Here is a 72,089-nt window from a genome sequence, read left to right as displayed (position 1 = left end):
TTCATCTTGCCCACCAGGCACACAATACTGCTTCAGAGTAATTACTTTAGAAGGTTCAGGTAAAGTGATTGGGTCCATTTTTATTTTTCCCACTAAAACTGTATTAATTCCTATTTTCCTTACTGCAAATGGATATCTGCCCTCAGATAAATTCAGAGTCCTACCTCTCAATATGGCTATTCCAATTATGTATTCAGGAATGGGTACAATGACCACGGTATATTCTTTCTTAGACAATTGTCCCATTTTCATCATTAGTTTGACTTGTATGGCCGATATTTCAGCCTTTTCTACTCCTGTGATGGTAATAGGAGTTCCATGCTTAAATTTATCAGGGTTTCCATATATAGGGGAGGCCTCTGCCACAGTGTCTATCTATGCCCTAGCTGCAGTATTTGATCCATTTTTGCAATATATAGTCAGAATAATATTGGGTCTGTAATCTCGTCTGTGTGTTTCTTTAATCTGACCTTGGCTTAGACCATTTCCTAGTCTCCCTGAAGATGTGACTCACTTGGACACAACTGTTCAAGATCTGTAGGATTTGTAGCAGGCAGTTCTTACTTCTCTATTCTGTCTGCTATTAAGCCCCTTATCTCAGTACATTTTGTATAACTCATTAGTTGGAATACCACCTATTCTTTCAAAAATCTATCCCTGTTCTCAGTAGAGCACTAAACATTTGTTTTCTTGTCATTCTATTCTGATGTTGAATCCACTGGCTATTCACTCTTCTATCTCAAGGAAATTTATCTTTTCCCCCATTTCTTAAGTCATTTAACTGAAATCTTATCTACCACCTCTAAAAGAGGGTGCCCTACCTCCTCAATTAGCAGAATCAGAATTAGGTGTTTATAAGAAGGAGGAACTGTCTTAAGTATTAAATTTCTATGAGAGATTCCCAAAGGAGTATCACAGTATGCAGCTGCATTTCTCATCATGATAGCAGTCTTCATTACCTCCTCCTTTAACTTTCTCATACAATTCATAAGTGAATACCAGGGCCTGTCTCTACTGGGCTACATAGAATCAGCTGGATATTCTCGGTTACATTATATCTATTTGCTGCTAAAGCTAACAGGCTAATTATCCTGTTACCTCCTTGCAGATGATAATCTCTAAAAACTTGCTGTACATAAGGATTCTGACTAATGCTTATGAATTTCATACAGTCCACACTATCCCTGATATTCCTGCAGCCCCTTCATCGCTCATTCTCACAATTCAAGATATTAATGATTCTCCCATTACCTGGGTGAACCTACTGTTTCAACAATCTGGCTAGCAGCTGTTGTGGGGGTGTAAGACCAACCCAAGCCCAACAACAAGAATGCTACCAGCACGCTGCAAAAGCACAAGTTCTTTTGATCTGCTTAACTAAGGAAAGCTATGTTAAAGGGTTGACAAGGTTACTTTAATTCAGCATACAAGTATCATTCACTTAGTTCAGGGGAAAAAACCACTATCCTGAACTTCAGAACAAAATACAAAGAAAGCACAAACATAGACAGACAGACCTTGTCTGATTCAAATCCCAATACATGGTTACCAGAGTTTAACAAAGTCCCAACATCCGGGTTACGAGCTGGAGGGCTTCTTAGCTACATCTGCCCTGAGTCTCCACATGCCACTAAGAGAGAGAGCCCCGCACAAATGGCTCTGTCCTCTCTTCTTATAAGGCTTCAGACATCATCAAACGTCATCTGAATGACCAGAACTTAGGCTACTATGATTGGCTCTTGAGTTAGCACCACCCCTTGGTACCCTGGGAGCTTCACATCCACATAGGCTTAGCACCTAATAGGGGTTTGGGCCTAGGGCTTTGTACCTAGTAACACTCAAGAAGGCATGGCTCTGGGGTTAGCACCTCCCCTTAGCCAGCTCCACCTTGGGTCCCACCCTAGTCACCAATCCATACCCACATAGGTTCTACACCTAATAGGGGTTTGGGCCTGGGGCTTAGCACCTAGTAAGACTCAATGAAATACACTGAATTACTCAAAGGAAACAAAGGCCAAACTCTTCAAGCGTACTTGGGTGAACTAAGTGCTAAGAGCCCATTTTGCTTACCAACACACCTACTCAAGATATCTGTGATTTCCTGTTGTATAAAATCCTCCAACACCTCTTTGAATACTGTATATCTTGGGTTTCTTGCTTCCTTCGCTGTATGGGGCACACTTCTGTCTGAGGAGCCTGGTCTGATACTGTATCATTCTCTAGCTCAGGGGCATCATACAATAAAATAGGATTTTGTGCCTCAGCTCCCAATATTTTATCATTCTCTCCTGACTCTCTTCCCCTGTCGCCATGGCAACAAGACTAGACCCCAAATTTGATCTGGGTTGAACTCAAATGCACTTTTGACCTCCTTGGCTTTCTCTTTCTTCTAGCCAAATCAATAGCAAAATCAGCTAATTCCTGAACAATAATGTATTCTTCTTCTACCTGAGATTCACCATCTTGCTGTGGTAAAGAAATATTCTCATTTGAGGTAGCCATCTGAGTTTCTCTCTTAACCATCTGTCCCTACTTTCATGTATAACATGACACGCTGTGAGTAAAATCCAGCCTCTTCTAGAGAGTGCTGTTGGCAATTCTCTCCATGGCTTAACTTTAATTTCTTATAAACACCTCTCCAAATCTCCAGCTAGTGAGATGTTGCTCAGTGTCAGGAAGACCTGAGTTGAAATTCTACCTCTGAATGGGCAAGTTATTAAACTTTCTCAGCCTCAATTTCTTCATCTGAAAAATGGAGATAATGATGTCACCTACCTCCCAATATGTTCAAAGTGCTTTACAAATTTTAAAGTTTGCACATAAATGCTATTTATATAGCTTTATCATTAGAATAACAACCTTTTTCAGTCATTCCCTCTAAAAGTCAATATCACGATTCTTGAGTCTGCTTCAAAGTATAGAAAATTTATCACAAATTTAAATTTAAAAATTTATCACAAAAAAAATCCAGGGTTAAAGAGAAACCTACAAGCACCAGGAAACAAAATCCAAGATGACTGAATGATAAATGTTTAAGAAAAATTATATTATGGTTGCAGCATTTTCGTACTTATAGATAAGATTATGTGTACATATTACAAAGAGATGCAAGACTATGGCATCCACCTTTTCTTAATTAGAACAGAAACTAACATTTGGGATGAAAATGTATATTATGATTAACAGAACTGTCAAGAACACTAAAGCTTATCCTTATTTACTAACGAAACACAAGCTGTTTAATGGACATTCCTACCAAAAAAAGCATATCTCTTTCATCTCTGTCACTTGGTTGTTGTGGCTGTTTTGGGTCTTTTTGCTTTTCACTCTGTGTGTTCCTGACCACTTGTTCATACTCCATCTCATCTAGTCCATGACAGGCAATTCCTCTAAATTCTGTTTTTGAAAAAAGAAGTTTCATTCTGCCTGTTTTCATAGAATATCATCTTTCTTTGGCCAGTATTCATCATGTTGAGCCAGATGGTAACTTGTTTATGTTCCTTGTCCCCTTCTAAGATGGGGACCTTTCAAACAATATGTGTGGCCTGAATTAAAGGATAACTGCTCTTTGGATTTTCACACTTAGCCCATCTGTTTATGTTGGCTGCAGTTAACCATCCTTCATCCAAAGCATGTTCAACAGCCCATATATGTGTACAATGTCAAAAACAGGTATTCAGAGAAGAAAGTTAACACTGAAAATTTTCAGTGGTAATACATATGTATTCCTTGCCAGGTTTCCTTCCAAGAATAAGGCTTATACCTGTTTGCTGTCTCAAGTATTAGGTTTACATTCATGTAATTTATGTAGTACTTAGAAGCTAGAACCTCCGAGTGAAAGTGTTTCATTGTGTACCTTGTACTTTGAGTCTATCAGTGAGCCAAATTCATGGGCTCATATAAGTGGGTTTTGAAGGAATTTGCCAATTGCTCTGGGAGCCACTACTAGATACTGAACACCTTGTGGATAGACTCTCTGTCTGACACAATATGGGATTTCTTCAGTGTTAAACTATTTCCCAGTATGGAAAGTTTCTATTAATGTTATATGGAGTCATAGACCCAAAGAATTCAGAGCAGCAAAAGGTATCAAAGATCATAGCCAAAATAAGAACTGAACATATTTCTATTTCATTTGATTTCCTTTCTATGAAGGGAACTCCATACCTCCTGAGGCTATCCATGCCATATCCAGATAGCTCTAATTGTTAAGAAATTATTTCCCCCTGATATCCAAATCTGCCTCCCTAGAATTTCCATCCATTGTCATGGTTCTTTTCTCTGAGGCCAAGTAAAATAATCTTTGTCCCTCTTCCATATGACAACTCTTAAAGAAAACCTTCAATATTCTGCCTAAGTTTTTTTTCTTTAAGTTAAATTTCTCCACTTCTATCAAACTATCACTTATGTGATGGTGTCAAGTCCCCTCATCATCCTAGCTATCTTCTTTTACTCATTTTCCAGTTGGTCAATGTCCTTTTAAAATGTATATGTAATGGCAGCTAGGTGGCTCAGTGAGTAGAACACCGACCCTAGAGTCAGGAGGACCTGAGTTCAAATGCAGCCTGAGACACTTAACACATGTACTAGCTGTATGACCCTGAGCAAGTTACTTAACCCCAATTGCTCTGCCAAAAAGCAAAATAAAATAAAATAAAATAATAATAATAAAATGTAGATGTAGACTTGAACACACAGATGCTGAGTACAGAGACAGAGTACAGCAGGATTACCACTTCCTTCTCTGGTTATTATACTTCTGTTATTGCATCCTGAATGTGTTTATGGGTGCTACATCATACAGCTAACTCACTTTGAGTTCACAGTCCACAAACTTCACTGTCAGTGAGAAAGGATGAACGACAGTTTGGTAAGGTACTCAGGAGGAAGAGGCGATAAAAAGTGCCCTCTTGTGAATTTTTTCAGGAATACTCCTGTCTCCACTTAAGTGGAGACAAATTTACAAATAGTTCAACCAACAGATTAAATGAAAAGCAAATGATTACGTGGGCTTGATCACCAGTATATTTAAGGAGGTCAGATACTGGGAAAGAAACCAGTGAAGCTTGAACAGAGCTGGACAAACATAGTGGTGAGAAGGAGCATGTGTTAAGAGCAAAGTGAATAAGTAAACGTGAGAAACTATTTGAAGCTGGGGAGTATTTTGCAGTTGTAGTACCAGTGATGTTTGAACTTGTTTCCTTGAGGCATCATTATCACCTGTTAGAGTGTTTATGGGTATTTCTGCATTCCTCCACTCATTGGCTCCTGCTGCTTCCCAGCCCATACACTATGTGCCCCAGAACTGAAACAGTAAGGAATGATAGCAGCTGTAATGAGATTCCACATAGTTTGCCCATCTGAATAATATAAGTTAAGGTCACTCCTGATTTCCAACCTATGGAAAAGGGTATCATGGCAGGTATCAGACATGACAGGATATGCAGAAAATCATGGAAAATCTGTTTAAAAAAACTAATTGAGACAATTAAAAGCTTCTATAAAGCATTAGAATACAAAATCAATCCACAAAAATCACCAGCTGTTCTACATAGAGCTAACAAAAAACAAGGAAGAAATGTTAATATGAAGTCCATTAAAATAAATGAAAATGCATATACTATTTAGTAGTTAACCTATTAAGGCACATTATATTAACAGAGTTAAAAACACTATAGATTTAGCAGTCATTGTAGCATTTGGAGGTTTGGGTGAAGGTTAAAAAAAAGGTTCATATAAACTATTATAGTTTGTAGATCTACCACAAGCAGTTTTTAATAAATCTAAGAAAGTAAACTCCTTGGGGAAGGATTCCCTATCCAATTGTAAATGCTAGGAAAGCAGGAGAGCAATTTGGCATATACCATATATATATATATATTCACTTATACCATATACAATAATTCCAAAGTGATGCTTGACTTAAATATAAAAGGTCAGCTTGATCATAAAACAAGAAGAGAATGGTAAGGGATGTCTTTTCCACTTATGAGGAGGAATAGAGCTATTATCCAAATAGGGATAAATGATTTGTAGATGAGATCATAAAGTCAAACTCTCTCATTTTACAAATAAGGAAACTGAAATTAAATAGCTTTTGCACATATACAATAAACAAAAGCAGCATAAGATGAGAAACTAGCAAGTGGGAAAATACTTGCATCACATATTTCTAATAAAAAATCTAACAATCAAGATATATGGGAAATTGATGAAAATATATGCCAGCAAGAGTTATTTCCCAAAAGATAAGTAGACAAAGTATGCATACGAGCAAATAATTGGCAAATACTGAATTACAAGCTATAAATGACCATTTGAAAGCATGTTTTAAGTCAAATTAAGACAACTCTGAGAGATAATCGGGGAAACTACATTTTGCTAAAAGATTCCATAGACAATGAAGTAGTATCAAAAATTTTTACAGTAAGTTTCTTTGATAAAGACCACATTTCTCAAATATATGAGGAACTGAGTCAAATTTATGAAAAATAAAAGCCATTCCCCACTTGATAAATAGTCAAAGGATACGAAGAGGCAGTTTGTCAGAAGAAGAAAACAAAGCTATCTATAGTCATAAAAAAAGACTGATTAGAGAAAGGCAAATTAAAGCAACCCTGAGGTACCACCTACACCACCTATCAGATTGGCTAACATGTCAGTAAAGGAAAATGACAAATGCTGGAGGGGATGTGAAAAGATAGGGAAAACTATTGATGAAGTTGTGAACTGGTCCAACCATTCTGGAAAACAATTAGGAACTACACCAAAAGTGCCATGGAACTGTGCCTTTGACCCAGCAATACCACTTAGATCTCCTAAAGAGATCTAAGAAAAAAGAAAGGAGCTATATGTACAAAAAATGTTTATAGCACCTCTTTTTGTGGTAGCAAAAAATTGGAAACTGAAGGGATGCCCTTCAATTGGGGAATGGCTGAACAAGTTGTAGCATCTGATTATGATCATTGTGCTATAAGAAATGAAAACAAGTATGGTTTCAGAAAAATGTGGGCAAACCACCCATGAATTGATGTAAAGTGAAGTGAGCAAAACAAGAAGACTATTGTAATCAGTAACAATAAAACTGTAATTATGATTAGTTGTGAAACACTTAGCTACCCGATCAATACAACAATCTAAGACAATTCCAAAAGACTCATGACAAAAAATACTATCTATCTCCAGAGAGAGAACTGATGAACTCTGAGTGCAAATTGAAGTACAATTTTTCTTGCGTTTTTTTTTGACATGGCTAATATGGAGATGGGTTTTGCACAATTTCACATATATGATGGGTGTATTGCTTGACTTATCAATGAATGGAGGAAAAGCTGGGGACAGGAGGGAATTCACAACTCAAAAATTTTTTTGTGAAAAAAAACCTTATAAATAAATAATTAAAAACACAACTCTAGGGTTTTGCTTCATGTCCTATAAATAAGCAATAATGACAAAAACCTGAATAGTCAGTGATAGAGGGGCTGTGTCCTGAATACAGCAGGACATTCCCTGTAGAACTTAATTGGACCAACCATACTGTATATCAATTTGGAATTATGCAAGAAAAGAAACTGAAGTATTAATATCTTTTGTCCCATTGGTCCCATTACAGAGCATATACAACAAAGAAGGGGACAAAAAGGAACAGAAACAAAGGACCAATTTATATTTACAGTACTATTCTCTTTGTTAAAAAAGAGATGAAGGAGCAGCTAGATGGTGCAGTGAGTAGAGCACCAGTTCTGGAGTCAGGAGAACCTGAGTTCCAATTTGGCCTCAGACACTTGACACACTTATTAGCTGTGTCACCCTTGGGCAAGTCACTTAACCCCAATTGCCCTGCCCTCCCCACTCAAAAAAAAAAAAAAGAAATGGAAACAAAGTATAAACTTTCCATTTGGGCAATGGCAAAAAAAAATAAACAAAATAAACAAAAACTACTTTTGGTTCATGAATGTAATTAAATATTTTTATGCAATAAAAACAATAACTTTGAGGATTTCAGAGAAACCTTGGAAGAATTCTTTAAAAAAGCAGAAAAGAGTAACATACACAATAACAATTACAGTGAAAATTAAAAGATGCCTGGAAAAGCAGCATGATATACAAGAAAGAAAAGGTCCTGGCTCTGGTGTGAAAGAACCTGGGTTCAAATGCAACCTTTGACATTCCTTTTCTTTCTTGTTCCTCCTTTGATCCTCAAGATATCTAAAAACTATTCCCAACTACCTACCCCAAAACCACCCCACATTTTTCATTCTTGTTTTCTTATGGCAAATTTCACCTTATTCTAGGCTTTAAACTTCCTTTTATCAGTCTTTTATTTGTCCTTAATTATTTGGCCTTACCTCTAACTTCTGGACATGACTTTAAGGATCTGAGTCCTTCAATAATTTTTTTTGACCATTATATCTTTTTCCTTTATAAACCTCTCTATTTTTTTTCTTTCTCATCAGATTTTTTTTTCATTTATGTCATCAGAATTTCATTCTTGAAAGCATCCACTCTCTCTTATGCCAACTTCCTCTATAGAATCCTAGGCCACAGCATTCCACCAATCATTTCTCTGAATATTTGAAATGTTCTCTTACATCTCATAATCCTGACACATGTTTTATAGTTACCTTAACTTTATTATCTTTATATGACTGAGAAAGCTCTAAAGAACTGGGAAGTAAGTGTATGTGGAACATTTCAGTTAGTATTAAGAAGTAGAAAAGTTAGAACATTATACTAAAAATTGTTTCACACTTTCATCCATAGAGTTAGTGTCACCCTCCCTTCCCCATTCCAAAAATGTGTAGCAAATTTTAACTAAAGCTTATCCTGTTTCAAGTTTGAGTGAAATTGGAATTTGATTGAATTCTTCTTACCATCCTATTCTACATATTCCAGGAAAAAGAAGAGCCTTTCCCCCATTTCTCTCCTGACTGTGTTCCTTTCTATTTTCCACTATTCTCTCCCATCCTTCAACATGTGGAGAAAAGCTTCAGCATTAGGAAAACTAGGAAACTTACCCTACACTTAAGAGAGTTTGGACAATCACTCAGCACTCATTAAAGTATATTTGAGCAGCAGAAAGTTTCAGGTATCAAATTTGGAATTTTATTTCCTTCTTTTCTCCTCCTCTACCTTGTTAATTTACTAGGCTTATCACTCTCCCTCCTCTATCACACAGACTCTCACACTCCATTATTGTAATAGCTCATTTTTCTCTCCAGCAAACCAAAGATATAGAATCCACAAGAAGGCTGTGGAGACCAGGCTTCCCTGAGACAGCCATTAACTTTAATGTCTCCAGAGTGAATAGGGAAACATTAGATCTGCATCTTCTCCACTCATTTCCACAAAGCTTCTCAAAAAGGCTTATTTTTGAATTGCGGTGAAAACATATAGCCTTTTATCCCCTTAAATTTATTGATTTATAAAACTATTACAATATCATGAGCTAATGCTTAGAAATCATTTTTCTTAAATTTATTTCATAAACTACCATTTTTAAGAAAGCTACTAGCTATGTTTTTAAGTGGGATATGTATAATACTGAATTTAGCATATCAGCTTTTACACTGGATTAGAACTCCCCCATTTGAAAACACATGTGTTGAATGTTAAAGATATTCTTAAAGATGATTAAACAATTCTCTCTGGACTGTTAAACTACACTCACGTAACATACACTTTCAGCCATCTGGTTTACTTAAAGAGAAGTTTAAAGGATGATGTCACCATAGTGCCTCAACTACACTGAAAATGTAGACCTGACAAAGTTAACTGTATGTATGGACATGTTATTGGAAACATATGTTTGAGTGGAATGTACTTCCCATTTCATTTATTGGAACCCACATTTTCCCAGTGACAAGGCATTCTTGGGAAGCTAGCACTTTTGCATTTTCATCATTTTTGAAATTATTGGTGAAAGGCACAGCATGATAACATTTGCTGTGCTTCCCAATATCTCTAATTTGCTCCAAGGGAAAAAAAAAAGATCTACCCTCAGAAAATCTACTCATTTTGGTTAACATAGCAAGAGCATAGCAGTATGTAGCAGTATCTACATACCCCCAATTTTCTATAGCAAAGCACTGACTTCTCTCCTTAGATTCTTGAAGCAGATATCCCATGTTTTTTTTGTTTGCTTGTTTGTTTTGTTTTGTTTTTGCAATGGGGGGAGGGGAAAAGAGGATGATTTAAAAAAAATCAGTCCAAAATCTATGACATCAATGAAATGAAGGCCTTCTGACTTCCTGAAAAATCTTATTATGGTATTCAACGTGGATGCAAGACCTCTTAGAACTACATAAAGAAATCAGCAAAGTAGGATAATTCCTTTTGAACAATACCAGTTCAGTGACATCATTCCCAAGAGAGGTTATATAGATCATTAGATATTAACAGCAATAAGAATAAGAATAAGAGCTGGCATTTATATAGCACTTTAAGGTTTACTAAGGATTTTATTAAGGGTTTATTTAGAGAGGTAGGATCTATTATTATCTTCCCAATTTTACAGATGAGGAAAATAAGGCAGACAGAGATCAAGTCCTTTGTCCAGGGACAGACAGACGCGCATTTAGGAAGTGTCTGATGTCAGATTTGAACTTAGGTTTGATTGACTCCAGAGGCCTATCCAATGTACCATTTAACTACCTTTGTATTTATTATCTGTGCAACTCCTTTTTACCTTGATACAATGAAATGAGACACTGAAAAGCCATTAAAACCATTTAAAAAAAAGAAATAATTCAGGTTTTAGCTATCAAGATCTAGATAGAGGATTCAAAACAAAAACAAACAAAAAACCTTTGTAGTTAACACTTTATTCATGCACTGAATTTTAAATTACTTGCCTTTAAAGTGTGTACTTTTTGTAGGGGAGGATGGAAATCCTTTCATTTCTGTAATTTTTCTTCAATTCAGTCTATAAAAAAATTATTAAAACAAAACAGAAAAAGCCTTTAACAGTTCTTGATCCCTTCTTGGGATCCAGGGGAAGAAAAGGGAATAAGTAAATACAAAGTAAATAGGAAATAATTTTAAGAAGGGGAGCATGCTAATAACTGGCTAGTTCAGAAAAGGGCTTGTTTACAGAAGGTGCCACCTAGTAAATGCTCTGAAGAAAGCCATGTGACATAAGGTAAAGAGGAAATGAGTCTCAGACAAGACAAGCTGTTTGTATGCAGGCCTAGAGGTGGGTGGTGGGATGTTATGTATAGCCAATGTGGTAATGAAGCCAGCCTCGACCAGTGCAGGTTGTTATACTGTCAGGGTGAGCATTTACCCACTGGAAACCAGCAAACACTCCAAATAAGAGCTTAATTTGGTTTGATTTATTGTTTTTTTGGTGGTCTAGACTTACAAAAGGGATGGAGAAAATGTTAATGATGGAGATTAAATTTAAAAATGTGCCTGCACATTTTATTGTGGTTGTTGAACCTGTTGTCAAACATTTACCAAGACACCCATGTAAGAGGAACAATAAATAGGACACTTTGACTGGAATAGAGAATGGGAAGAGATTTCTGGTGGTGGAGCCAAGATGGCGGTTGGAAAGCAGGGACTTGCGTGAGCTCCCCATCACGTCTGTCCAAAAACCTATAAAAAATGGCTCTGAACAAATTCTAGAATTGCAGAACCCACAAAAGAGCAAAGGGAAGCAGGGATCCAGCCCAGAGACCAGCCTGGATGGTCTCTGGATGAGGTCTATTGCGCATGGAGTGGAGGGGAGCAGAGCTCAGCGTGGGAGGCAGCAGGACCAGCCAGACCAGGAGATGGGCAGAACAGGCCCTAGTACCCGGAATCAGTGAGCTGTGGCAGTTACCAGACGTCTCAACCCACAAACACCAAAGACAACAGAGAAGGTTAGTGGGAATAGCTGTGGGGGACAGAGTTCGTGTTTCAACCACCACCCCAGGGACAACGGGGGAGAACAGAACTACAGCTGCAGTTACTTCCGGCCCCAGGCCCATGAGGTGGGAGGAATTAAGTGGCAGATCAGAGCAGGAGTGAAGAGCCTGCTGAAGATTTTCCTCAGGTCCAGGTTGGTGGTTGTTGAGGAAGGAGGAGTGCTGGGGTGGCAGAGCTATCTATGTAGAAATAGCTCTGAAATCAATGGCACATCCCCTCAAGCTTGGAACAAAGCATTCTTTGCTCTACAAGCAGTCATACCCCGACACAAAACTCAAGGGTCAAGTAAGTTGGCTGGGAACTTGGCCAGGCAGCGAAAACGCACCCAGATTGAGTCTCAGACTTTGGAATCTTTCTTTGGTGACAAAGAAGACCAAAACATAGGGCCTGAAGAAGTCAAAAAATGCAAGAGTCTACACCAAAAGCCTCCAAGAAAATCATGAACTGGTCTCAGGCCATGGAAGAGCTCAAAAAGGAGTTGGAAAAGCAAGTTAGAGAAGTAGAGGAAAAATTGGGAAGAGAAATGAGAAGGATGCAAGAAAACCATGAAAAACAAGTCAATGACTTGCTAAAGGAGACCCAAACAAATACTGAAAAAAAATATTGAAGAAAACAACACTTTAAAAAATAGACTAACTCAAATGGCAAAAGAGCTCCAAAAAGACAATGAGGAGAAGAATGCCTTGAAAGGAAGAATTAGCCGAATGGAAAAGGAGGTCCAAAAGACCACTGAAGAAAATACTACCTTAAAAATTAGATTGGAGCAAGTAGAAGCAAGTGACTTGATGAGAAATCAAGATATTATAAAACAGAACCAAAGGAAAGAAAAAATGGAAGACAATGTGAAATATCTCATTGGAAAAACCACTGACCTAGAAAATAGATCCAGGAGAGATAATTTAAAAATTATTAGACTACCTGAAAGCCATGATCAAAAAAAGAGCCTAGATATCATCTTTCAAGAAATTATCAAGAAGAATTGCCCTGATATTCTAGAGCCAGAGGGTAAAATAGAAATTGAAAGAATCCACAGATCACCTCCTCAAATAGATCCCAAAATGAAAACTCCTAGGAACATTGTTGCCAAATTCCAGAGCTCCCAGGTCAAGGAGAAAATACTCCAAGCAGCCAGAAAGAAACAATTTGAATATTGTGGAAAAACAATCAGGATAACACAGGATCTGGCAGCTTCCACATTAAGGGACCAAAGGGCTTGGAATACGATATTCCGGAGCTCAATGGAGCTAGGATTAAAACCAAGAATCACCTACCCAGCAAAACTGAGTATCATGCTCCAAGGCTTTCTCAGTGAAAAGACCAGAGCTGAATAGAAAATTTGGCTTTCAAACACAACAATCAAGAGAAGCTTGAAAAGGTAAACAAGAAAGAGAAATCATAAGTGACTTACTAAAGTTGAACTGATTTGTTTACTTTCCTACATAGAAAGATGATGTGTATGATTCATGAGACCTCAATATCATCATAGTAGCTGAAAGGAATATGCATATATATATATATATACATATATATATATATGTGTGTGTGTGTGTGTGTGTGTGTGTGTGTGTGTGTGTGTATGTGTGTGTATACATATATATACATATGTGTGTGTCTATGTATGTATATATGTAGGTATACATATATACACATATATACACACAAAGGGCACAGGGTAAGTTGAATATGAAGGGATATCTAAAAAAATAAAATCAATTTAAGGGATAAGAGAGGAATATATTGAGAGAGGGAGAAAGGGAGATATAAAATGGGGTAAATTATCTCACATAAAATTGGCAAGAAAAAGTGGTTCTGTAGGAAGGGAAGAGGGGGCAGGTGAGGGGGAATGAGTAAATCTTGCTCTCATTGGATTTGACCTGAGGAGGGAATACCATACACACTCAAGTGGGTATCTTACCCCACAAGAAAGAAGGAGGAGGAAGAAGATAAAAACAGGGGGATGATAGAAGGGAGGGCAGATAGGGGGAGGAGGTAATCAAAAACAAACACTTTCAAAAAGGGACAGGGTCAAGGGAGAAAATTCAATAAAGGGGGATAGGTTAGGATAGAGCAAAACATAGTTAATCTTTCACAACATGAGTATTGTGGAAGGGTTTTACATAATGATACGCAGGTGGCCTACATTGAATTGCTTGCCTTCTTAGGGAGGGTGGGTGGGAAGGGAAGAGGGGAGAGAATTTGGAGCTCAAAGTTTTAAAAACAGATGTTCAAAAACAACAACAACAAAAAAAAAGTTTTAGCATGCAACTAGGAAATAAGATACACAGGCAATGGGGGGTAGAAATTTATCTTGCCCTACAAGAGAAGAAGGGAAAGGGGGATGGGAGGGGAGTGGGGTGACAGATGGGAGGGCTGACTGGGGAACAGGGCAACCAGAATATATGCCATCTTGGAGTGGGGGGAGGGTAGCAATGGGGAAAAAATTTGTAATTCAAACTTTTGTGAAAATTAATGCTGAAAACTAAATATATTAAATAAATTTTTAAAAAAAGAGAATGGGAAAAGGAGTAAGGGTAAATGAGGCTGGAAAGATAGGTTGAGAGGGAGTGTCAATTTGAAGAGATCTTTAAGTTGAGGGATCTTTATCTTAGAAGCCTGGAGGTATTGCAGTTTTTGCTGAGTAGGGGCATAAAATCGACAGATTTGTACTTTCAGAATACTCATATTTATTTGCACCTTAGAGGTAAGCAAATTTTCAGAATACAAATAGAGATCAATATACTTTGGTGCATTTTAGTTCTTCCCTTTTCTCCCTTTCTATCCTTCATCACAGCCTTTCTTACCTTTCCAAATTCTAATGGAAGCATAGTAATTAGACAACGTATCTTTCTGTTAACAGCAACTAATGAAACTGTCCATATGCAATGGCAGAAGAAACCTTTTTCCTGATAAAACTATGGCTCTTTTTAAGCATGGAAATAACTTCCAAACTTAATTTCATCTAAATTCCAAACAACTCTGAAGCTAATAACCAAAGGGAAATTTAAGGCTTATAAAAAAAGGCTTATAAAAAAAATATTGAGAGGAAGCTAGGTGGCACCATGGATGTAGTCAGGAAAACTCATCTTCCTGAGTTCATACCTGTCTTCATACTGGCTGGGTGATGCTGCACAAATCACTTAACTCTATTTGCCTCAGTTTTCTCATCTGTAAAATGAGCTGGAGAAGGAAATTACAAACCACTCCAGTATCTTTGTCAAGAAAACCCTGAAAGAGTCAGACACGACTGAAAAGATGAAACAACAAATATATAACAGGCAGATTTGTTTAGTCAGCTCTTTTATCAATAATAAAGAATAATCAAGAATAAAGAATTCAGATAAGTCTTTAACTCAGTTGTGCTTTGAAGGAAGCTATGGATCCATTGAGGTAGGTATAGGGAGGAACTGTATTCCAGACACGAGGCAGAGACACTATGGCAGATCAAATGATACGTATGGAGAATAGATAGTAGACCAGCTTGACTGGAATTCAGAGAGCAGCAAAAGGAGAAATGTGAAATAAGACAGTGATGGTAAGTGTCTGGAGGGCTTTAAATGCCAGACTGAAGAATTTTTATTTTGTTCTAGTGTCAATAAGAAACAAATGATTTTTTTTTGCAGGATCAGTGAAGGTACAGTAGTGTGTTACCTGAATTGTCTTTGGATTGCCTGAGTAGCCACTGCCAATAAACCAGCACAGGAGACAGAGACAGAAAAAACTTAACTCAGAGTGAGACACTCAACCAGCACTGATGGACATGTGTATATCTCTTTCAAATCAACTGGCAATATTTGTGCTAGTCTTACATTCTCATAACCATTCCTTATTGTGAGGCAAAGAAAAGTCATATATGTTACAGAGTAGGTTGGTTAAGTCCTTTTTCCTTTTTCTTGAAGAGGACCATCAGGAAGGTGATACCATGACTTGCAAGTGAACTGGATTTCAGTGAGGCAGGACTATGCAAGGTCACCAGCCTCACTTTCTCATCTGGAGCCCTCTGGGTCCAGGGGCAAGATATAGATCAGGAGGACTAGAGATGGCCCCAGATGCAGTGATGGATCATCTTGCTCTTTTTAAGCTAAGGTCTTTCCCATTCAGTGATAGGTAAGAATTGAGACAAAGAATGGCCTCTTTTAACCTAGTCAAAAAAAAAAACAAAAACAAAACAACCAACATTCTGGGAGGGGAAAGCCCTCAGTGTTTCTGGGAAGAGAAAGGAAGGGAAGGGAATAAAAGGGAAAAACAAAGGAGGGGAGGGGAGGGGATGCCATGACTTGTAAGAGAATTGGATTTAAATGAGGCAGGGCTATGCAAAGTCACCAGCCTCACTTTCTCCTTTTGGAACCATCTGGGTCCAGTCACGATATATAAATCAGGATGACTTGGAGATTGCCCCCAGGTTCCTTGGTCAAGTACTTCTTGCAAGAAAAGAGGATGCTTATTTCTTGCTACAAAAGAAGGAATATGTCCTTGTTAGAAAAGCTATTTATACTAGGACAAAGGAGACCATTCATCCCTAGTGAGACTAGATAAAGAAAAGGAGCAGACTTCCTTGCTGCAATTAGGTGGCCTCAGTACATAGGGCCCCAGACCTGGAGTCAGGAAGACTTGAGTTCAGATTTGACCCCAGACATTTACTAGCTGTGTGACCTTAGGTTAGTCACTTAACCTTTGTCTCAATTTCCTCAACTCTAAAATTGGGATAAGAATAGCAGGGTTGTTATAAGGATCAAGTGAGATAATATTTGTAAAGCTCTTGACATAGAGTAGGCACTCCCTCCTCTTGCTTGGGTTGTCAAAGTCTTCCTTTTCAATAATAAAAACCTTTTCTTAAAACAAAAAGAGGTGGAAAGGAAATACTGAAAGTTTGTTGTAACCTGATACAGCACTACGGATTAAGGCAATACTTAGCAAAATAGAAAATATAGAACAAAATGGTGTTAATTATGTAAACTCTTAATGGAAACTCTTAGCTCTTAAAAATCCACTTTTTAACAGCTGCACATACCAAGATGTATTTTTGAATTTCCAAAATAAACAATAATCATGCTTACTAATGCATGCTTTTCTAAGTGGCATAAATAAAAAGATGAAAATGAATGAAAAAGCATTTACTAAGCACTTACCATGTGCCAAGCACTGTGCTAAATTCTGGGGATAAAAGTTGAAAAGGTGAGATTACCTGTCCTCAAGGAGGTTACATTCTAATTGGAGGAGGCTGAGTCAACACATTAAAGAAAGTTCAGTTACAGGACAGATGGAAAGACTCAAAAGCTGTATGAGTACAGCATTAGAATGAATGGTAAATCTGGAGGGTCTTAAGTTACAGTGAAATGGCAATACTAGAAGTAACGGCAAAATGCTTTTTTTTCTTCTTAAAGTATAGCATGATTGTGAAATAATTTGACAGGTATTTTAGACAAATTATTACAGAGATCACAATCAATGATATTGAATGCAATGTAATCGTAATGCTACATTAATGACCTAATCAGTAATATATTCTCTAGAATGCTAAATCTAGCAAAAAAAAAAAAAAACCTAAGTAGATTGTAAAGTAGTAAAGCAAAAGAAAAAGAATACATCTTAAAGATAATTTAAAGTGGCTTTTACTCATTTGTAAATTAATTCACCACCTATTGGCCAGTCTAATAATAATTAGCCTTTTACATATTTAGTTAGTCTAGTGTCAGATGATAGACTCGGTCCATAATTGAAGCTTTTCTAGATACGTAGAAACTTATGGAGCCAATGCTCTACTTCCATAGCCTTGGAGAACTCAAGCCCACTTTCACATCACAGTGAAATATCAGAGTAGAACTTTGTAATGATCACTTATTTCACTATGGCAACCCATGAAATAAAAAAAAAATCTGCCTAGTTCTATGAGTCCCTTTCTGTTTCTATAGTGATCATGACGGAACGGCAGTAAAGGGAACAAAGAGTGCTAAGAATCACACTGTCCTGCTATCTATTAACTTAGCTATTAACATTAACCAGTGGCATTGTACATCTCAGAGAACCTTCTCCAATGATCAACAAGTTGAAGAAATGAACCATAGCAATATTGGTATTCTCACAATTAAAAGAAATCTGCAGCTAAATGGAATGGCTCATTTTTTTTGAAAGAAGTGAACAAAAAAATTGGCAGATTTTAGAAACATCATTCTGAGAGTTATATAGTCTTTTCTCATAGTGTTCATTATTGCCATAAGCAAAAAGATAACCATGGATATAAGCATAACTTATGTGCTAGCTGTACCACAGAACATGAAGAGATCAGTACTATGATGAATTTGATAAGATCCTTCAAAGTCAGCATATATTTTGCTACTTGGTGACTTTGATGCAAACATAAAGGAGAATATATTGAAAATAATTCGAGTCTGAGAAATACAGGTCCTAATTGTAGATTATTCAGAAGTCTCATGCCTGTATAGTTTGAATATTTTCTTTAAGAACAAAGTTGTAAGGTGCTTGACATACTAAGCATCAAGCAACATCAAAAACAGTGAAGTTGAGTTTATCTTAATAAACAGGAAATGACTACTTACCAAAGTGATACCAGAGCAGATGTGTCTGTATTTAAACAGACTATTTTAGGGGGGGAAGATAAAGTAGAAGTTATTTCATACATTTGCAAATGCTTTGATAACTTATTTAAAAAATCATCAATATGGAAGAAAAGTTAACATAAAAAAGGCAAAAACAGACATTGATTATTACTTTTTCTTATAGAAGTTTAACTAATGTAAATGTTAACTAGCCAAGAATTCAAAAAAGAGCTAAGAAACTTCCTTAGGGGGGAAAAATCATAATCTCCTGGATAGGTAGAAAGACATGGCAGACATGTCCAACACCAATTTGAAATGCAAATTTATTTATAAAATACTAAGGAAGTGAATTGCAGAAAAATTTAAGCAGTTAGTGTATACCATAACACAGTAAAAAGGAAAGCAACAGCCATGAACTTTAGAAGTCTGCAGAAAGATTTTTAAATATATTTAAGTCATCATCCCAAGAGAAGTCATAGATGAAAATGACAGGAACACAACAGAGATGAAACATGGGACAAATTTCTTCAGGAATTTATATTCCTTATCAATGACAGTGGAACCATGACATTTAGATCATAAGGTGTCAGTCTCAATATACTGTCCAGGGACACTGAAATGACTCTTAGGAAGACACAGGAAAAGTAACAATTGAACCAGACCAAATATACACAAAGAAAATCCATGCTGAAGGTGACAATGTTGAAAGCATTTAGTTTTTGTTTTAAAAAGTAACTGTGGGAGGGGGAGATTACAAAGGAATGGGAAGAAGCCATGGTGATTTTAATTGTTCCCTCTTCCCCCACCCCAAAAACGGCAAATGAGAAAGGCATGATTTTGTTACCCATTCATATATACATACACATTCATACACACATATATACACATACAGATGCACATATAAACACACATGTGCACACATATATAAAATGTGTATGTATGCATATATGTATAGGTATAAGTATAATGTATGTATGTATGTATATGTGCCTGAGAAAGGAGGTGGGTCATTATGTAGTAAACGTGAGGAATAAAACGTTGTACACTCCTTGTAGGCAGGGACTGTTGCCTCTTTTTGTATCCCCAACACTCAGCACAGTGCCTGACACATAGTGGGTACTTAATGAATGTTTACTGATTAATTGGATATCCTGGTTTAATTATATATTACTTCAGTATAAACTATATGTCAAGAGACCTCAAGGAAGATCCCCTAGCACATGGAACATGTATAGAGAATTTATAGAACCTCATGGACAAGTATTGCACAGAATGAGAAGATGCAGATTAATTTCAGTATGCCGCAGTGGATGGAAAACCCACATTGATGATACCATGGCTCATAAATTAATTGAAATATTGAGGTTTTATGAAATAAATGTGATCTTGCTAGGTGAGTTTATATAGTGACAACATTATTGAAATGACAGATGCTACTAAAGTATGATCTAATAGATATTATCTTCCAAAAGGTTATTTGTGATCATGAAAAGGTATTGTGTTGCAGCATTAGTGCTTTAATCCTGTTAGGTCCCTGCCAGTGTTTTGTTCTTTTTAAGTTCCTGCGTAAATTTTATAAAAATCTCATAGAGAAGGATGACAGAATATTATGGGCAGTATTGCCTCATCAAACAAAACAGTGGAGAGTAAAACCAGTTTTAAGTTTTATAAAAAGTTTGGCTCCAGAACCAATTAAGAAAAATTATCCTAAGGGCATTTAAAGATGAAGCTGGGAAAAGGACAATAAATAGAAGAAAGATGAAAAATATCTGCCAAATTTTTATAACAAGTTCTTTACCATCACGAACAGTAGAGCCACCCCACTTCAAAATGAACATCAAAGACCCAGATGTACTTATTACAAAGGAGAAAGAAATAGCAGTAAAGAGAATAGAAATGAGGAATTAAATTAGAATAGACTAGGGTTTTAAAAATCTTTTTTTTGTCAGAGATACCTTTGTCAATATGGTGAAGGAAATATTAAATTTCAGTCAGAGATTGAAGAAAATAAAACCATAAAGAAATCTATGCACAAACCCTTTGTCAGTCCATGATGTCTGGTTAAGAAATGCTGACCTAATATATAGTATGGTTTTACAAATCAATCAATCTATCTATCTATCTATCTATCTATCTATCTATTTATGTTTAATTATAGCCTTCTCTGGGGAGGGTTGGGGAAGGAGGGAGAAAAAAATTACACAGCAGGGAATAAAAGAAAACTTAAAAGGAAGCACAGAAAAGCAGAGTAGCTTTGAAAACAAAGTGTAGTATTTATTAGGTAGTTTTGTTTTGTTTTTGAGTGAACAGTCTGAAATGGAAATTCATGGTTATGTACTAATCCTCTATGTTGTGATGTGTACATGGAAATGTTCTTTTTTTCGTATTTAAGTTCAAAATGAATTTTTAAAATTAAAAAAGAAAAAAAAAAACCCTGATCTACATCTTAGGAGGGTTGAAGCCTCTTGGGAGTGACTGTTGTCTCTTCTGCCCCTTCTGGTTTGAGAGAAAAAAAGAAAAAAATGGGAAAGACAAATATTCCAGTTGCTTTGCTGTTTAAGAACTAACTTGGCTCATTTGCCTTGCCAAGAAAATCAAAATGAGCCCTTAAGTTTGAGCTAAGTCCTGATTGGACAATGTAGCATTCTAATGAGTGAGTGTGTGGACTGATCTGTATAGTTCAGAGAGCAGTTTTAATAAGCTCTGTAGTTCTCTTGCTGAATGGAGAAGAGCAATACGAACTAAGTGGTAAAAATTCTCTTTTTAAGGGTAATTACAAGTTATAAAGCTTGCAAAAGTTATGTAGCTTGTAAATCCAAGTGTAGAAGAAAAGATTTGATTCACCAGAGATAACACACAAGCAGTTAGTAGAAATGCAGTTTTATGTGGTGCAGATGTTCTTGAACAGACCAATAACATGAAAGATCGCATTCCAGAGTTGTGTTACTACGAACATTTGGGTTTTCCTCCCTCTTGTGCTTCAGGTTCTTGTGTGTGCCCACTCTCCCGGACATACATAATGTATGTTGGTGGGAAAATGTAAGTCAAGTTTATGTGTGGAATATTTTGTTATTCATGCACTTGCTTAATATATTAGTACCTATCATATTGTTATTATATCTTTTGCCTTATTACTAAATAAACGGTTATGTTTAAGATTTTAAAATGTCATTATTGTGAATGGCTGATTTGTGTAAATAGAAAAGTATCACTAGGGGCTTAATAGTAGGGGGGGGTATGTTTCCCTGAACATGGTTGGTTACCCCTTGGATCTTGAGAAAATTTGAGTATAATCCCATGGTGGTGGCTCTCCTCTGAGAAACTAGGCCTGCTAGTGGGAGAGCAGGTTGGAATGAGTGGGACATCCTAGAAAGTAAGGAGATATCCACATTCCCAGGTGACAGGTGCCTCTACATAGTGTGGATAGTCACCTCATACACCCACACTGTTACACTCCATATTGAGTCAGTATTGAATGCATGCAGTAATACACATCTTAGATACCAATAAGATTTAAAGTTCATCTCATTTGTTATCTCTACAATGTCTTTAAAATGATAGCTTTGAAGTATATTGAAGAGTTTGACATCAATGTAGTGAGACTGCACTTCACATAAAATTTAGATAAAAATATAAATTAAAAGTGACTTCTAATATAAAGTACCTTTTATAACTGAGTGACAGGGAATTCTTGCTAACAGATCTAGTGAAATACAGGAAATACAGGCTTCATAGTATCAACAAAGTAATGTATGTATTTTAGCCTCTGCTCAGATTACCTGTACACATTGCTTAGAGATTCAAGCATGGGGAATGTGTTGAGTATCAAAAAGATTAAAACTGAAGCTTTATTATTGCTAGTTACGGTTACATTCAAGTCTAGCATCCCATAGTCTGCAAGTAGTTTTTATGTGCAAATGCTACTAGAGTCTGTATAAAGGCTAGGTTTGCTTTGGTACACTTGGTAGGGCCTAAGTAGACAGCATGATCCAAGTTCAACTTAAGATCTAGGAGACACCTTAAGGCAGGTACTCAAGATCTATTGAAATCCAAGAACTTCCACAGCACAGATATGAATGAATCATAGATGTTAGAGGTAGAAGGGACCTTAGAGAACAAGCAGTTGAATCATTTCATTTTAAAATTTAAAATCTTGATTATTAATTTGATTAGAAAGCCCAAGATGTACATTATATTTAGACTTGATGACTAGGTATCTCAAGATGTTACAGCATTGACAATAGTACTCATGAATGGTGGTGAGTGTAAGCTAGAAGTTAACTGTGGTTGTGATGTGTCAACGATGGGTCAACATTCTGCTCACAGTATATTTCCACAAGGATTATTGTTAAAGTTGATTGAGGCATACACACACACACACACACACACACACACACACAAGAAATCTATTGTGAATTCTATTCAGTTTAATGAATGTGCCCTAGATGTCTGAATTGATAATTCATTTACGAAATTATGAAATGGGGCAGACACACCCAATTTTTTGGGTATTTGCCAGGAAAGAGCACAATGACAGCAGAGACAGGGCTATAATCACACTTTAGTAAGGCGTAACAAGTGTACAATGTAGAGACAAGCAGTGCAAAAAAGTGTTACAAAGGTAGATAGCACGAGTATAGAGACAGGGTGGTGAAGGAAAGCAGGCAGCAATGGAGAAAAGGACGGGGAGGGGAGAGGCAGAGAGTATCACTCATGTAACTAAACAATTAGGGTTGGGAGCACTCACCAGCATGGACCCAGATGGAAGTAGGAGGGTGGGATGGGGGGAAGAATCTCATGTGGGGGGAGTTTCAGAGGGAAACAGCTATCTGTTATCTGTGCTACCTTGGGGTTAGTCCATTAACATATCCAAATCATCTCAAAGTTAAAAAAAAAACTTTAAGGTTAACATGTCCACAGCATCTCAAAGTTATCAACACCATGTGATGTTCTACTGGTCTTCTGGAATATGAGATTTAGGTATCATAGGACCAAGAGGCTCTAACAGTAAAGCTTAGAAGGCTTTTCCTGATTCAGCATTTTTAGTCAAGATATAATATGATTTGTACATTATGCGCCTTTGATCTTTGGGACATTTTGTACATGGTTCTGGGTTCCCTTTGCAATCTTACCTCCTGCTATTGCTATTTTATAATGGCTTCTCATAAGCTTACCTACTATACTGATTAGAAGGGGGCAGGAATGATCAGGGAAACCAAAACAAGATGCGACTTTAACCCATTTTCTTTAGTGGAGTATCTTCTGCATATCAACAAAAAAGATTACTCAAAAAGTCTCTTAGGAAAAGACCCTTTTATACCCCTAGAAATCAGTATGCTGAACATCTATGAAATTAAACAGGAACTTGTCAACCAATTTCAGAGATGTTCTCCAAAGAACTGGGAACTTATTAGGAAGAAGCAATATTATTCCATTTGGATATAACTTTTGCATTAATTCGCTTGAAAGCTAGAAATAACCCTTTTGCTCTAGGGGAAAATTATGAGAAAAACCAACATATCCAAACAAACAAGGTATATGAGGCTAGTTATGGATATTCAGTAGGTTATACTACTATAAAAGCCCAAGGATGGGGCAATACCTTGTGGAGATGCCCCTTGCACCAATAAAAAGGCATTTATCATAATAAACTGCATAAGCAGCTCCCAGATCCAGTACCTGCAGTCAATCAACTCTGTTGCTGTTCTTGCTTGGGAAAATGTCTGTAAAATTTGACCTTGTTCAGGCTCATCAGGAAACTGATCATTGACAATGACACTGTAAACACCTGAACACTCCCTCGTGGGTATTTTGAGCTAAGTACCTTCAGTCCAGAATTTTGACTGCCACTAGAATTTTCTGTCGTTTCACAGAGGCACTACTTTCTCAGTTTTCAGTTGTGTTCTCCCATTTCTCCAATTTACTGAGAGGCAGCATAGTATACCAAAAAGTACCTCGGACTTAGAGTCAAGCCATCCGGTAGTTACTTTATGAATACAGGCAGTCTGATCAACCACACTCCGTTTCAGTTTCCTCATACATAAAATGTCACTGACAATATTTGTACTATGTGCCTTACAGAGCTATTGTAGGGAAAGTACTTTGCAACCATAATGTACTATATAAATGTGCGCAGTTATTATTATCAGTCTTGTCATCTTCTTTCCTCTCCAGGCTGTACTCTGGACTTCCTTCTCCATCTTCAGGATACCTCTTAATCTGCCTCTCCCTCCAGCATTGGAATTCAGACATTGTAATTAAGTACCTACTACGTGTCAGGCATCGTGCTAGGGATACAAATACAAAAAAAAAAAATGATACCCACATATAAAGAGCTAGTGGGACTAACAGAGGCACAACTTGTGGCAAGAATTAAGAAAGTCCAACATCATATTGGTACATTATGGTTTCCGAGTGAAAAAATTAAAATGAGAAATCCAAATTTCTTGTGCTGGTGCTGCTTGCCTTCACGATGTACCAAATCCAAAAACAAAGCGGTTAGGAAGCAGCCTCAGCCGCAGTCCCCAAAATATCTTGTTTTCTGTAGTATCGCACTGAGCAGAGATCACTCTCCTCCTCAGCGCACAGCCCAGAATCATTTTGGGTCAGCGTGACTTCCGGAAAAGGCGTGGGGGCGGGGCGTGGGGGGCTGCGTGTGGGGGTTCTTCAATCTTTTCCCACTCAGCCCGCCTGCTGTTCCTTAGATGAAACTTGGTGAGGTAAAAGTTTCATGAAGTGAAAGTTCCTGAGGCTGTGAGGTAAAAGTTAGCCATGTCGGCTTCTTGATAGAGCTGCTCCAGGGCCTGCTGTCCATTGATTCAGTGGCGTTGTTCTGGAGGTGTCCACCCTTCCCTCACTCAAGCCAAACCTCAGCCTCTGGAGTTGTTGTCTTTTCTGGGGTCCTCTCAAGTTGTTTTATGAGGACGACAGCTCTACCCCTTTATTTTTGCTGCTCTGTGTTCATTTCGTGGCAATTTTCTGTTTGTGAAGGAAATTTGGAGAGCTTGGAAATTTCTGACCTGTTCCACTATCTTCAGTTTCTCAGGTAAAGGTCTCATACCTTAAATATTTAAAGAACTTCATCAAATCTACAAGAATAAGTCATTCCCCAATTGATAAATGGTCAAATGATATGAACAAGCAGTTTTCCAATGAAGAAATCAAAACAATTTATAGTCATATGAAAAAATGCTCTAAGTTGTTATTGATTAGAGAAATGCATGATAAAACCACCTTGAGATATCATTTTACACCTACCAGATTGGCTAAAATAATTGAAAGGGAAAGTGACAAATGTTGGAAGGGATGTGGAAAATATGAGACCCAAATTTGTTGTTGGTGAAATTTTGAACTGATTCAACTACTTTGGAGCACAATCTGGAATTATGCCCAAAGAGTTATTAAATTACCTATATCCTCTCACCCAACAATACCACTACTACATCTATTTCCAAAGATAATAAAGGAAAAAGGAAAAGAACCTTTATGTTCTAAAATGTGTATAGCAGCTCTATTTGTGGTGGCAAAGAACTAGAAATTGCAAAGAAGCCCATCAATTGAGGAATGGCTGAACAAGTTGTATATGATTGTGATGGAATACTACTGTGCTGTCAGAACTGATGAGCTCAGTGATCTTAGAAAAACGTGGAAAGACTTGCGTGAAATAATGCAGAACAAAATGAGCAGAACCAAGAGAACACTGTATACAGTAAAAGCCATGTTGTTTTAAGAACACTTGATTAAGTAATTTTGACTGTTATAAATATCCAGATTAACTATAAAGAATATATGAAGAAAGACACTAAGACACTATCTGCATCCAGAGAAAGAACCAATAAATAGAAGTATGTATATGTAAAGACGGGGGAGGGGGGCAGGGTGGGGTGGGAAGAGAAGAGAAGGAAAAAATTTACACAATTATATATTTAAAAGGAATAGCAAGTTGCGCATAATAGATTTATAGTTTCATGTGCAATCGTCTTTTTTATTATACTATGTTATGGCAATGCTTGTTTTATTCCATAAATTAAAAATACAATAAATAAATGTGGGGAAAAAACAAAGAAGCAAGAGGTTCAGCCCTTCCTTATATTTTACAATTCCTATTTTGATTTGTCTTCTACAACAGATATCTACTAATGAGTCTCTTCATCAGCATGGCGTTTGTATGAGCTGGCCAAAGGACACTGTAGAACTTCAGATAGTTATTCTGTCTAGTTCATTACAACAAACATAATTTCTCTTACCAATGCAGTTTTCTTTGCAGTGCTGAAGCTGTGTTTAGCCATGAGATGCCAAAAGATAAAGAGACACCATTTGCTTCCTACTCAGGAACAGTGTCATATACAAAACAATTCCATGTATAAGATGACAAAAAAGTTCTTTCTCTTGTGGTGAGAGTCAACAAATTCCAGAATCAGGGGATGTGCCATTATAGTTTTTGCTGATCACACATTATCCATAGGGCTCACTTCCACCTTGGTTTGAAAACACTGACCCATCTCATTCTGAAAATAATGACCTATCCATCTCTTCTAATCCCAGAGAAAAATGGAATAGAAGGCTTTCCCTGACCCATCACTTTTTTTAAGTTGATCATATTGTATGATTAATAAACAGCATAGGATCCCAGAATGCTCTTGAAATGATAATATAGTTATCAGTAAGGATAACAACTTGAGGAATTCAAACCATTCGTAAGAAGTAAGTTTTAAAAGATAAATTTTATGGAGATGTTCATTGTTGTTATTCCAATGATATTTAAAATTTCAGATAGCAATTGTCAAATTATGTTGATCATAATAAATGAAAAATATCTGGGAATTGCTTACATGAAAGCATTGCCTTAAAGTTGCATCTCAGATATTGGAATAGATTCAGCTAAAGATCTGATAAAGGGACCTGGTGTATGACAGGCTTGGCATAACCCAGTAAATAAGTTTTCACTCCATGGGAAGGGATAAAAGGGTGGCAAAGAATCATGCTGATTTTGAAGGACCAAACCATTCCAGGGGAAAGCCTACTTTATTTTGTAATTTTTTTTTTGCTCATTGAATAAATTTTTTTAACAAATTACATATAAAAACAATTTTAACATTCATTTTTAAAAAAATTTGACTTCCAAATTCTCTCTCCCCTTCCCTCTTCTCCCCCTTCCCTGAAACAATGAGCAAATTGATGTGGGTTATACATATACAATAATGCAAAACGTATCTCCATATTAGTCATGTTGTGAAAGAAAATACAGACAAAAAAACACAACCAAACAAAAACACTACAAAAAATAAAGTGAAAAATAGTATGTTTCAATCCATATCCAGAGTCCAACAGTTCTTTCTCTGGAGATGGATAGCATTATTCATCATGAGCCTTTTGGAATTGTCTTAGGTCATTGCATTGCTAAAAATAGTTAAGTCATTCACAGTTGATCATCATACAATATTTTTATTATTGTGTGCAATGTTTTCCTTATTTGGCTCACTTCACTTTGCGTTAGTTCATGTAAGTATTTCCACGTTTTTCTGAGAGCATCCTGCTTTTTATTTCTTATACCACAATCATATTCCATTATAATCATATACTGCACCTTGTTCAGGCATTCCTCAATTGATGGGCATCCCCTCAATTTCTAATCCTTTTATTTTTAATTTCATTTTAGGCTCAAGGGCCAGAACACAAATATAGAATAGAGAAAAGGAACTTAACATAAACTTAAGTATTGAAACTTATATACAAAGTAAGAAAAAAAAGCATGCCATGTGCATAGCAGAACATAAGAGAGAATTCAAAATATATAACAATAGATTTTCCTTTCAAGAAAGCCTATATAATAAATATTGTGTTAAGAATTGTGCATCTTTTCCTTGCTTCCTTGTGAGTTTTCTTTTGTTCTCTGCTGTGCACTTTTTTACTTTGTTCTTTTTATTTTCCCTCCCCCCACCCCAACCCCGAAGGCTACCACAAAGTTTGGATATGTTTCTCTATAGCTATAGTCATATACATACACATATACATATATACATACGTATATAGACATATACTTTCCCAAACATACTCTACTCCTGATCTTTGTTTTTATATATATGTATATCTCTTGTTTCCTATCCCTCCTGATTCCTCTATGTTACTTGTAGCAACTACCTTGCCCTCCTATTACTTGCCTATCCCTCTCCAAGGATCCCTGCCCCATCTTCCCATTCCCATAAATCTAAACACCCTTCTATACCCCCTTTTACCTATTCCCTCATTCTACCCTCTAAAAATCCCTTCCTCGTCCTTTCTGACTTCTCTATATCCCTACCATTTTATTTCTTCTAAATTTAGAAGACTTTTATACTCTTCTAAATATATATGTATTGTTCCCTCTTAAACCCATTCCCGATGAAAGTAGGTTATAAGAACTACCAGGCTTCCTCCCCCGTCTAATTCCTCTGTATCCTTTCTTCCCCTTGCAATTCTTTTGCATAAAATAGTTATTCTTTTTAGCTGTTTCTAAATAGTTTTACTTTTAAAATTCATATCATACTCAGATTTACCCCCCTTTCTTATGAATGTGCCAATTATTAATAAGAATCTTAGATATACATTTTATATTTTACGTTATATAAAAGGTAAACAGTCTGTCCTTATGAATCCCTTATAGTCAGTCTCTTGATTCTTGTATGTTGAATCTTCTATTAAGTCCAGGATTTTTTTAACCAAGTCTTGAAAGTCTGAGAGTTTATCAAATGTCCATTTTTTTCATTCAAGATAATACTTAAATTTGCTGGGTATGATATTTTTGGCCAGAGCCCCAGGTCTTTTGTTCTTCAATATATTGTGTTCCAAGACTTGCAGTCCACTAATGTCTGCTAGGTTCTGTGTAATTCTAATTGTGGCACCTTCATATTTAAATTGTTTTAATCCTGATGCTTTTAATATTTTATCCTTGAGCTGGGGGTTTCAGGATTTGACTACGATATTCCTATGAGTTTTCCTCATAGGATCTCCTTTAAGAGGTATGCAATGGATTTTTTCTACTTCTACTTCCCTGCCTTGTTCTAAAGCTTCAGGACAATTTTCTTTAATTATTTCTTGTATTATTGTATCAAGATTCTTTTTCTGATCACAACTTTCAGTTAGTCCAATTATTTTTATATTGTCTCTTCTTGATCTATTCTCCAAATCTGTTGTTTTTCTTATAAGATGGTTCACTTTTTCTTCTATTTTTTCATTATTTATGTTTTGTTTATTTCTTGATCTTTTGACCTTATAATTTCACTGGCTTCACTTTGACCACTTTTTCCTCCTTAAGATTTTGGATCTCCTCTTCTAATTGGTTGACTTTTCCTTTATTGTTTTACTTGGATTATTTTAGTTTTTCCTCCATCTCTGTCATTTGATTTTTAAAGTCTTTTTAAAGATCTTCTATTAATTCTTTTTGGGCAGGTGACCATTTGATATTACTCTTTGGGGGTTTCTTTACTTCAATATCCTCCCCTGAAGATGAACCCTGGTCATCTCTATTCCTGTAATAGGTTTCTGTGGTTTGATTCTTTCTCCTTTGCCTGTGCGTTTTTTTAGTGGTAATAACTTGATTTTCATAATCACCTCCAGCCCTGGGGTATGGGAAATGGTGCCTTTGGCCCCAGATCTTCAGTTCTCCCTTCTAGCCTGGATCCAAAGCCAAACCTCCAACCTCCTGTAAGTGCCCACAGCAAGGACTTTCTGCCCCACTGCTTGTGCACTCACCAGGTATGTCCTCGTTCCTTCTTGCCCCCATGGTTCTTCGAAGCACAGCTGGGTCTGGCATTCCTCATCAGCAGAGGTTTCCTCAATCTTCCTGACCTCAAATGCCCAACTTCCCTCACTATTTCTGACCTACTCTGCCATCTTCCCAGAATCCTTTCCAATCCTTTGCCACCACAAAAAGACCCACTATAATTTTTTTTGGTACAAATAGGTCTTTTTCCCTTTAAAAAAAATCTCCTTGGATACAGACCTAGCAGTGGTATTCTAGGATCAAAGGATAGGCAACAGTTTTATAGTCCTTTGGGCATAGTTCCAAACTGCTCTTCAGAGCTCCACCAACAGTGTATTAGTGCCCTGATTTTCCCATATCCCCTCTGACATTTATCATTTTCCTTTTTTGTCACATTAGCCAATTTGATAGCTGTGAGGTGGTACCTCAGCGTTGTTTTAATTTGCATTTCTCTAATCATTTTTATGGGACTAGAGCATTTTTTGTACGACTATAGATAGCTTTGATTTCCTCATCTGAAAATTGCCAGTTCATGCTCCTTCACCATTTTTCAATTGTTGGGGGAGAGAGGGCTATTTTATTTTGGTGGCTTTCTCAACATGGCCTGAAATGTTTCTAATTCCATCCAAATTCTCTACTACATCACAGATCTGTGACAAAGTTTATTTTTGTTGTTGTTTGTTTTGCAAAACTAAAATGCCAGATAGCATCTCTGACAATGGAGCAAGATTTAACTCCACAGAGTTTAAGAAGTTCTTAGAAAAGATCTTCATCGGAGCAGTCACTGTTGTCCCTTGTCACTTTCAGGAAAATTGTCAGTCTGAAAGACTTGTGCAGATTAACAAAGATACCTTAAGGCAGGTTTCTGTGGGAGACTGGGCAATAAGACTTGTCAGGTTTCTTATCCCCCTCTGTGTCACTGTACCTTCAACAATATGACAGTCAACAAAAATTTAACAAACTCACCAAACGTAATAAACCTACCAAAAGTAGGCTCTTAAACAAAAGTCATGCTCTGATACTTCAGCTTAGCATAAGGGTGACACTGGGGTTCCTTTCTTTTTTAAAATTTATTTAAATTTTAAAATATTTTTACTATGAAATTTGCAGTCATCAACAAACTCAAACATTTCAGTATATAAAGGAACAAGAAAGGATTGTACCAGAAATTGAGAATTTTTGTTATATATAGTATATTTTATTTTATTTACATTTAAGGAGATAACAGCAACATTGCTCTAATTTTGCTAATGCAAATATTCTATCCTCACACCCCCCACCCCCATGGGCAAGATCCCTTCCTATGTAGAGTAGTGAGAAGGTCACTGCATTTGGAGTCAGATGAACCCTGGTAACTGAGTTCAGATTCTGTTTCTGTCATATTATGTGTGTGTGTGTGTGTGCGTGCACATATATCTCCTTAGGTAATTTACTTAAATACACTGGAGCTTCTCTACAAAATGAGGATTTTGGACCAGGTGACCTCTTAGCTTCTTTTTAGCTTTAAACTTGTGATCAAAAAAAGAAAACAGTTAAGTAAAACCAACTCACACAGGAACCTTATCTGACAAGTTTTATCAAATTGAAATGGCTTCGAGTACATAACAGCAATAGACTGTTTTCAGAGCCTCAGTATATAAAGGGAGCCTTATCATCAGAAGGTTGGTCCCTAGGTCATGAAGTCTGTGTAATCCACGAAATGGATAAAACTCCACAGTGCCTGGCACATGATAGGTGCTATATGAATGCTAGCTATTATTATTATTATTATTATTATTATTATGTGTTTTAAGGTTTGCAAAGCACTGTGTTATTTCGTTTGATTCTCACAACAACCAGGTGAGACAAGCACGTGGTGATAAGAGCAGAGCAGAAGGTAAACAAACTGACCTTGTAGGAGAAATTTTTTTTCTGTCTTCCTACCCCAGTATTGTATTTGAATTACCGAGTATTTCTATAACCCACTAACATAAAAGGAAAATCCCTTTTCTGGTTAAAAGATATTTTGTGTGTGTGTGTGTGTGTGTGTGTGTGTGTTGGTCCTATACGGCCTTCTATTTCTATAGTTGTGGTAGCAGAGTGTGGGTAAGGAAAAAGGACAGAATGTTAAGAATCGCCCGGTTTTAAAAGCTGCCTATAAATGGTAATTTAAATGCCAGCACTCTAAATGTGAGATCTTTGTGCAACAGGAAGTTGATACACAGCTGAAGCAATTGAACCACATACATATTGACATTCTCACTAAAAGACAAAATGAGGCTGCGACTAAATAGAAAGGCGCTCACAAGTGCTTCTTGGAGAGGTATACAAAGTAATTAGTGAAGTCATTTTCATTGTGCACCCAAAGGCAACAAGGGCTGCTGTTTCACAGGAAACTTGGTTATCTCATTTTGTAGTGCTTGTGATGAACGTAAGAACATAGGCTACCATGAAGATAATTGCTACTTGAATCCACATCTGGGGCAGAGGACAAAAAAACGGGAAAAACATCTATGAAGAATTGGACAAGATGTTGTGAAGTAAGCAAACATATGGATACAGGGGAATAGTGTGGAAAGTATTTGGAAAATATGGCTCAAGTGTCTATCCAACTCAGACATCTTGCCATCTGTCTTTATGCTGTCCCTCCTCTTACCAACTAGAAGAGCAAACACCCTCCAGACCAGGTGTCCAGAAATTACACCTTCCTCTCCAATGAGCAAATCCACTGCGCTTTGGAATTGGACCAGAAGCTCAGCTGTCTTGATAGGTTAGTGAATGCATTGAGTGCAAACTTACCTGTCCCACTATATCTAGCCACTTCAGGCAATGCTTCACCTTATTCATCCCTCATGTCTTGTTATCTGTCCAGCAGCCACATTCACATCTCCTACCCCTGTTTTCTACCTCTTACTCTGAAGGCAGGGTGGAATATGACAACAACCATAGCTAACTTGTATACTGTAGCTAGCTGGCACAACTGATAGAGAACTACCCCTGGAAGCAGGAAGACCTAAACTCAAGTCTGGCTTCTGATACTTAGTAGCTGTGTAACCTTGGACAAGTCTCTTGAGCTGTTTGCCTCAGTTTCCTCAAATGTAAAATAGACATAATAATAGCACCTACCTCCCAGGATTGTTGTGAGGATTAAATGATATAATATTTTTAAAGCATGTAACACAGTGCCTGGAACATGGTAACTGCTATATAAATGCTAGCTATTATAATTATTTGTTTTAGGGTTTGCAAAACACTGTATATGCTATCTCATTTGATTCTCACAACACCCCTGGGAGGTAAGCATGTGATGATAGAGCAGAGCAGAAGGTAAACAAACTGATTCCGTGTCTTCTAAAACTTATAGAACTTTAGAAGTTTTTTTTTCTTTCTGTCCTCCTTTTCCACTATTGTAGTTGAATTACCAAGCATTTCTATAACCCACTAACATAAAAGCAAAATGACCTAAAAAAAGATAGCCCTTTTTGCTTAAAAGATATATATATATATATATATATATATATATATATATATATATATATATATATATATATATATATATATATAATGTTTCTGGTTAAAAGATGTTGTGTATACACACATACACACACATAATTATTCTGATTAAGATATTTAACCATATCTGGCTAAAATATATATATAAAGGAGTTGGGGAGGCAGAGAGTACTCAGTACTTCAATGTTAGTGCTTTTATTCCTTTGAATTTTAGGAATTTATATTTGTTTCATTTTGGGGGTGGGGTTAAAATCCTTTTGAGTTCTTGTAATTGCATGATAGTTCTGTGCATTGGGGTAGTCGTTGCTATATTTGAGGACAGCAATCATGAAGGCTTGCTAATCCCTTCCCTTTCTTTTACTGATACCCAGTCCAATATCTCATTTTTCCCTTTAGTTTAATGAACTGTATTTACACATAAATAGTAGTCTTGGACTTAATCAAATGCCATATATTTTGTCGTATTTAAATACGGCTTACTGTATACAATAATGTGTTTATAAACCATTTAGGGTAAAAAACAATCTATGAATTTGGTCTTTTGTATACTTGTATATATTGGAATCTGAACTTTGCCTCTCAATAGATATAGTCAAATATCAGAAGAGCTCCCCTCAGTCAGTAATACTAAATGAAAGAACTTGTAATGGGCTAAAATGATTGTCAGTAGGCTAGTAAGGCTGATCATCACATTAGGACTTATAAAATATAATGTAAGCACCAAGAAGCCAAGTATGTTATCTAAACTGCACAGTGTTCTCAACTTAGTAGGCGCATATTTTTTTTTCTTTTTTGTTGTTGAATTTGATCACAGATTGACTAGGGAGGAAGGGGTTAATTGTTTGTGAAAGTTGTCTGGTTGTGAGGGTTAATTGTTTGTGAATGATATTTTACGATGTTATTCCACTCTGGAAAGTTTCAAAGGCTCTCAAACAAGATTAATAGCATCAAAAGAGTCTCACCTACTCATGCATATAAGTAAACCATCTAAGAGGTGAAGTGAATAGAGGACTGGACCTGGAGAAATGAAGGCCTGACTTGAAATCCTTCCTAAGATACATACTAGCTGTGTGAGCCAAGGCAAGTCACTGTTGTGTTAATGGGAATGGGAAGATCTTTCTCATCCATTAATAGGCCTATGTGACCTGCTTTGAGCCAGTCACACGGAAGCCTGAGACACATGAGCCTGGGTCACATGGAGCCTGTGGTGAGAGGAGCTTGCTGAATGGGTAGAGCAAGAAAGGTCGAGCAAGAAGTGAGACAGAGCCATCAGAGCTGGGAGAGAGAGAGTAGGCAGAGCAGCTAGCATGGGTGAGAGGGGGCCATTTTGCCTAAGGGAGTTTGTTTGTGGAGAGGCCTGACAGAGGGAAGGCTTGGGGATGGCGGTGCCCCCTGCATTGGTAATGTGTATAGACTTCTTTATTACTAGGGTGGATTTGGCTTTTTGGTGTTTGAATACATGTCTTGGTTTCATCTTCAATGAAGAGAGTCTGTTTATATCTTGCGCTTCAAACCTGGGATACACCTGCCTATTCGTAGTGGCCGCTATGGGTGTAGCATTGACTATATAGTCATTTCACTTATCTTAGTAGTAATTTACTCATCTGTAAGATAGGGATAATAATAGCTCCTACCTCACATTGGTTGTTGTGAGGACAAAATGAGATATTTATAATGTACTATGCAAATGCTGACTATTAAGAATTCTTATTGTCCATACCAAGATATACAAATGACCAGTCTATAGAGTTTGTCATCTTATCTACTGACAAACTCTCTTGGTCAGCTATGTAATTCTCTGTGTGTGAATTCTTTGCTAGTCTGTCCTTGGTGTTCAGGTCTGGCCTATCACCAGCTGTTCCAGGGATGTTACTAGGATGCTGATGTAAGCTAAGAGTTCATCTAGACCTCTGAAGTTCAAAAAGTTCTACAAGTGAGGTGAAAGTGTTCTCCGCTGCCCTTCCTGTACCACTCCCTGTAATGACAATTGAGATTTGAAGGTCTTTCCCACCCATTAATAGTCCCATGTGATCTGTTTATATCACAGGAAGCCTAAGTCCCCATGCTTTTAAACACCTAATTCTGACTCTGCCAATTGGGGAGGTAGGGCACCCTCTTTCAGAAGTGCTAGATAAGATTTCACAGTTAAGTGACTTAGGAGATGGGGAAAAAGATAAATTTCCTTTACAGAAAAGAGTGAATATCCAGTGTGTCAGAATAGAGTGACAAGAAAAGAAATGTTTAGTGCTCTACTGAGAGCAGGGGCAAATTTTTGAAAGAATAGATGGTATTCCAACTAATGAGCTATACAAAATGTACTGAGATAAGGGGTTTAATAGCAGACAAACTAGAGAAGCACAAACTGCCCCTACAAATCCTACAGATCTTGAACCCTTGTGTCCAAGTGAGTCACCCCTTCGGGGAGACTAGGAAATGGTCTAAGCCCCAGGTCAGATTAAAGAAACACACAGATGAGATTACAGACCCCATGTTATTCTGACTATATATTGGAAAAATGGATCAAATACTGTAGCTAGGGCATTGATAGACACTGAGAAATTTAAGATGGAACTCCTATTACCATCATAGGACTAGGAGGGGCTGAAATAGCCAGGCAAAACAAACTAATGATGAAAATTAGACAGTTGCCTAAGAAAGAATATACCTTGGTCATTGTGCCTATTCCTGAATATATCATTGGAATAGATATATTGAGAGGTATGACTCTGAATTTACCTGAGGGGAGATGTCAGTTTTCAATAAGGAAGATAGGAATTAATAGAGTTTTTGTGGGAAAAGTAGAAATGGACCCAATCACTTTATCTGAACCTTCTAAAGTATTTACTTTGAAGCAGTATCGTGTGCCTGGTGGGCAAGAGGAAATTCAGTTCTATAAAGGAATGTGTTGAGGCAGGAGTGTTAGTCCCAACAACCACTTGTTGGAATAATCATGTATGGCCAGTATGAAAGTCAGATGGAACATGGACAATGATAGTGAATTATAGACAACTGAATAAAGTGACTCCTCCCTTGTATAATAGAAAGGATCCAGAAATATGATGGGACTTAGTACACAGTTATTGATTTGGCCAGTGGTTCCTTTACAATCCCAATAGACTCCAAACAATGGGACCAGTTTGTTTTCACATGGCAGGGCCAACATTATACTTTTACACAATTGCCACAAGGATATCTACGTAGCCCAACTATTTATCATAGGATTATGGCTGAACATTTGGATGAATTAAAGTTACCTGATGTACCTGATGTACCACTACATAGATGATATCATGATACAGGGAGAAAATGTAAAAGAAGTGGAGAGGTGTTTGACACTTTTAATTGAGCATATGAAAAGCAAAGAATGGGAAATTAACCCTGCAAAGATTCAAGGGACAGCTCAAACTGTGAAGTTTTGGGGTATATAGTAGAATAAAGGACTGTGAGAAATTCTCCCACAAGCCTGACAAAAGATTCAAGATTTTCCTATCCTCATCAATAACAAAGAGGCACAAAAGTTTATAGGACTGTTTGGATATTGGAGATATCACATTCCACATTTAGGACAGATTTTGAGACCCTTATATAAAGTTACTATGAAAAAGTATGAATTTGATTGGGGACTTGAACAGAATAAAGTTTTTGAAGAAGTCAAGACTGCTATACAATTGGCTTTGGATTTATGGCCTGGCCAAAGTGGCCCAGTGAAATTACAAGTGACTGTACAAGATGACTATGCAAACTGGAGTTGATGGCGAAACAACAACGCTGAAATGTACCCTTAGGATTTTGGTTGAGGCAACTACCTTCATCTGGAATATAATATACACCTTTTGAAAAGCAGTTGTTAGCTGCATATTGGGCTTTGGTAGAGACTGAACAACTGACTCTGGGCCATGAAATGATATTAAGGCCTGGAATTCCTATTATGATCTGGGTAATGAGTGCCCCAGCTTCCTGCATAATTGAACATGCCCAAGAGGCTAGCATAATTAAATGGAAATGGTATATTCAAAATAGATCGAAAACAGGGAAAAGTAGAATTTCTGTTCTACGTGAATCTATAGCAAACATAGGCACTGAGGAAAATGATTAACCCCCTGAACCAAAGCAACAATTGGTACAGTCTTTGGTAAAATGGAATAACGGATATGATGGACTAACTGAAGAACACCTTGTATTGGGGATCCTTGAAGAGTTTGGCTTTTGTTTCCTTTGATTAATTCAGTGTATTTTGTTGAGTCTTACTAGGTGCTAAGCCCCAGGCCCTAACCCCTATTAGGTGCTAAACCTGTGTGGGTGTGGATTGGTCACTAAGGTGGGGCCCAAGGTGGGGCTAACTAAGGGAGGCCTGATTAGATCTTTGCTCCTAAATTTGACCCAAGCCCCTAATTATTAGGTGCTAAGCCTATGTGGGTGTGAAGCTTCCAGGGTCCTAAGGGAAGGTGCTAACTCCAGAGCCAATCATAGCAGTCTAAGTTCTGGTCATTCAGATGACAGCTGATGAATGAAATTGTATAAGAAGAGAAGACAGAGCTATTTGCTCAGGGCTCACACTGTTGGTGGTGCGCTGATGTGGAGACTCCGGGCAGCTGTAGTTAAGAGCCCTCCAGCTTGCCTGGACATCTGAACTTGGTTTTCTTGGTAACTGAATTGTGTTTGGTCTGCTGGTAATTTGTTTGTATTTGCTCCAAAGTTCAGGGTGCTGGCTTTTTCCCCTGAAATAAGTGAATGGTATTTGTATGCTGAATTAAAGTAAGCTTGTTAATCTTTTAATGTTGCTTTCCTTAGTAAAGCAGATCAAAAGAACCTGGGCTTTGGCAGCATTCTTGTTGTTGGGCTTGTGTTGGTTTTTCACCCCCACAACAGCTGCTAGCCGGATTGTTGAAGTACACCTGTAAAACTTTAGATATTATAAATCTATATTATGGCAATCCAATGCAGAATCAAAGTGACAGTGGGTCACATTTCAAAGGTAACGAAATGAAGAGATGTTGTATATTGAACAATACAGAGTGGATATATCATATTCCATATTATCCATAAGCATCTGGTTTATTTGAAAGAATGAATGGATTATTGAGAGAACAGTTAAGAAAGTGAAGTTCTAATAATTCATATCAACACTGGAAGGATAATTTGTTCACTGCTTTACGTAATTTGAATAATAGTCTATCAGGAGGAAGTACAGCTCTAGCCGAAATGATGACCCTGAATCTGCAAATTAGAAAACAACTAACACATAAGATCTTGAGTATTGGACTGTGAGGGAAAATGTCCCATCACTGTATCCAGGAATACCAGCAGGATATGATTTATATTGTTTAGAGGACTTTTGGTTGGATAGAAAAGAGATAAGAAAAATCTCTACTGGCATATGGATTAGAATCCCTAAGAATCATTTTGGATGGATATTGTCTAGCAGCTCAAGGAATACATGTATTGATTGGAATGATAGATTCTAATCATCAAGGAGAAATTATTGTGACATTCCAGAATTTCGGCAAAGAACCCATACATTTTTGTAAAAATGATAGAATAGTTCAATTGATTATTATTCCTTGTGAAACCATACCTCTTGTGTAAACTAACCCTCCTTCCAAAATAAGTAGCAGAGGAACAAAAGGGTTTGGTTCTACTGATAAAATAAAATTGAGAGCTAAAGTATGGGTAAAATGGAAGTTGGACTATGTTCCAAAGGCTGCAGAAATTATAGCACATGGAAAAGATAATACCGTAACAGTTGTTTATCCAGGAAAAAAATGATTATAAAATTGTATCCTTGACTCATGTATTCTATCATGAATGAGGCAATGATTGTTTCCTTGTTTCTTTTCGGCTTTTTGTCTGTTAAATTTGTTTGTGAGATTTGTTTCCTGCAGGCTTAGTACCATCCACTTGCAGATGCCTGATCACTTAAACCAGATGTCACCCTCTGATGTGTTTGGATGTCACCTCTGGATCTGTCCATGACTGCAATGCGTCTCGCCTGGTCCTGGCATTGACCAAATTCCAGATGCCAGCTTGCTAAAGAACTGATATCTCCAACAGGACTCTTGACCTCTTGGGGGCAGGGAGCTCTATATCCAATTTTAGGAGGAAGAAGCTAATGGAGGACGAGATCTTTGCCCCTTACCCCAAGATTTTGAGCCCCATTCATTTGAGGGGGAGATGATGATATTGTTTTATATACTAATTTTGTGTTATCCCTATCATATTGTTGTAAAGTTCTGTTGATACCGGCTATCCACAAACTTCTGTTGATTGCCCCATTGACCTATGTAATGGATAAAAAAGATCTTGGGGTGGAATGTAATGACAGTTTAGATTTGAAGATCTTTCCCACCGATTAATAGGCCCATGTGACCTGCTTACATCACAAGAAGCCTGAGTCACATGTGGTGGAGGAGCTTACAGATGTGGCTGTACAGTGTAAGTGATTGTTTGTGGCAAGGCCCCAGCAGAGGGGCAGATGGTTTTGGGATGACGAGGCTCCATGCTGTGATATTGTGTATTGAATTCTTTGCTACTGTTGCGGATTGGGCTTATTGGTTTTGGAACTTCGTGCTTTGGTGTCTGGATAAATGGTTCACTTCTACCTTCTACGTGGGGAGTCTCTTATATTTTGCAACACAGAACCACATAGGCATTTTGACAATTATTATCGTCTATATTGTGCTTATTGCCTTGCTAATACACTCCCTAAGCTGCTCCTTAGGGAATTTGACTAGACCATGCTCCTCTCATTCACCACTCCCTTTAGAAACTTTTACCATGGTGATCTTTGATGTCTGCCTTTATTCTTCCTGTGGTTCTCATCATGGCAGTGGACCTGGCATTTACTGACATGTATAGGTCTTGAAAAGTTTTCTCACTGTTGAAAATTGTGAGCAAATGTGATCATTGATGAAGGTTATAGAAGGTATAAATTTTTAAAATGACAGTAGACTGTCATTTCCTTCTTCAGTTAATTTTAGAGATGAGAAAACTGACTTTACCAGTGTCACACAACCAGTAAATATCTGAGACTAAGTTTGAACTCAGTTCCTCCTGACTCTAGGATCTGCACTTTATTTATTGTATCACATAGCTGCCCCTTGTTTTTAGTATAGTTGGTCTATTATCTGTTTTGTATAGTTGGTCTATTATTTGGATTTTCCCCATCAAACTTAAAAAGGGCTTTTCAAAATTCCATTCTTTTAAAAATCATGTCACCTGCATTATTCTTTCCATGCAGTTTCATCATTGGTTAGCTTTTCTGAATTTGCATTAAATGTATATTTTTCAGTGCCTTCAGGTTCTTCAGTTTTTCCATCTTCAGGCTTAAGTAACTTGTTTCTACCATTAGTTAATCTAATTGGAGGGATGGAGTTATTATAATTGTTTTGCATTGGTATAAGAACTGTAATATATTCTTATGTAACTTGGAGATGAGAATATTATTACACAAAGCAATACAAAGTCCTTGACTATAACTGGTAAGAGTCTATTTCCAATTTTGCTCTAAGGTAATATTGGCACAAAATGAAAGAATTCTCATTTTCAGTTCCTGTCATCGGTACTTAGAGTTGTCCCAATCTACACTATGGATTTGTTCTGATGTATGTTGCCTTCTTTTGTTATCAGAATACCAAGAAATATTCATGCCATCGTCCTTCTTGCCAAGTTGATCACCATGACAATTTCAGGTAGAGTCACCCTGCAACTCTATACCTCCATATATTTCTTACATCCTTAGTAGTAATTATATTATACCAGCCAAGTTATTAATTGAATGCGTGCTATTGCCAATCCCAACTGGCCCACATTTAAGGATTCCAGGCAGACCTTCACAGTTATCTCAGTAGTCTTAGAGCAGACAGAATCTCTACTATACATATGGTGCCACCTGATACCATCTTACTTTGCAATTGCTTTCTCCAACCGTGACATGGATGATAGATTGATCTTTCAGGAGGTTACTACTACTACTACTACTACTACTACTACTACTACTACTACTACTACTACTAATACCACCACTAATAGTTAACAAGTAGCAACAGTAGAACAGAACTTTATTTAAAATATGAGAAGGGCACAACATGTGATACAATTTAGTATTTGAGATGAGAAGAGAAAAGGAGAAGAGAGCAAAGGAGAGGAGAGGAGAAGACAGGAGAGGAGGAAATATGATGGTTGACATTAGTTTCTTGGATAGACTAGAAATTTTTGGACCTGGGACAAATGCCATGAACCATCTTTTAAGGAAGCAACATAAGGGCCTTCATCTGAACATGAGTGTCTATAGCACAGGATGGGAAGGTGTGAGGGAGTAGGTGGAAGTAGAGGGGATATCCCCCAGCCTGCCCACTAGTAGCTTTCTAGGCTAACTAGGTTTTAAGTGAGCTTTATTGTTTCTCTGAATCTGAAAAAGAGCAAGTGCTTCCAGAGACTTCTGAATCCAGTCCTTAGGCAAACTCCAATTAACTTTCCCAAGTGATGATTCCATTGCTACTTTCTACCTATCTTATTTTGCCTTCTTATGTGACACAGATGAGTTGTAAAGGGACTGAGCGGACAATAAATCCAGGTATTGGCAAATCAGAATGGAAGTTTTAATAACTAAGAGATGAGAAAAATCTTTTTCCATTGGATTACCTTCCTTTCCTCCTGAGGAGTGATTTTAGAAGATCAAATCATATCAGACAGGACCATACCCTAGAATCATTAGAAATTCCCATCTTGATGTAAAGGTGTAATGTCTATGCTTCTAAAGCTTTTGCTATAGTATATGTCTATCATTTGCAAAACTGATCTTTGCAAGTGATGGGATTATTTGTGGAACATAATTCTTATTTTGTGAATTATCATGGCAAAGAATTCTTTGATTTTTCTTTTTTCCTTTTTTTATTTATTTAATATATTTAGTTTTCAGCATTGATTTTCACAAGAGTTTGAATTACAGATTTTCTCCGCATATCTACCCTCCCCCCCACTCCAAGATGGCGTATATTCTGGTTGCCCTGTTCCGCAGTCAGCCCTCCCTTCTGTCACCCCACTCCCCTCCCAACCCCTTTTCCCTTCCTTTCTTGTAGGGCAAGATAAATTTCTACCCCCCATTGCCTGTGTATCTTATTTTCTAGTTGCATGCAAAAACTTTTTTTGTTTGTTTTTGAACATCTGTTTTTAAAACTTTGAGTTCCAAATTCTCTCCCCTCTTCCCTTCCCACCCACCCTCCCTAAGAAGTCAAGCAATTCAACATAGGCCACATGTGTATCATTATGTATAACACTTCCACAATACTCATGTTGTAAAAGACTAACTGTATTTTGCTCCTTCCTAACCTATCCCCCTTTATTGAATTTTCTCCCTTGACCATATCCCCTTTCGATAGTGTTTGTTTTTGATTACCTCCACCCACATCTGCCCTCCCTTCTATGATCCCCCCCTTTTTTTATCGTCTTCCTTCTTCTTTCCTGTGGGGTAAGATACCCAATTGAGTATGTATGGTATTCCCTCCTCAGGTCAAATCTGATGAGAGCAAGATTCACTCATTCCCCCCTCACCTGCCTTCTCTTCTCTTCCTACAGAACTGCTTTTTCTTGCCACTTTTATGTGAGATAATTTACCCCATTCCGTCTCTCCCTATCTCCCTCTCTCAATATATTCCTCTCTCATCCCTTAATTTGATTTTATTTCCTTTAGATATCTTCCCTTCATCTTCAACTCACCCTGTGCCCGCTGTCTCTCTGTCTATATATATATATGTGTGTGTGTGTGTGTGTGTGTGTGTGTGTACACATACATATATACATACATACACATTCACTCATACATATATATACACACACAAACATATATATATACATATATATGTATACATATATATATATATATATATGCATATTCCCTTCAGCTACCCTAATACTCAGGTCTCATGAATCATACACATCATCTTTCCATGTAGGAATGTAAACAAAACAGTTCATCTTTGGTAAGTCCCTTGCAATTTCTTTTTATTCTTCTTTTTCTTGATTACCTTTTCATGCTTCTCTTGATTCTTGTGTTTGAAAGTCAGATTTTCTATTCAGCTCTGGTCTTTTCCCTGAGAAAGCTTGAAAGTCCTCTATTTTATTGAAAATCCATATTTTGACTTGGAGCATGATACTCAGTTTTGCTGGGTAGGTGATTCTTGGTTTTAATTCTACCTCCATTGACCTCCGGAATATTGTATTCCTAGCCCTTCGATCTCTTAATGTAGAAGCTGCCAGATCTTAGGTTATTCTGATTGTGTTTCCACAATATTCAAATTGTTTCTTTCTGGCTGCTTGCAATATTTTCTCCTTGATCTGGGAGCTCTGGAATTTGGCAACAATATTCCTAGGATATTTCTTTTTGGGATCTATTTGAGGAGGTGATTGGGGGATTCTTTCAATTTCTATTTTGCCCTGTGGCTCTAGAATATCAGGGCAGTTCTCCTTGATAATTTCTTGAAAGATGATATCTAGGCTCTTGTTTTGATCATGGCTTTCAGGCAGTCCAATAATTTTCAAATGATCTCTCCTGGATCTATTTTCCAGGTCAGTGGTTTTTCCAATGAGATATTTCACATTGTCTTCCATTTTTTCATTCCTTTGGTTCTGTTTTATAATATCTTGATTTCTCATGAAGTCACTAGCTTCTACTTGCTCCAATCTAATTTTTAAGGTAGTATTTTCTTCAGTGGTCTTTTGAACCTCCTTTTCCATTTGTCTAATTCTGCCTTTCAAGGCATTTTTCTCCTCATTGGCTTTTTGGAGCTCTTTTGCCATTTGGGTTAGTCTATTTTTTAAGGTGTAGTTTTCTTCAGTATTTTTTCAGTATTTTTTTGGGTCTCCTTTAGCAAGTCATTGACTTATTTTTCATGGTTTTCTTGCATCCTTCTCATTTCTCTTCCCAATTTTTCCTCTACTTCTTTAACTTGCTTTTCTAAATCCTTTTTGAGCTCTTCTATGGCCTGAGATCACTTCATGTTTTTCTTGGAGGCTTCTGTTGCAGGCTCTTTGACTTTGTTAACTTCTTCTGTCTGTATGTTTTGGTCTTCTTTGTCACCAAAGAAAGAATCCAAAGTGTGAGACTGAATCTGGGTGTGTTTTCACTGCCTGGCCATATTCCCAGCCAACTAACTTGACCCTTGAGTTTTTCAGTGGGGTATGACTGCTTGTAGAGTTTAGGCAACGATGTTCCAAGCTTGAGCGGATGCGCTGCCACACCAGCACTCCTCTTTGCCCAAGAACCCCCATCCCGGACTGGACTTAGATCTTCAGCAGACTCTTTACTCCTGCTCTGATCCACCACTTAATTCCTCCAACCAGGTGGGCCTGGGGCTGGAAGCAACTGCAGCTGTACTTCTGTAGCTGCCCCACCTCCGCTGCCCCTGGGGTGGTAGCCGAACTGCGAACTCCTTCCACTCCTGCAGCTTTTCCCACGAACCTTCTCTGTTGTCTTTGGTGTTTGTGGGTTGAGAAGTCTGGTAACTGCTGCAGCTCACTGATTCAGGGCGCTAGGGCATGATGCTCCTGGTCTGGTTGGTCCATGCCGCTCATGCTGGGCTCGGCTGGGCTCTGCTCCCCTCGGGTCCCCTCTGCTCCCAGCTCTGTGCAGGATAGACCTCACCCAGAGCCCACCCAGAGCCCATCCAGACTGTCCTGGGCTGGAGCCCTGCTTCCCTCTGCTGTTTTGTGGGTTCTGCAGTTCTAGAATTGGTTCAGAGCCATTTTTTATAGGTTTTTGGAGGGACTCAGTGGGGAGGTCACGCTAGTCCCTGCTTTCCAGCTGCCATCTTGGCCCCCTCGATTATCAAATTCTTTGATTTTTCATTAGAGGATTAGAACAGTTTGCATAGCTGGCCGATGACATTTTCAAGTAGAAAGAAAGATATCAAAAAGGTCAATTTTCAGAGAGATCATCTTTCAGTTTGACAATGTATATTTCCCCCTGTTTTGCACTGAATCCTGTGACCAAATAGAGTTACCGTATTCAAGGGTCATAAAGTTACCAAATTAGGCTTAATGAACTTTACATTTTATAAACTCCTGTATGTATTATATATAACATATGTATACATGCATGTGTATATACATATATAACAACATAATACACATATGTGTATATTATGATCAATATATACTTTTAACTTGCTGTTGACAAGAAGGTAAGTAATGGAACAAGCAAATATATAACTGATGGGGGAGAGAGATTTTGTTACTTCAGAGATGATGCTAGAAAGGTACATGGAACCAAAATGGCCGTTCTAGGCACCAAACTCTTTAGAATTACTCTGACTTTATTAGTGAGTTGCTTAGCCACACTTTAACAATCACAGGACTATTATTTACATATTCTGTTATACATTGTAAGGACCTCAGTAGCCTCTCCACCTTGATAAAAAAAGAATCCCCAGGGAAGCTAGGTGGAGCAGTGAGTAGAGCACAGGCCCTGGAGTCAGGAGGACCTGAATTAAAATACTACTTCAGACACTTGACACATTTACTAGCTGTGTGACCTTGGGCAAGTGACTTAACCTCAATTGCCCTGCCTTCCCCCCTCCAAACAACAACAACAACAAAAACATAAAAAAAAAGAATCCCTTAGAAAAGCTCAGAACCTCTGGGTCATCCTCTCAAAATGAGATCAACAATACTGGCCAAAAACTCCTTACTCATCTGCAAAGAGTTAGAGTATCAACTAGCTGCCAATTCCCCAGGAGTCTCCTTGCCCCACACCCAGCCCCCTAGGAAGCCTAGGATCCAACCTTTGTTATGTGCCCTTTACTTTCTGTGATTATATTATCGGTTTTCTGGGTTGGGAGTCTGGTCGTAGACCAACTCCCCTACATGTATAGATACTCCATAAAATTTAGGATTCCATTAAGATATCATATAGAAATGGAAAAACTTGAATAATGACAGTATATCCATTTCCTGTCACTGAGTGATCTTGTTTTTTTTTTCATTACAGATTTTCCTAGTTTTCTCTGTAAAGGATTTTGCTAAAGATTCAGTGATATGCCCTTTTGATTTTGTTATCAAGCTCCCTTTTATCTCCTTGTCTCACAAACCTTTTTCTTTTTTCTCCTTCTTAATAATTCACCCCCACATTGTTACCACCCTGTGCTACTTCCTCTTTCCAATATCCTTTTCAAATCCCTAAACTACGAGTCCTCCTCTAGGCAACAGGAACTCTGGTTGGGTCCCTAGGGGCTCCTGGCCCATGTTCTAGGAAACACTGATTTACATGAATGGATTAAGTCTTTACCATCTCAAATTCCTGTTATAATTAGTTTCAGAAAAACGGATCCATGTTATGTCTCTTTCTATTCCTTTCCTAATCTGTGACATGGGAATGAGTCATTAGAATTTTAATGTCCACATTAAATGCCAGCAGTGATCTGCTGTAACACATTAGCTACTCAAATATTCTGAATTTTGACGGGCTGGCCCATTCTACCTCTTCATTGCAGGATGTCTTTGCTCTGTGAGGGAACAGGAATAGGCTGCTAATCAAACCAGAGGACATGGAAAAGGTCAAATTAGTGCAGAATGGTGCTGTCTATCATTGAATAGCTATGGAATTAAAAGACTTGTTTTTGTGACTAAGATTGAAATAAGAACATAGAATGTCACTACATGAATCCATTCCCTTGACAATGAGAGTTGCTTGAGTAGGAATAGTGAAAAATTAACTCTCTTTTTAAACAATTTTATTGCATATGAACCCTCTCAAATGACATGCTCATTAGCAGCAGGAAAACTGGGCAACTACTAGGTGTGGGCAAAGAGTGGGTTGTTAAGAATTCATTCTAGTGAAACTTTTTTTTTAAGTCTTTGTGCAAAATGCAACTCTGAAGAAGGAAAATAATGGATTTCACATAACACCTTTAGCTTTATTTTAGCTTCAGGGTAAGAACTGACCTTTTTAAAACTTCCAAAACAAAGATCTGGTTTATGTATATTAGATGAAGAAGTGTAAGATAATTTTAAAAATAGACATTCTTTGTATTCATATTTTCTGGGCTATATTTTAATCATGTTCTCCCTTCCTTTTTTGTTTTTTTGCAGGGGGGAAGGCAGGGCAATTGGGGTTAAGTGACTTGCCCAAGGTCACACAGCTAGTAAATGTGTTAAGTGTCTGAGGCCGGATTTGAACTCAGGTGCTTCTGACTCCAGGGTTGGTGCTGTACTCACTGTTGCCCCCTAGTTGCCCCCTGTTCTCCCTTTCTTGAGGCTGCCAAATAGTATTCACAATTTCTCTGTATTCCTTTTGTCTAGATGGCCAATCATAATAATTCATTCTATATGAATCAGTTTCCTTTTGTCGTAGAAAAGTAGTCAATATTAATTCTATTTTCTCTTTTTATTTCTTTTCCATTATTTTTACTTATGTATACTAGATTTAGGTCACCATTACAAGGCTAACAGGTATAGGCCTGCCATTAACTGGAATTACTTAGTGACTATTTTATTTATATATTAGACAAGTAATTGCCTTTCTTTTTGTAACTTAAACAGTATTTATTTTTCATTGATTTATCTATTGTTAATTATTATTATCATTACTTTGTAATTTATTTACTTGTAACATTCTTTATTTATAAAGTTTGGTCTCTGAATTCTCTCCCTCCTTCATGATGAAAAATGAATCCTTCAAAATTGTCATGGGTCATTATATTGATCAGAGTGGCTAGGTCTTTCACAGTTGAACAATATTACAATATTGCTGTTACTATTTACAATGTTCTTCTGGTTCTGCTACAGTTGGTTTAAGTCTTCCCAGGTTTTTCTGAAACCATCTTGCTTTATCATTTCTTTTAGCACAGTAGTATTCCATCACAATCATATACCACAATTTGTTCAACCATTTTCCAACTGATAGGCATCCCCTATTTTCAATTCTTTGCCACTGCAGAAAGAGCTACTGTGATTATTTTTGCTTATATTCCTTTTCATTTTTATTTAATCTCTTTGGGATATACATTTAGTGGTAGTATTTACTGGATAATATTGGTTATACACAGTTTTGTAGCTCTTTGGGCATAGTTTCAAATCGTTATCCAGAACAGTTGGATCACTTCACAACTCTACCAACAATGCATTAGTGTCCCAATTTTTCCATATCTTCTCCGATATTTGTCATTTTTCTTTTCTGTTGTGTTAGCCAATCTGATAGGTGGTATGAGGTAGTACCATAGAGTTGTTTTAATTTGCATTTCTCTAATCAATAGTGATTTGGAGCATTTATATAGGACTTATAGGTAGCTTTGATTTCTTTTTATGGAAGCTGCCTGTTCATATCCTTCAGCCATTTATCAACTTGGGAATGACTCTGTATTTTTACAAATTTTACTCAGTTCCCCATATATTTGAGAAATGAGGCCTTTTCAGAGAAACTTGCTGTAAAAATTTCCCCCCATTTTCCTGCTCTTCTAATCTTGGCTGCATTAATTTTATTTGTGCAAAATCTTTTTTTTTTAATATAATGTAACCAAAATTATTCATTTTACTTCCTATGATCCTTTCTATCTTTTGTTTGGTCTTAAGTTCTTCTCTTATTCATAGTTCTGACAGGTAAAATTTTCCATGTTCCCCTAATTTGCTTATGATATCACCCTTTTTGTCTAAGTCATGTGCTTATTTTGATCTTATCTTGGTATACAGTGTGAGATATTGGTCTATATCTAGTTTCTGCCTAACTGCTTTCCAGTCTTCCCAATAATTTTTTTGGTCAAATATTGAATTTTCATACCAAGAGCTTGGATCTTTGGATTTATCAAACACTAGATTACTATGATCATTTATTACTATGTATTGTGTACCTAATCTATTCCACTTATCCACCACTTTATTTCTTAGCCAATATTGAATTGTTTGATGTCTACTGCTTTGTAATGTAATTTGAAATCTGGTAGTGCTAATCAATTGCCTTTCCTTACATTCTTCCCTGATGACTAGTTTTTGACTACTTCACACTTGCCAATACTTGTATGGGGGAAAGAAAAAAGAGGGAAGCAAAACTCAGAATGTCTAATACTTTGATTTTCTATTGTACCTATGAGCTTATCAATGTGTACTGTCTTTAATGATAAATCATGAACCATCTATTTTGCCCATCTTGTGCAACTCTCAGCCTGTCTTCCCACATATAGGCCACAGAGGGTTTACCCAATGCTTGGGACCTTTACCATTAGATAGATGCCAATGGAGTATATAAGATGTTCATCCATTATTTTTCTCTCATGGTTAGCCTCTCTTTTTTCTGGGCTGGTGTTTCTCTGATAACATCCTTTACAACATTTCTCCTGCACAATTCCTCTTTTGTAATATGTTTCAGCCTACTTACTTTCAACATGTTTTCCTCTATTGCTCATGGGATGATCCTTAATTTGGGCTCAATATAATGACAGAGATGGAGCTTATGGTATCATCTGGGTGGCTCAATCTTGTATGCTCTCTTTGCCCCCAGTAGTGTGGATCATTGGCAATTTTATTTATTTATTCCCTTTTCAGGTATTAAGGCCCCAACAAGGTCATTGGAAAGGTTCTTTCTTTTCTACAGGTAATACCCTAAAGCCCTTGGCTCTTCCTCAAAAGTTAGACTCATTTATGCCAGCAACAGTTATTATTGGCTGAAAAACTCTAAAGAGAAGTTTTTAGGTTCTGTTTTGTTATTGACTCAAGAGGCTGTCACAGCAATGGACAATCAGGGAAGTTTAGAAAGAGCTGTGGCCAAAATATTAAAATAAATTATTGTTGCATGTCAGGATGTACTCTTATGACAAAAAAAATAATGAGCCAAATGAGCTGACACAGAAGAAAATCATAAGTCTTTCCTTACAGACATTATTTTCAGTCTCAGAGGTTTAGAGGTAAAGGATGGGAATGGAAGCAAATGCAACCTAATAGTAAAGTAAGGAAGGCACAGAAGATAGAAGCTACCATTAAAGTAACTGTTTTGTAAGTCTGCCAGAAGGGACTAAGAGTCCCAATTTAAGGGAAATCATTTGAAAAAAAAATCTATTCCAGAGGTTATTCAATGTAGTTAGCAAGAGAAGGGTGGAATGGAATTGATAGATTCCTTCAAGTGCTCAACACATGACTTAAAGGCTTAGTAAAAGTACAGTTGGTAGTCATTTAAGCCAATGATATATAAGAGCTTTGTGGTTGTCAGGAGTCCCCATTATGCTTCGCTAAATTTCACATGCCGTGTAGACAAGATCAGTTTGCTCAATTCCTATGCATTAGAGTTACAGTATTACTTTTGGCATTTAGGAAAAATTGGAGAATCCCCACCACCTAGGACAGGGTGTAAACACATCCATCCAGAAGTTCACTAGTTCTGGTCTATATTAGTACCAGACTTGAGGGGGAAATTGAAAGGGTCAAAACAAGGCATATTGCTAAAGGACATTATTCAGGAAAGGAAATTCTAAGGAAATGGTAATGATTCATATGAGATAATTGCCATGGATGCAATAATCCTTTGCCTACCTACATGAATAGGTGATAGTCCTGGGGGATCAAGGAGATAAAGGAATCCCAGGCACTTTGGTAATTGCAACAACTCAATAACACCTGATTTGCTAGGTTTTTCTTTCTATACCTTGCTGAAGAATATCAAAAGAATATATCAAATGCTACTAGATTTCCTGACGGGTGGGAAAAATCTAGTTGACTAATTATAGGATCAAAGATTTAGAGCTTGAAGGAAACTCGAGTCGTGTAGTCCAACCTCTTAATTTCACAAATGAGGAAAAGGTGAAAAGTTTCCTTTCAAAATAATCAACAAGGTTTAGTTCATTGGTTCTCTGAGACTTCTGCATGAATAAATAGTAAGTTTTGAAACTGGGAAGGGGTGAGGGTGTGTGGGGCTGGGGTTTCTTTTATTACTCTTGCACTTTGATGGGTCTCAAACAGTACTACCACAAGAGCCAACCACATTTGCCAAAACTAAGTATTCATTGAGTTCTTGCCATGTGCCTAGCACCATTCTTGGTATTTTCTGGGAGGTACAAAAGAAGCATGCGACAGTCTCAGCCCTAAAGGAGATAATTACTCCACTTTCAATCTGCAGCTCTGTTTAATTTCAATTCCAAGGAACAAGATGCCCCTTCTAGGATAAACTAATGACTTCTAATCTCATCACCATGGTGCTGACTCACAGAACTCCTTCCTACCTTCCTCAGCCTCCTCTCCCCTCTCATTAGAGGGCTAGAAGGGAAAGCACTCCTTTGTGGATGAGTGCTTTCCTATAAAGCTTTCCTTTATAGAGGGCAGGATTTGGACTTCCAGCTCACACCACTTACCACTTACCACCTGCAGCTCTGCTCAATATCATGCCATGCTGGGTGACCTTCCACATCTCCCACTCCACCTCCACCACCACTCCACTTTTCTAGCTTTTTTGGGGGGCCCTCTGTATTATCTTTTTTGAAGGCAGAGACTATCTTTCTTTTCCTTATTTGTATCCTCAGTACTTGGCACAGCACCTGGCTCATAAGTAGGCTAGTAATAAATGCATATTGAATTGAATGAATGAAAAAACCCAGATAAACCACAGAGCAATAAAATAATATTACCTCACATTTATATAGTGCTTTGAGATTACAAATCACTTTACTCACTACAGTGTTGTTAGATAGGGAACATAATTATTATTAATCTTATTTTACAGTTGAAAAAATTGATGTCAGCAAGATGGTGCAATGGCAGAACATTGGACTTGGAATTATGAAGACCTGAATTCAAAAACCAACTTCAAGCACTTACTGTGTGACCCTGATAGTAATAGCAGCTCCCTTATTGGGTTTCTGAGAGGATCAAAGGAAAAATCACACTCAAAGTACTTTGAAGAACCTCGAAGTACTATTTAAATGCTGTTATTATTGCTCTCAGTTGGGAGGGGGAGTTGGTATTGATACCACCTCTTGGGAGAAGATCAAAATCCCAGGAGAGCATAAGGACACCTCTGGGGATACAATACAAATTCAGAAGAAATGTCATTGGCAACATCCTATTTAAATTAATTACTCTAAATAATTAAGGACATTAGGATAGGAAGGTGTGGTGGGTTGATAGGTTGTTATCTGTATGCTGGATCCAACATCCATATCTAGGAGGCCACAGGAAGCACAGGTAGCATGGGACCTGAAATCAAGAAGGTCTGAGTTCAAATCCATCCTCATTTTGTTGAAAGGATGGGCTTTTCTCCCTGATTAACAAGGCAAAACTTAGGACAAAGAGAATTAAAAGGATTTTATTATAAGTTTGACAAAGTAGCAACACATTGACTGGCTGATCACTGAAGATCAGCAATGACTTCAAGATGGGGACAGCTTTGATATAGGTGACTTTAAGACAATTCAGATAGGTACACTTCAGCAGAAGAGGTTGAGCCCTTGCATCTCTGTTCCTCCCCAAGATAGCAAGAATTGACAATTTGCAGGTGGGGGTACATAAATGTATATTTTCAGGTAAAGCAAAGGGCAGCAGACTTAGTGTCTCCTTCCCTACCAGAACCTCCACCAACACTGATTGATAAGCAGGGCTGGAAACGATGGGATGAAGAGTCAACATAACTTTCAGTAATATACTTACTAGCTATGTGACCCTGGGCAAATCACTTCACTGTGGTCTGCCTCAGTTTTCTCATCTGAGAAATTAAAATAATACTAACACCTACCTCCCAAGGTTGTATTGTTGTTGATTCGTTGCAGCTGTGTCCAACTCTCTGTGATCCCATTTGGGGTTTTCTCGGCAAAGAAACTCCTTCTCCAGCTCATTTTACAGATTAGGAACTGAGGCAAACAGTGTTAAGTGACTGGTAGGGTTTGAGGTTAGACTGTGGGAACCCCCTTGGACCCCACCCTGAATCTTCCCACTTGATCTGGCTTTTCATGCCCAAAATGGCCTAGCCTAGTCTACCATGGTCTGGTTACCTCTGCATTGCCTTTTGGATGTTTCCCACCCTTTGATCATGTCAAAATATCTATACCCTAGGCTCTGTTCCCCTAGCCCTCTATTGTCTGTCATCTCCAGGTGGCCTTCAGCTATTTCCCACTCTGGAGTCTGACCTCACCCCAGTCACCCCAGTCCTCCTTAAACGCTTCCTCCCATCACCCCAGACTACTCTGTCATCCTAGATCCCTCCCACAATCTTTCTGTATATAAGCTCCATCTTGCCTCCATGAAGGCGCTGAGATTCAATTTAACTCAGCTCAGATGAATCTGGCCCACTGGCATTGATAGCACAAACGCTCAGGCTTCCTAAGAGTCTGTCCAATAAGGTGAATCTTTAATAAACTTTGTTTTTCTTTGGTTGAGAAGGCTTAAGTTGAATTCATTTGGCAGGACCTGGCATATTGGTAGTTTGGGGTCTTGAGCACTCCTCAACCCCAAACCTCAATGGTAGGATTTGAACTCAGGTTTTCCTGACTCCAGGGCCAGAACTTTAACCACTAAGCCTCCTAGCTTTTATTGAGTATCATATGAAATCATATGTATACGTGCTTTGCAAAGCTATAGAAAAGCTAGTTAGCTATTATTCTTATTATTGGAGTTTTTGATTATTCTTGTTAAGGAAATATTGTTTCTTCATATTTGTCATTCAGCAATCATGATTATTCAGGCCTGAGGGTGATGGTATTTACAGCTAACAGGGGGAGAAGGGGAAGGGAGAAAGCTGAAATAGGACTTTAGGGGACCCCACACAAAAATATAAATACCCTCCAAATCCTCAGAGTATTATTATGTTACAGCTAGGAATACCCTTAGGGGTTATCTGGTCAATCCAATTCTTTACTTTTAGTTGAGAGGGCGAATGCCTTGTCTGGTGTCAGAGAGGAAGGTTCTTTCAACTTTTACTGAATTGTATGTAAGTTGAGGTGGATCCAAATGGATCCAAATCTCACAGACTCAGAATATTAGAGCTGTAAGAGACCACCTTGTCCAAGCCCCTCATCTTATAGAGGAGGAAATAGAGACCCAGAATCAGGTCAAAGCAGTTGACTAATATGCAGTTCTAAATCCAAATTCAGTGCCTTGAGCTAGGTTGTTAAAATTTGAACCTCTGGGTAGAAAAGCACTCATCCTTTCAGAGGATCAGTCTCTTGTCTCACATCTAAGAATAAGCACCTAAGATGGGAGAGGGTCTTCAGTTTCTTCTGGCTTTACTTTGGCTCTAACTCACCACCTTCTATTTTCCCAGGAAAGTTTAAATATCTCAGAAGAACAAAGCTTCTAGGAAAAGAAGTTTCGATGTAGGACTCAAAGGGGCTGACTCTTCTTTTTTTTGACACTACTTTTACTTTCCCTATCTCCCTCCCTCATCTCTGCTCTCTTGGGACTGAGCAAGCTGAAATGGAACTTAGAACTTAGGACATATAGGGCAGCCCACTAAGCTTTCGGTTTGGCCTTCCATTCCTAATCCCTGGGCTCCAAGTGTTCCAGAAAGTCTGAAAAATCAGAGAAGGCAAAATTATGGGTGAAAGAGAGGATCCCATGGGGTGGGGAAAGCAAAGGGCTCTTCAAGAGGATACAGATTTCTGGAAAGGGTGGAAGCATTATTTCCACCCCCAAACCCCATCCCACCCACACTGGTAGACTGACCCTTTCTAACTCACTACTCCCTTCTCAGATGGATGTTGTTTGTTATGTTTCTTGTTCCTCACGAGTGACAAGATAAACTGTGAGGGCAGAAGGTTGAGCCATAGTTGGCACTGAAGGGATTAACCACTTGGGTGAGGGCAAAAGGGAGAGCCTCACTTCCTTGGAACAAGGCAAGGCATCCCTCCCCATCCGTAGGCCTGCCAAAGATTGTGTCTGTCTAGCCTGAGTAACCCCCAAGACAATCTCTGATTTTCCCCAACAAGAGTGTTCTGGGTCCTGATTGTGCTTCCACTCCATCTTTTCTTCCGTTCACTTGGCCCTAGTTCCATCATCAGGGTTCCCTTGCTCCTTCGCTTCCTCCCTTCCTTCTGACCTGACCTGTCTTTCTTCCTTAGAAAAATTGCTCTCAGGGCCCTTTAAATTTCTTGCTCTGAGACAAATTTCCTGCCCTTGAGCCCACTCTGGGATAAAGCCCCTATCACCTGACCTTAGTTAGTACTGTGATATAGCGAATATAACATGTTAGGATAAAAAAAGGCAGGTCATTCAAATGCTAGCTCTAAGCAGTCACACTAAATCCAGATAATTGCTTATTTTCTCCCCTTTATTTGCCACTGTTGGTTCAGGCAAAATCTAACTGAGCTGCTCCCCATTTGACTCAGGAAGAGAAAATAAGTCAATTTAGCTTCCAGATGGTCTTGTGCTAAAATGCAGTAAGTAATCAATAATAAAAAAAATTTAAAACACCTCAAACAACACTTGGTCAAAAGGCTGTAAACATCTGGTGCCTTTTTAAAGTAAAAATTATAATTGTGTTTTAGGCCATGTTTTCTGTACATCATGGTAATGGGCCTGCTGGGCGTAATTAGCTGACAAATGATAAAAGCGACTACTGTAGCTAAGAGAGAAGCTGGTTGCCAGGACCATTAGATGGATTGGGCAGAAGCCATGAGAAGTGATAGGAATGTCACATGGGAGCCAGGGAGGTATGTATAACTTGCTGTGTTCTGACTGAATTGCTTTAGTGTCCAGAGGGCATTAAAGGTCTACAAAGATCCAATTATCTGAACCAGTTGCAATTCATCTCATAAAAAAAGAAAAAAAATCTTTAATTTTTGTCATTTTACTTTATGAGTTTATATCAATACTTACAGTTTATTGTATTCAGTGTCTTTGACATATGTTAGGAGATTCCATCTTCGATATTACCTTACAATCCCCACAATAGTTTTCCAATTTAATATTTCAGAAGTTCTTTGGATGCAGAAACTAGTAAGAGAAATTCTAGTTTTAGAATTATAAGGGATCTTAGAGGCCATCTAGTCTGAACCCACCATTTGTAGATGAAGAAATTGAATCCCAGCAATCCCAAATTTACAGTTAATAAAGTGGCAGAGGTTAGATTTGAACCCTTATCTTCTGTACCGTGAAACTTTGATCCTGGAAGTTGATAGTGACATATGCCTTTTATAGTGTCTGTGAAAAGGGCAGATTTTAGAGTGAACCTCTTGTACAGAACATTTGCCTTATAACATTTTCAAATACTGTAATCATTGTAGCTATACAGAAATCACTGAAAAAATGAATTTACAGATGTAGTTTATCCCACCTCGGAATACTGCCCTCGTTACTTTCTGCCTATCCACATTCTAGTTACATATGCTTCCAGACTCATATTGTTCCAACCTTTTTATGAAGTATTTGTCAACCATGGTTTCCCATACCAATATCTCCCTCATCTGAATTGCTATATCATATTTTCCACACTATTCAGCATTACTTAATCTAACACTGTCACACATTGCTTTCTGAATTTCATTTATACAACTCTTGTTTCTCCAAATAGGAGAGAGCTCATTTCAGCTTTAGAAAGGTCTCTAGGGTACTGAGGAGACTCAAGGACTATCCCAACAAGTGCCCCCCCCACAGTGGCATACATCGGAGTCTCAAGAAATTCAGCATGGCTCTGGTTTCAGTGGCCTATCAAATATTGTGTTGTAAAGTCCAAAATAATACATTTATCACAATTCCCAGCCCAGGTTGCAATCCCCTTTAAAGAAATAAAAAACAAAAACTAACCTAGTTTGTATGGTATAGATGTTGCTCCTGCAAGAATCAGAAAGTTAAATAACTTGCCCTTTGATTTTTAAGGCCCTGTACAGCCTGTCCCTAATACCTTTCCAACTTCATTATTTATTCTTTCCATCCCACATACTTTGGTCTAATTCAACTATTTTTTCCTTATCAAATGAATCCCTTACTACTTCTTTCAAGACACAACCCAGGCTATGGTGGTGCTTATTTGTTGTAACATAATTTTCTCAGTAACACAAATACTTGAATGCTAACACTATATACTATAGAAAATAGTTTGTCATAATATGTACTCATCTTGGACTTGTTTCAATTAATTTATTTATTGAATTATCCTAAGAATGTGGTTATAATTTGATTTTACTTTCAAGGAGAAAAAAGCATCATGATGAAGTTTCTGCATATGTACAAGTATGCCAATCACACTTCCCCTAGTAAAGACTATCACCTAGACAGGACCTAGATTTATGATTTGATTGGTAGACTGGCATCTTCTGCCTAAATTAGAGTCTTAGTTTCTTAGATAATTACTTAACTTTACCTCTGTCACCAGGTTATAGAGTGAAATATTTATTTTCTATACCACTACAGTGGTACACCAATCATGATTATTCTTTAGAAAGGCATAGTTCCTTATAGGCATTTTGTGGTGGTTTTTAGTTATGTCTGAAATGATTTGTTTACTTAACACATGGGCATACTATGATTAAATGACTTATAAAAATACTGATGATTTGAGGTTCAACTAAAAGACATTGATAATGTTCAATGTTAAATAGCAAAGTGATTTCCATGTTATAAAGAGAACACATCATTTGAATTTGAAAATGTTTTATCTCTCTAATTTAATTTTTAATTAGAGTGTATATACCTATAAAATGAACACATTAAAGAGATATTCAAAGAAATTTCATAGAATTATTAGCCTAGATATTATTTTCATATATAAATATCTATAACAACTTACACATATATTAGAGGGAAAATTCTCGTTATGCAAAATAATTGAGTATCATCTGTTAAGAAATTTACCCAAAGAGATTAAAGGTAGCACAAATTTGCAGTGAGATAATTACTTAATCTCTTCAATTTCAGCTATTACCCCCTTTTGTCTCTATAACATACCTTCCAATTGTTATTTCTTTTATTCCCTTAAATTGCAATGATAAAAAAGAAAATGCTATCCATTTTTACTTCCTCTCCATTGGCGAAATATTTTTCTCATTAATTCAGTCATCTACTCATTTACCGACTTTTTTTTGGTCTAAGTTTGTGTTCAGAGTAGATGATCTCTGACTACTTTTCCAAATCTGAGATTCTGTGCCTCTGTGAAAATTCACTGGGCAAGGCATTCATTCATTCACTCACTGACTCACACTCATTTCATCATTCAACAAACATTTATTAATCAGTCAAGCAACCAACATACATTTAAATGCCTACAGTGTACAGAGCATGGTGCTAGGTGACAAGATCACTACAAAGTCAAAATGACACAGACTGTCCCCTCAAGAAGCTTACAGTAGAGTAGGGTTTTTTTAATAGACATAAACACAGATAGTTATATAGGAAGACTGAAGAATTTTGTGCTGGCCAGAATACAGAGCAAACATCAAAGCCTTTGGTGATAGCAGATATTCAAAATAAAAGCAAGAATGTAGGCCCATAACCCATAACTGATAACCTTCCTTCCTTGGTTTTTGTTCTTGCTCAGAATTTTGTTTTGGGATTACAGGGTCCTCATCAAGGACCAAATGGGAGTTACATGTGTATGTGTATGTGTGCATATATATATATATATACATATACATATATATATATATATATGTATATGTATATATATATATATGCTAACCCTATTGTCTAAAATCACAGACATTGACTAAGTACTAGACTCAGTCAAAAAAAAAGATTTAATCTTCAACCGGGGCACTCTGACTATGTATTCCTCTTTCTTCCTTCCTTCCTTCCTTCCTTCCTTCCTTCCTTCCTTCCTTCCTTCCTTCCTTCCTTCCTTCCTCCCTCCCTCCCTCTCTCCCTCCTTCCTCCCTCTCTCTATCTTTTTTTAAATCACTGCTCTTAGTTAAGTGTGGTGGTTCACAGCCTTGGCTACATGCAAAAGACCTGTTAGTTTGTCAAAAGAAGGATTTCTAGCCTCTGTCCCTTAGCAGATGAGCCTGAAGAGTTGAAGCATAGAAGATAATAGGAAAATAGCTGACAGAAGGTTGGTAAATAGAAGACCAGCAGGGGTGCTCAGAACAAAGCAACAAGATAACATTGCTAGCACACATCAACAGCTTTGCAGTATTGGAAGTGTGAGCTGCCTCCACCACATGCGCTCTAGTCTAGTGACTCATGTTCTCTGTGTTTATGCTTTCTGCATGCGTGCTTTGTCCATGTACTTTCTTGTCATATGACCCATCACACATATTCCCTGGTTAGATGTATCTATTGCATATGCATTCCTTCGATGTCTTTTGTTGTAAGTTGTGACCACTGGTTAACTGGTAAAAGTAAATATGTTGGTAAGTTAAGGCTTTGACAGGTGGTGACCCACAGAATGTCTTGAATCTGTAATAGCTTTTCTGGGAGACCATGTGTAAGAGGGAGTACCCAGGTGCTACAGTTACAATATACAATATTACATGAAAAATGCTCTAGAGATTCACAAAGTACTTTGTAAAGTCTGAGTGGAAAGGTCATTACTGATGAGGGTGAGGGGAGCCACTGAGAAGGGCTACCTAGAAGGGGATGTGTGTGTGTGTGTGTGTGTGTGTGTGTGTGTGTGTGTTTTCTTTTAAAGCCAGCCTTTAAAGGATCCAAAGGACGTCAGCAGGAGAAGCAGGACATTCCACAAGCATGCACCGATAGCAAAGCCATGTAGGTAGGAGAATGGGGGCATGTTCAGGGATCAGAGGGTTTGACTAAAGTGTAGAGCTATATGGTTCTTGGACCCTTGCTTGGCTAAACTGGTGAATGCTTGTGATTTGATTTTTCTTGGCATTTTATACTTGCATCTTATTCCCACATTATTAACAGAAAGATTCTTAGGTGAAAGGCTCGGGAATTAGTGAAGATTCCTGATTTTTTTCCCCTGATACTTTTCAACCATGCCCCCTTCGCCACAATTTCAGACTGACTCATTGGCAAAAGACTCTGATTTGCAAGTTGTGATACCCCATCCTGATCCCACCCCAACACCAGAAACCCAGCTAGGCTCTAATAGCTTATGTGATAATCCAAAAAGAAGATGTACATGAGGGTATTTTGTAATTATGAAATATTCTAAAAATGTAAGCTATTATTATTTTTAATGTATGTATGAAAGAGATTATGCAATCTTTGTCAATTAAAGATAGTCATCTCTAGCCTTTGTTGCTTAAAAATTTCCATGTATGTTTAAGCTAAAATTATCCTGTTGCCATTTAAATGTATTATTTTCACACCCTCTCTCACCCCTGATAGAGTTGTTAGTGGAGATAAGTTCTGCTTGTTCTTGCATAATCTTGGGCATGGTTATTTAAAACATAATAGTGTTATCGAAAGACAAGTGAGTTGAGAGTCAGGCAGTGGATTTTCGGATGTCTCTCAGTGGTTTATTCTTTAGGCTCAAATGTCCCAAATTCTTTAAATTTCCAACTTAATTAAATTCAACAAGCATTTATTTATCATGTTCAAGTCACTGAGAATACAAAAGACAAAAAAACAATCCTTAAATCCTATTGGTATGTAAGAGAAGAATATGGCATTTATGCAGATAAGTAAATATAATTTGAAGAGGGATAGAACATTGACAATTAGGGTGATAATGAAAAGCTTCCTTAAAAAGTGACACTGAGATGGAGCTTGAAAGAAGTTCAGGATTCTATCAGTTGGAGACGAGGAGGGAAGGCATTCTAGGACTGAAAGACAATCTGTATGAAGGCATGGAGGCTGTGCTGGAGATGAAAGGTTAACCAGCTAACCTCCAGTAGACCAGTTTGCCTAGAACATAGGGTGAGTTAGCCCAAGCAGATTTCGAAGGGTTTCTCACAAAAGCTTTGTTCATTCAAGTCACTTTTCGGTTCTTTTGGATCTCTTAAATTTCTTTACTACTTTGCTTACTCACAGCTTTTGGAAGATTCACTGACAAAGGGCATGGTTGAATTGCTAAGATGCCTTCAAGAGCTAAAAGCATTAAAGGAAAGAGTTAAATGACATTTTATCTGTGTCCTCCTTGTATACTCTGAATTTTTTTTTCAAGATGCCCCCTACAATCTCCTGAGAGTTGTTTCATAGTCAGTTCAAGTACCTTGACCTGCCTGTTTTCCACAGTATCCTTTTGCTAAGATTTTTTTTCCCTTTGGCAAGGCAATCAGGGTTAAGTGAATTGGCCAGGATCACAAAACTAGTTAAGTGTCAAGTGCCTGAGATCATATTTGATCTCAGGTCCTCCTTATTCCTGGGCCAGTACTCTGTACACTGTGCCACCTGGTTGCCCCTAAGATTAACTTTTAACAATAAATGAAAACATTCCTATAATGGCATCCTTGCTTGAGTATACATGAAAATGACTTCCTTGACACAAAGCCTTACTAGATTTTTCACCAAGATATTTTAAGCATTTGGAATATCTTACTAACCAATTTTAGCCTATTAGCAAGAGAGTCTATGAAGACTTAAATATTCATTAGAAGATCCTTTCACCCACAACAGATGAATACACAAAGCCTTTACTTGTGTTCATATGTTTGACTAACTGGTTTAGTAGTATATGTATATTTATATATAATATGTATAAGGTTGTCATCCTTACGAGCCCAAGATCTAAAAATAAAATAAAGGAGGCACTGAGGTGTTGAACTGAATACCTGGTGATACCTTTATTGGGTACAAATTAGGTCCTTGAATGAATCAGAAAGGAAATAAAAACAATAGGGAATGATAGGTCACACCTCAAGGTAACTTTTAAAATTAAGTTCACTGGGTCCAGGAGATTCAAAGTAGTACCCAGCTTCTCAGGGTTCAAGTAGAAGATACACAGAGCTGGGCAATGGGAAGCTATAAAAAGCAAAACAAAGTAAAACAAAAAAAACCCCACCAAAAACATGGACTTGGGAGAGCAGAAATTCGAGTAAAAGTAACCATCATAAAGAAAGGAGCCAGGACTCTAGAAATGAGAATGATTGGTTTGAAGAGATGTATTAGGACAGAGACAAGGTGACTGACTTTTCTTGCCTACTACTATTACTTGCCTGAGGTGATAATCCTGTACTCCCACAAATTCTTTTATTGAGAATTTGAAAACTTTGCCTCTGGATACAGGGGAGAAATTTATCTTTATTTGTTTTAAATGTTTACTTTGTCTTTATAGACAGTGGCAACCACCAGCAATTGTGATGAGGGTTGTACTTATTGTACAGTTGTGAGGAAACAACTGAGGAGACTGGGAACAACCCAGAGAAGAGACAGAGATAGATACAGTGCTGCAAAGTTTTACCAGCAGTGATGTTTCTGACTAGGGTCGCAGAGCTATGAAAAAGATAAAGAGGCAGATGTTTTGATTTTACTTCTCAGAGTGAAGAAAGAATATATAACTAGGAACAATTTATCTTAGATAATGTCAATAATAGGATAAAGAACAAATAGTGGCTGAACAACCCTTACCACCACACCATCCCATTAACACTACTAGATGTGTGTGTATAATCACACTCTCTATTTATGCATACGTATGTATATTTTGATATAATATTACTAGAAAGCTTTGAACTTTTAACTCCATTGAATTAGGTATCTCTGGTATCCACCTGTAATCTCTGTATACTGAGTTATTTTTAGCAAAGACCAACATTCACATTATGACATAAATCAATATTCACATTATGACATTGATATTCATATTATGGCATCAATATTCACATTGTGACAATATTCACACTACAACTAGGCCCTTGAACCCCTTGACTTTTGAAAGCTTATGTGTCCCAGGAATTCACCTGTAACCCCACTCCCTGCCAAATTGCCTTAGTTTTATATAACATAATATTCTTGGCATATTTATACCTATTCCTAGCATGGGGTCTTGTTTATCCTGGCCTTGCTGGGAAGCATCTTTTCGTGGATGCTGTGATGGCAAGCAAAGTGGAACTTTTTTTACTGTTTTTTCTTTTGGAGTGCTTCTCAGGACTAAGGCAGTCAAGTGCCTTTAATTGAGTCTTGCCTTTGTTTGAATCAACAGTCCTTGATTGGAAACAATATATATACTCTGAGTTTAGCATTTCACTTTGGGGACTCACTCATTGGAAGAATGTTCATATGATTGGGTCAGAGGAGACTCTGGGTAGCCATTAAGGACCACCCCCCCAACTTTGAAAACCCAAGTGTTGGTGCTTCTGTCTCTGGTAACTATGTATGTATTGCTATGGACAGTTAGAAGCCCTGTCTGCTGATTTGTATTATTTGCTTTGTTTATATAATTTCTGCTTGTAACTTCTGCTTGTGTTTTCTCTGAAGTTCAGGGTGCTGACTTTTCCCCCTGAACTAAGTGGATGATATATGTATGTTTAAAAAGCAGATCAAAGAACCTGTGCTAGCAGCCATCCTGTGTGCTGGTGTTATTGGTCTTACACCTCCACAGTAGCTGCAAATTACATTATTGTTACAGATACTGACAGGAACTCAGTCCCCTGGAAAAACACCCTCCTTGAGATGGCTTGGCCACCTGCAGTCAGAATGGGTCTAAAAATCCCTCGAGGGCCATGACCATTTTCAGAGAAAGGAAAAGCTTAAAACTGTGCATGACTGTACCCCTCTTCTTGTGAGCATGATCATGTAACTTTGCTACTTCTGTCTCTGTCACTGGTTCCCTGCTCTGTCTCTGATGATCTCATCCAATCTACAGACCTAAATGTCCGCTGTCCTTCACTAACCTCACATTGCCATTAAACTGCTTGTTCAGCACCAAGTCCACTGTACTAAGTTTTCATTTCATGGGAATCTTGAACCCTTTCCAGATGTTTCCTGGATATAAATATGTGTCTACATACATACAGACACATATATACATCTATATATTCAAACACACATATTTATATTTGCTGGACCTGTGACTTTATCTACCAAAGATTAGCATCTTCTCTTAAGCTTCTTAGATTCCTAGGGCACTAAGAAGTTAAATGATTTGTCAGGGTATTGTAGCCAGGTTGAGGCAGAAATGGGACTTTAACCCAGGTCTTTGTAATGACAAGCAAAGTGGGACTTTTGTTTTGGAGTGCTTCTCAGGACTAAGGCAATCAAGTGCCTTTGATTGAGTCTTGCCTTTGTTTGTAGGAAGGCCCACACCCTTTTGCTAGTTAGGTCAGGAGAGGTGTGAAACCCTCAAGAGGCGTAAATTGCTCTCACCCTGAAGAAGTGTGTAAATACTCTGAGGTTAGTATTTTGTTGGGGGTTCACTCACTGAGAGAGTGTTGTGTGATTTGGACAGACAAGACTCTGGGGAGTTGTTAAGGCGGTACCTCCCCCCACTTTGAAAACCCAGATGTTGGTGCTTCTCTCTCCAGTAACTGTGTAAGTATTGCTTTGGTCAGACAGATAGAAGCCTGTCTGTTGATTTGTGTTATTTTGCTCTGTTTATATAATTTTTGCTTGTAATTTCTGTTTGTATTTCCTCTGAAGTTCAGGGTGCTGACTTTTTCACCTGAACTAAGTGAATGATACATGCATGTTTGATTGAAGTGAGATTGTTAACCTATAAAGACTTATGAACATCCTTTGATTCCTGTCTTGAGAGGATAAACAAAGTCCATTCTCTGGCATTTGCCTGGCAATTGGCATATATCCCATGAGTTTTCATTATACTTCGTTTTTGCTTTTATCCCTAAAATCAGCCAAAAGGATCTCCTCATCTTTTCATAATAATTTCATAAATCAAATGTCTATCTGGGCTCTGAAGACCCCATAACCCCTATACTCATAGACATGACTCTCCATATACCCCTTGTTAGTCAACCTTGAATAAAGTTGGGAATATTCCATTTTCATACATTTATCCCCCAAAGCTAACTTCTGCTATAAGATCCATTGCTTATCTCACACACTTACAAGTAAATTATCTTTGCTGGGTAAGAACTTTTTCTTGACTAAATCAATCAAAGCCAAGTATTAATCAGATCCCGTATACCCTCTCTGTCTCCTGTAATACCTCCATGCTTTAACCACTGTGCCTGGGGATATAAATGGAAGCAAAAGGAAAGACATTTGTTGCCCTTAAAGTACTTACATGCCATCAGTGGTAGACGTGTCAGGGCATAGTGGCAAAGTTATCATTCTTTCTGACCCTGCAGATCCCTTCTCACTTTGATGAGTTCCTACAGAAATGTCTGTTTTAAGGAATGGTTCTGACCAGCCATACTTTACTTTCTGGACTTTGCTCGTATACTTTAGTTGTCTTCTCCCTCCGCCTCTGCAGTCCTCTTTTCCCATTGATGAAATTCTCCCAGAACCTCTATTTGGAGGAAGGATTAAGCCCAGGCATCTTTCATTATCTAGAGCAGGGGTAGGGAACCCGCCACCTCAAAGCCACATGTGGCCTTCTAGGTTCTTGAGTGCGGCCTTTTGACCGAGTCTAAGTTTTATAGAACAGATCCTTTTATTAAGGGGATTTGGTCTGTGAAGTTTGGAGTCACTCAAAGGGCTGCATTGAGGACACAGAGGCCTCAGGTTCCCCACCCCTGACCTAAGCTGATACTTTAAGTGGACTGAGGAAAGTCCTGAGGAAAGATCCACTCTTTTCTTGAATTCCTTTCCTAGTGCCTGTCTATCTACTGACACCCTCATACAATCTTCTATTTTCTTCCCTCAATGTTTCTAGTAACCTGAATTTTGCCTTAACCACAAAGAGGCTTGTGGTTAGCTAGGAATAGATATACATACAAATTTAAGTCCACCTAGCTGGTGGCTTAGAGCAATTGTGAATGAATTCGTAACTTTTCATCTAAAATAAACTCCCTGAAGCTGCAGAAGAGGGAATCATGTGGACCTTAAGAGCCATTATATTGGCCCTAGGCATAAAATAATCTAATTATTATAACAGATTGTTACCCTGCAATCAATGATCCCAAAGTATAGCCCTAGAAGCAGGAGTAGCAGATAACACCTTGCTCCCCATCAAGCCCCCAACAGGAAGGAACATCTCTGACATATAGTGGAGATATGGGACCTTTCCCAAAGAAAAGGAAGAGCTGGGATACCATCATTGTAATAGCCATACCATCCCCTTAATCTAGATGCAGATTTGGAGGCTTGAAGCAATCTGCTTCCTTTATAAAATCTCCTTTGGACACATAAGTTTTGTGTATCAGTTTCCTTTTTCCCCACAAAAGCACCTATTTGCCAAATTAAAGAAATTAAATATGTGGGACAAATCACCTCTTTCTCATTTTTAAATTCATCAAATTACTGCAGGAGGAGTTCTATTTTATACCAGTACAGATCTGTACCTGTGTTAATTTATAGTCTTAGTGAGTTTCCTGAGACACTAAGGATTTTAAGTTCTCTAGATGATACAAACTGGCTGTTAGACCCTGAGCAAGAGATTTAAATTCTCAGTGACCCAGGCAACTCTCTGAGACTACAAGTTGCAGAACAGTTGTTGATCTGTATTAGTAAAAGGAATTTCCTTACAGAAAGTTCCATACACCAGTAAAATCATAGATTTGAAACCAAAGTAAAGGGGTTAAAGGCCTTCCCAGGGAGAAATGTCCCCTGAAGAGGACTTAGGACAAGTTTCTGGTAAAGATAGCAATAAGAATGTTTCCAATCAAACTCAGGCCCTTTAAAAAACACCTAAAGATGAGTAAGAAGCTGCAGCAAATGAAATACATGATCAACTAACTAAAGAAATGAATGAAAAGTAATGCCAAGTACACTAATCCCTATGGGGTAAAAATACAAATCAAGATATGATCCCATTTTCACAAGATACTAAGTCAGAAACAAGGTGGAATGTCCTCAGGGCCACATCCTGTACTATGTGACTTAGGGGCCACAATTGCCTGACTTAGGACCACTTCTGATTGGGACTACACAGTTGTGGAGGACACTATCAGTTTGATTTCAGATCCATTTGGATTGGCATCTAGGTAGAAGGCAGAAAAGCTACTGTTTTCTAGGTTTGTCCAGCAAAGAACTGAGGGCTCTACTTGACCCTCTACTTCCAACTCAGGCATTATGCTGAAGGATTGACTTGATTAAAACCCTAACAATTAGAGAGCTAAGAGTTCAGAAGAAACAGGAGACCTTCACTGTCCATCCCTAAAGGGGTTCCTGAAAAGTAAATGAATGGAAAATAATTTATAGCACTTATTATGTGCCATGCACTGTGCTAAATGCTAGAGATACAAATAACAAAGTCCCCGTCCTCAAAGAGTAAGAAAAGACAAGAAAAAAAGGGAAGTCCTAGCCAGATGTCAGAGGTGACCTAATTCTAGCCTCCTTCATGCTCAAGTCATTTAACGGGTAACAAAAGGAAGTTTCCTTTGCCCCAACAGCACAAGGAAATGCAGCAAGGATAGAGGAGCACTAAGGTTTTATAGATACAATTTCTCTTGCCTCCATGTTGAATCAGTCTGGTCAGCAGGGCAGGGTATGGTGTGTGACTTGAGTGGTGATACAGCTATCAAGTAGGAGGGGCCCTGATTCTACATATGCATGGATTTTTATACCATTAGGCAACCAGGAAGCTGCATTGTGGGCAGCTTTTTTGCTTTTTAGGGAAAACGGATCCCTATTTTGATAAAATGTAGAACCCAGGTCTTATGCCACAAAGAAAGAATACTTTGGTTTGGAAAGTTATAGCAATGGTGAGTAGGGCTTTAGGTAAACAGAATTACGCATCCCATCCAGAAACAATGGCAGAGTTAGTTTGATCATGGTTTATTGTTCCAAAACTTGAGTAGAGGGGAAAGGCTGCTAGGTTGTGGAGGAGGTGGCCAAAACATCAAGAGTGAGGGAACTCATGACTTTACCACTATATTTCTGAAAGTGAGAAGCGGCACTTATCAGAACAGTATTTATAGGCAGGGCTTGTAGTATAGGAATACCATGTGTGGCTTTACCTCTTGCAACCAGAATCAATATTGAGATTAGAGTGGTGGTAAAGTAGTCAGGGAACACACATCACTAATATCCTGTGTCCATTAACAGATTTACAATTTACGTATTTTAATAAACCCTATAGTTGGGATAGGTGGATAACAGGCTTTGTTTCTATGCTTTGCAATCCCAGACTGACAAGTGGATTATACTGTCATAAATACAAGTGGTATATAGACTGTCACCTTGGTTATATGGGTTTTTAGGCATATTAAAGACTGGACACTGGGTAACAGTTAAGAATGCCAAGGTGGAAGAGCTCTATTCTTTGTTTTTTGGGGGACAAATAACTCTGGAAGCCCAGAACCTTTTGGGACTTTTCAGGTATTCAAGAACCCACATTTCTTTGTATACTGATGGTCCTTATTTATCGAGTCTCTTGTGGGTCTACTTCTTTCAAGTGGGACCCAGAACAAGCTCCAACACTATAAGATTTAAGCAGCTTATCTAGCTGTCTCTCCCCTTGGGCACTTAGGACCCTATTGGGTCCATGTTTTTGGAGGTTTCTATCCATAAAGACTAGGAGAAGTGGTAATTTTGGCAGCCATCAAGAGATGGTCATAATGAATAACTATTAGGATTTTGTAACTTCAAGTTTTCCAAAGAAGCCACTTACTAGATCATTTTTGACTATGCCCTAGTTGCTACTGAATTGTATGACAGCCTATATGACACAGAGTCATACAATCATCCTTTGTTCAGAGTAGCCTGTTACAATTTGGATGCTACAAGATGTCCCTTCTAACAAGATGGGTAGGGCACAGGAAGCATCTATTGTTAAATGGAAATAGTACGTTTAAAATTCACATTTTCCTGGGTACCTTTGGTATAATTGCCCTTAATGTCAAGTCAAGTCATGTCAATAAGCATTTATTAGTTGTCAACTGAAACTTCCAGTATAGGCTCTGGAATACTGGTTCCTTTATTGGTCCAATGGACTCCCAACTATAAGGACCTGGCCTCTGAGGAATACTATTTTGCTTGTCTTACTTTGTTTTGCTTATTTTAGGTTCCTAATATAAAAAAATAATATGCAAATGGACTTCAGTGGCCACTAATCTGGGTAACATATTAGAAAATGAGAGGTGCTAGAAATCCTTCCTATGGGGTAAGCTCCAGTCTGTACGATTGACATGTGTGAGAACATTAAAAAATGGGGTGGAAAAGATCTTCATCTACACTAATTCCTTTGTTAGTGCTCCATGGGTATACATTGATTGGCTTTCTGCTGGAGAATAGTTGGGGTTGGCAGTTGCCAAGGGAAGACATTATGCCCTAGGATGGTATAGTCAGCCCCTTCAAATTTTAGGCAAAGCTCTGAGGTGCTGTATTGGATAGAGCACTGGACCAGAGTCAGGAAGACCTGAGTTCAAACCCAGATACTTTAACAGCTATCCTTTTGGACTCAATTTCCTCATCTGTAAAATGGGGATAATAATAGCACCGTAGGATTCTTGTGAGGATCAAATGAGATAATTATAAAGCACTTAGTAAATAGGGAGTGCTGTATAAATGCTAGCCATCCTTGTTTATTGTTATTGTTATTATTATTTATTATCTCCTCACTTTAGCTAAGGCTCTGGGATCAGTATGGTGAAAGGACTTGAATTTATGATGTAAGCGTATTGGTCGAAGCATGTAGGGATGTTAGCCTGGAGAAGAAACAAATTAGAAGGGATAGGATCACTTTCCTCAAATATTTAAAGGGTTGTCATATTCAGCAGGATTTAGACTTGTTCAGTTTGGCTCTGGTAGCCAAAAGTAGGATTAATGAGTGAAAGTTAGAGGAAAGCAGAGTCTGACTCAACCTAAGGGAAAATTTCCTAGGAATTAGAGATTGCCAAAAATGGAGTGTTTCAGACACTGAAAATCTTCAAGCAGAGTGGGGGTGTTTGCCCAGAATGAGAGGTGTTTCATGCTTTGGATATAGGTTGATGACTTGACTTCTGACTTTCCTTCCAACTCTGGAATTCTGTGATCCTCTGGTAACATATAAGAACTTGATTCATAATGTCCAAAAAGCTATAGCTCCTGGAAGCATGTACATTTTTAGTTTAAGTCTAGCCATTAGGTACATACATTTTGGCAAATGCTCTCAGATAATGCCTTGTAGAGATAAGCGCTATCAGGCTATACACCACCCAAATCCCCCTTTGTAGTCACAAGGAAAGCAGCACCTTTTGCTATTGCAGTGGATGCCATATGATATTGAGGGTGGGTAAATAATTTTGAACAGCCTTTGTGTTGGTTATATAAATTTAATTATATTATAAGCAAAGTGCTTGGCACATACTAGGCACTTAATATTTGTTGATTGATTAATTTACTTTATATTAAGATTCAAATAACCAGTTCAATATTATCTGACAATAATATTTAATAAGCAATAGACACAAAATACTTCTAAGCAGGGTTCTACAAATATTATCCAAACAGAAAAACTCAATTACAAATGGCAGAAGCAAAACTAATAGATAAAAGGGAAAGACTTTAACTAAAATTCACTGAAAAAGAGATATGTTTTGTTATGTATTTTTTTCTTGTCTGGTATTCTAACAACATTCAGTTTTTCAAAAGAGGAGAAAGAAAGATAAAGGGAGGGAGCAAGAATAGTGGTTGGCAGAGGGAAAAAGTAAGATCGAGAGGATGAAGAGAGACAACAGACAAGACTCAGGACTCAAGGAACTGGGGAACTTAAACAATTAGTAATTAACTTGGTCACTTACTCCCCTTTTATGTGAGGTAATATTTTTACAACTCTATAGATAAATTGAATGTGACAGTACTTAGCTTTCAAGTGAAGCATTTTAATCACCTTCATTTCTACCAATAAAGAAAGATTAAATCATGCATACTTATGACTTCTTATGGGCTGCAATATTTCAAGTTATGGTATAGTTCCTTTTGAGTCTAAGTTAGTCCCTGAAGAATGTTGCACCCACATATTACTGAAAATTTTGACCATCAAAGGGCAAAAACCTCACTCTATAGCGCTACATATGTATGTGTATGTGTGTGAGTGGGTGAGAGAAAGTGTGTGTGTGTGTGTGTGTTTGTGTGTGTGTCTGTGTTTGTGTGTGTGTATTTCTTCCTCCCATCTCCCAAATCTCCTTCCTATTGGAGATAAGAAAGGTCTGACTCTTAAAGAACCACTGTCTGGAAGTTGCCGTGTAAAATTTCTTCTAAATCAACACAGCTAAATCAAGTTAAATATCAGTTTTTGGTGACTTCCTTATGACTGTTTATCAGCTCCTTAACTCCCAAATGATTTCTTAATTAATTGTTCCTTCTTCAATAGCTCATTCTGTGTCAGGTTTCTTTCTGGAGAGCATTGTTATACTGCCATATGTCAGAAAGATAGTCTAAGATTCTTCTCCTATTGAATGTGGCTAGGCATCATTTAAGTATGTTACCTTGATGATGGTGACATCATTCAGGTACTTGGCCTACACGGAGCTAGCACCATCTCCCTTATTTCATTTTAATGAGTCCCTGTGGTTTTGAGGCTATAAACTAAAATACCATTGCCGTCTCCTCCAGCA

Source organism: Trichosurus vulpecula, chromosome 6 (genome assembly GCF_011100635.1).
Source record: "Trichosurus vulpecula isolate mTriVul1 chromosome 6, mTriVul1.pri, whole genome shotgun sequence".
In the NCBI taxonomy this organism is placed as follows: Eukaryota; Metazoa; Chordata; class Mammalia; order Diprotodontia; family Phalangeridae; genus Trichosurus; species Trichosurus vulpecula.
Note: the sequence above shows the minus strand (reverse complement) of the source record.